Here is a 72,089-nt window from a genome sequence, read left to right on the forward strand (position 1 = left end):
TGATATTTTGTATTATTATTATTGTCATTTGAAGTTATTATTAGGTGTGTGTAACTCTGAACCCTTTGAAATTAAGATCTCCGCTCTGAGCTAAGCTACTCCTGTGCAGACAAGGCAAGATATAATAGATAATAAACTATTCATTAATTCCACATGAACCCATTAATTCATTTTAAATTCAATGTTGACTGAGGTCCCGTGTGCAGTTCATTATTTGAAGTGTTTCCCATTAGCTTAGCATAATTGGATGTTCCCCAGCAATGCTCATGCTGTGACTCATATGTTGGCTGAAACAAAGCGTCGCCAAGTGAGAGGACACACAATGGGCCTATTATTCCTTGAGACATTATTTGTTAAGCAAGGAGTGGAGTTTGGGCTTCTAAAAGTGATGTGTAGGCTCCGGTCTATTGTTAGTCATTTTCTCATTATAGTGCAACAAAAAAAAATCTTGCGCTTTATCGCCTCATTAGAGGCAGTGGGGAATTTTGACATTTTGGCTTGACAAAAAAAAAAAAATAAGAAGAAGAAATAATAATAAAAGAATATGATTCTACGCTACGCTGCCCATGAGTTCAGATGATGTTTCAGTGATGTTGAATGTGTCATGAATAGAATGTTTTGTCGGAGAAAAAGGAAATATTCAGTGGAGATATTCAGCTCAGTATTCCTATCATAGTGTCTGGACTCTAAACGGCATCATTGGTGAATTTGGCATATAGAGTCGTGCGTCAAATTTTGCCATTTCACGGCTTTTCAAAAATATACACTACCGCTCAAAAGTTTGGGATGACTTGGAATTTTTTTGGGTGGCCGCTTCACTGTTGATACTGACACTGGTGTTTGATGGCTACTATTTAGTGCAGCTGCCAGGTGACCACCTGTCTTAAACTACACACTCTCACATATTTGTCTGCAGCGTTTTTCTGTACTTGTTAGACCCTGTTTGTGTTATTCCAAAGGATTTTTTTGTCTTTCATGATTACAGTCACCCCTGGTTTAATTAATTGGTTACAGACCTGCCAGCGATAAATTAATTTCCACGATATAGAATTCCAAGTCAATAAATGGAATATTTTTGTAGTTGGAACACGGAAAATCTGTTTATGACTTTGTAAATACGAGGGATTTATGTTGCTGATTTTGATACCAATCATCCATGAGTGAAATTGACCGATTCCGACACCGATCATATGGAATAATTCTTGTTTGTTTCTTTGTTTCTTCTTGCACAGTTGTGCAGCGTTTTTCTGTCCTTGTTAGACCCAGTTTGCGCTGCTCTCTGAAGGGAGTAGTTAACAGCATGGTAAGAGATTTTAGTTTTAGTTTTTTACTTTTTTTACTTTTCTAATCATCTATTAGCCTTATAAAATGATGAACTTGGATTAGCAGCCATACCAGGAGATTGATGCAGAGGACTGACAGTTGTTGATAGTAGGCCTCTATGCAAAAATATACATCCTTCTTTCAAAATCATCTCATTCATTTTCATTGTTTGTGAAATGGATCAAATGTTTGTGAAATGCATGAAAATGTGTTTTTCTTTGGAAAACAAACATTTGAAAGTGATCCCAAACTTTCGAGCGGCGGTGTATTAATGAACTCATTCAATACTAGCAAGCAAAACATAATTTCCTATTTGCCTGAAAAATACATCCGTGCCTCAGATTTTATGTAAAAAAATAATCCCAGTTTTTGCATGTTTGTCCCACTTTGTTTGACAGTCCTTGAACGCACCACTGTCTTTTTCCTGTTTTTCTTTCACCTCATATTTGGTCTCAAATGCCGATACTATGTGGGAATGCACAAAGCTAAGGTTTGATGACGTTATTGAGTGCAAAGGTGCATATTTTTGTATTGCACAATCTCGGGTTAATTCATGCTAGCACTTTTCCTGTTAGCACCCAAGTCAAACATCTTCCCTCGGAAAAATTGTAGAGCCCAGAATGAAAGTACACAGAGTCAATTCATGAATCTGGAGGTATTTAATCAACGATTCCGGGAGAATTGGAACATTCTTCAATGGTTTCTATCAATGCTCAAGACTCGATGCCCGATTCTAAGTCTTGCCAACATGAATGGGTTATTTTGCGCTAACTTGAAATAGTCCAAACCGAGTCAAGTGATCATTGTATGAAAACCAATACAATACATCCTTAATCTGATGGAAATTTCATACACTTTACTTAATGGTGGTCTGGTTTTCTAATGAAAATTCCAAATTAGCTTAGCTTTCTGCAGCAGTCCTTCGAATCAGTGATGCAGTCGGCTTCAAAAGATGAGAACTGATTTTTATCATGAACTGACATTTATCATGTTGTAAACTTATGGGTTGTGTTTATGTTCCATACATCTAATGATAGACTTATACTGCATAAATGTTAGCATAATCTCTCATGAATAGCATTGCATGCCTCACCCTGCCGTACAGCAACTCTGATATGATGATACACAAATGGACAGGTGCTCATACCCAGCATGCAAATGAAAGAGAAAGCACAACGAGTACTCGAGCTCGGATGTACTGCACTACCCTACAGACAAATGGGTGCATTGGTGCTGAAGTGACAGCTATTGTGTTTAAATCTGTGTGTGTGAGTTGGGGGTATACCTTTAAAACACTACACAGTATTAACATTTAAATATCGTGTTGATTCAAGCACACGCACATTCGCTTCGATATTGCCGCCATTTATGTGCAAAATACCAACCCGATACCTTTCAAACCCAACAAAAATGTCTCAATGGGACTGAAACATAATTGGACTGCAGGCAAGACCAATCTAGTACCAGCACCTTTGACAATGAAATATTTTCCCCCTTAACAGCCTTGAATGGAAGGAATTGTGTTTGAAAAGGTTATTTAATATATTGTGACATACAATGGAGGTTAATGTTGGTATTATATGAGTAGTGTAAAAGTAACTAAAACCGTGCTCATCATTCGAGATGACTATCAAATTCCATTGGATGCTGACGTAATGGTACGTATTGTTGCACAAGGGCACCTTGATAGAAATCGAATTCTCTTTTGACAATTTCTTCTGTTGAATCCAAAAACTGATCCACACACAAAAAAAGACTTTTTTTCCAACATTGAAAAGTCTGAATGGAAGATTGACAAAGTGTGTACATTGGGACCGTTTATGGCTACCAACCATTCGGCATGTTTACTTTTTTTGGTTTATAGTTGGCTTTGGAAATAATCTTATCCGTTAAGGCAGGGGTCTCAAACACGCGGCCCGCGGGCCAAATGTGGACACTAGTTTGAGGCTGGATGCTGTATGGTATCATGTACCCAGAAAAAATTATTACGTTTGATTCATGTTCATGTTAAAGGTTAAATAACTGTTAATGGTTATCCTCCCTATCCGTGTGGAAGTGGTAATTTTTGGCTATTTAAGTTTAAAGGAAATAACTTGAAAGCTACCGTTTAGGTCGCTAGCTCTCTAGTTTGCGAGTTAGCATGTGTCTCAAGACCCTGCAGTTGCGCAATATGTTGTAAATAAAAAGAGTATAAATGTGACTATAGTCGTGTTTTGTCATGTCTACAGGGCTCTAATAATGCTTTGTTCATTTTAATCTGAAAAAAATCATTTGTCTACCCACCAACTATATGTGGTTTCTTAAGTTTTTATTATTATTATTATATTTATTTATTACTGATTGATTGATTTTCTTTATTGATTTATTTTTCATCTTATTTTGCGTAGAAAAATAAAAATTAAGATATTTGAGAACAGTGGAATGTTTTATCAGAACTTTTATTGTAGAAAATTGGAACCAAAACGAAGTTTTTAAATTTTTTTTGTTTTTAATAAATGTGTTTTTTTGTTTTTTTGGGGGGAAAACCTGATGCGGCCCAGTCTCACCCAGACCCCAGCTCCAGTGGCCCCCAAGTAAATTGAGTTTGAGACCCCTGCGTTAAGGTATAATCTGCAGACAATTCTATTACATTTTGATGCCCAGACTGGTGAAAATGATTTATATATTGCAGTGATCTCATTAATTCATTCAGTCATAGCCATTTGTCAAAAGACAACTTGTTCGGCCATGTTAGATGATTTTGACTGATCTTTCAAGGCAACAATATTGTATTCTATGGCTATTAAACTAGAATCTACCAGTTTTCATTCTTTAGCAATCATTAGTAGAATAAGTAAGTTTCAGGAAAATATCGGTTACCAACTAAAAAAAAAAAATCCGCCTTTTGTGAAGAAATACATTTCAAGCATCACTTTGACATTTTTTCTTTTATTTACTTTTGTGACAGCTCCAATATAGAACAGGTGTAAATCTGATGCACATTATACTTCAAGGCTCTCACAAGATTTTATGGAAATGTAATTGTCGGAAAATGCAGAATAAATGAGGCATCATCAGGGAGAGTGTTTGTAAAAGATGCTAAGTGTAATGCAACATCTTCTCAATTGTTTTTTTTCCCTTTTTTGGATTGCTGTGCAAAGATTTATGACCGCGGGTTTAATCAACAGTTTGGCTTTTACTGTTTCAGCTCATTGTTTTGCTATCTGACACGCCACTTTTTCATTTTTCACCTGCAGCATAGAGTTCAGACAAAAAAAAACAAAAAAAAAAAACGTGTGTAATGGCCCTCCCGATTCTACTGCATGACCTGCAGCATCAAACGACAAACGGGCTAAGTTAGCAGCAATCTGGTGAACGCAGTATAGAAATTAAGCAGAAACAATATAGCATTTTTTTTCCCTATTCAGGAGTTGTATAATACAAATAGAACTACAGTATAAACTATTATTAGTGAAGCATAACGACATAAACATGTAACATTTGTGGTTTTCTAAAAGTTGTACTAAAAGTATACTAGACAATGTATCTCTATGGACTTGTATTTTAAGGTTATTACAGACTTTTTTTGGCACCCCAATTGGTGGAATGGAAATATTTTTCCATTTACTGTAACTTTCTGCCTATTCTACAGGGTGACATGCCTCAAGGAGAAAAATGCTGGGTTGCTGGTTCGATCCTTGAACACTCATTGGATTTACGTATTTGTACATTTGAACATTCAGTCTTTTTTTCTGCACTCTAACATTTCCGATTCTGATGTTTTTAGTCTACTAAAAACGAATAGACAAATTAAATATTGAAGATTTACAATTACTAAGTCTACATTGGTTATGCGGCTGAAGTTGTAGATTAGTCGTCTTCCCAACCTGATGGTTGATGGTTCAGTCCTCATGGAATCACTCAACGTATGTACACAATGTATATAATTTTTACGTACATATTTTTAAAAAATGTACCCAATGCTGCTACTCCCACATTTGTCAACCACTTCAAACCGTTCCGAATTTTACATAATTACCATACTTTTCGGACTATAAGTCGCACTTTTTTTTCGTAGGTTGGCTGTTCCTGCGACTTATACTCCAGAGCGACTTGTAAATTAAAAAACACTGGGCATCTTTTCTGTTCATGTTTATTTTTTTCTGTAGCTGAATAAGCATTGTGTTAGCATATCTTATATATATTCAGTATGTTCTCTATTCTTCGATTAATGTTAGAACTCGCCTTCCAAGATGACGTAATGTCTGTTTTGGTCAAGTAGTTTGGAAAATAAATTACCCGCAAAAAAATGCGACTTATACTGTGTATATTTTTTTCTACCTAATTATGCATTTTTGGCTTTGTGCGACTTATACTCCGGAGCGACCTAAAATACGGTATATATTTTCTGTGAAATATTCCCATTTATTTATGAATATTTTTTACAGTCGTGGAGTGATGCTTTCCCAACCTGACAGTTGCTGGTTCGATCCTTTGTTGGTGAATGGATTTCAACAATGCATTTTAAGGATATTTCAACATTCTGTTCCGCTTCCACATTTCAGAATTTGTACTGGAATTGCTTCATCTATTTTTTTTCTTGGTGAAATTAAAATGTACAAATGAAATACAAAAAAACTGCCATCTCACAGGGGTGCACGAGCACACCGAGGGAAGCGATCATGTATAATCTAGATTCATTATATGCTATGTTTGAATTGACAGCATGGTTAAAATAGAACATAACGCAAATGAAGGCAAGGAACATAACTGCTTTGCAAAGCTGCCCATCAGCGCTGGTTGCCAAGAGAATCATTTGTATTTATGGCTCATTCTCCGCTGAAGTTTCGCTTGGAAATGTCAAGAGTGGCCTTGTCCAATTAAAGAGCAGTCTTCTACATCTTCTGTTAATTCTCATTCCAGGCATTGGCTGTCTGAATAGGCTGACAAATTACATTTTGTTCCCTTTGATTCATTCCTTTCCTCTTCTTTAAGGTGCGGTCTCGCTCAGTCCAAATGGCCACAAGTCCCCGTCTCCTTGTCTCTCGTTGTTTCAAATGAAATGATAAATGTGTGTTGAATATTTGATTGATCAAGAGCTGATTTGGAAACGTTTAATCACCTGATTATCTAGATTAACAGGGGAGGTTCTGCTCGGCGCGGCTTGAGACCATGCAAGCGATTCTTACTGTTTGAAGGTCAATGGGCGTAGAGCTTTCCAGTCTCTTCATTTGCATTAATCTCGTGTATGTTGTTGAGGCTATAAATGCAATATAATTTAATCTTAGACCAAAGACTTTATTGTATACGGATTTTTAGTTGACCTTTCCTGTCATATGTAACAGTTCTTAGGCTTCAAAATGGGATGAGAGGCCATTCTAAATATTTAAGATAATCTATGGACAATCATCATATTTTTTTAATAGACTAGTAGGTGGTTTATTCAGTTCCTTGGACTATGGTTACATACAGTTTCTCACCTGAAGTCTCTGTTTTTCTTTTGATCGCAGCTGCAAAATAACTCAACAGATTTATGTTGTGGCATAGTTATATGCAAAATATATACGATACCGCTCAAAAGTTTGGGATCACTTGCAAATGTCTAATTTCACGAACATTTTTTTCCATTTCACAATCAAGAAAAATGAATCAGATGGTTTTGAAAGAAGGATGTACATTTTTGCATAGAGGCCTACTATCAACAACTGTCAGTCCTCTGCATCAATCTCCTGGTATGGCTGCTAATCCAAGTTCATCGTTTTATAAGGCTAATAGATGATTAGAAAAGCCATATAAAAAATCTCAACTAAAACTAAAATCTCTTACCATGCTGTTAACTACTCCCTTCAGAGAGCAGCACAAACTGGGTCTAACAAGGACAGAAAAACGCTGCACAACTGTGCAAGAAAAAACAAAGAAACAAACTGAAATTATTCCATATGATCGGTGTCGGAATCGGTCAATTTCACTCATGGATGATTGGTATCAAAATCGGCAACATAAATCCCTCGTATTTACAAAGTCATAAACAGATTTTCTGTGCTCCAACTACAAAAATATTCCATTTATTGACTTGGAATCCTATATCGTGGAAATTAATTTATCACTGGCAGGTCTGTAACCAATTAATTAATTAAGACAAAAAAATCCTTAGCAATAGCACTAACTGGGTCTAACAACGACAGAAAAACGCTGCACAACTGTGCAAGAAGAAACAAAGAAACAAACAGGAATTATTCCATATGATCGGTGTCGGAATCGGTCAATTTCACTCATGGATAATTGGTATCAAAATCGGCAACATAAATCCCTCGTATTTACAAAGTCATAAACAGATTTTCCGTGCTTCAACTACAAAAATATTCCATTTATTGACTTGGAATCCTATATCGTGGAAATTAATTTATTGCCGGCAGGTCTGTAACCAATTAATTAAACCAGGGGTGACTCTAATCATGAAAGACAAAAAAATCCTTAGCAATAGCACAAACTGGGTCTAACAAGGACAGAAAAACGCTGCAGACAAATATGTGAGAGTGTGTAGTTTAAGACAGGTGGTCACCTGGCAGCTGCACTAAATAGTAGGCGTCAAACACCAGTGTCAGTATCAACAGTGAAGCGGCCACTTCAGGATGCTGGACTTCATAGCAGGACTGCCAAGAAAAAGCCAGATCTCAGACTGGACAAAAAATTTCGAACTGATCCCAAACTTTTTAGCAGTATATGGCTATATTTTGCTGAAACTTACCTATGTTCGGAAACAGGTAGAAACCCAAGAACACAATATTCTATGTGCCTTAAAAGGTCAGTCAAAATCCTCGAATGTTTTTATAAAAATGGCTGACAGTGAATGAGTTAACAGTGGTTAACATTCCAAATAACAAGTCATTCATTTGTTTTCTAAATATTATGAGCTTAAACTACCACAATCAAAGCAAACCAAATGTGATCCGCAAATCTTATTCTCTTAAAAAAATGAATGACGGTTCTATTATTTGTTTTCCAAATTCTCCCACAAAAGCCTGTTTGATGAAAACCAGAAAGATCGCAATTATTCTTTGATCACTGTTCTGACATCCCAAACTATGCATGTGAAAAAGAAGAGATGATTACAAGGATAGGAAAAAAAAAAAACTGACGCAAGCAGGAAAATAAATTCAGTGCAAACAGCTTTTGTTGACATTTTATTCAAATTACTAACAAATTCATCGCGTATGAGTTGGCGGGCTGCAGGTGACTCCTATTTAAGTTTGGAAAAGAAAATGTAAATGCGGGTGCAAATGATGCTGCTGCTCGGCTGCTTCACCCTTCTTCCACACTGAGTCACAATACCGTTCTTCCAACACAAAATGTCATTTCTTGTGGGAGTGGGATTTATAAATAATTATCTCAACATACCTGTATCCTTTCTGTTTTGGTTAAATCTAATTTGCATGAAAAACAATAACCTTTTGACACCAAGAATGGAAATTTTTTGTGAAGCCTAATACACTTTGCAGTTCATATTCAGAAGCTTCAGGGTTTGTCAAAAATATATTTTGTGGTTCTTATTCATCAGACATACACATAATTAAGCTAATGTTACATATTTTTGCATAAATTAAGCATTTTCAAGCATTAAATGGCTGAATTAACTAAAATACCAAATATAACGAAATTGACATAGTATTGACAGAGTACAGTGGTCACTAGACTTGATCACCACAAATCTCATTTATGTCTTAAATTGATTATTTACTCTTATTAACAGGTTTTCTATTTATTTATAAATAAACTTATAAATATAAATTTTATTTTATTTATTTTATTTATTTTATTTATTTTATTTATTTTATTTATTTTATTTATTTTATTTATTTTATTTATTTTATTTATAAATAATCCTCAAACTTTGAGATACCGACTAAAAGACTTAAACAGTGGACACTAACGAGAGTCACCAAGATGCTTATTTGCTCTCAGCATTTTGTTGCCTGAGGACTGTGATGAATTTACCGCCTAAACGGGTAGCGCTAATTTTGTGCTGGAAGATACAACCATCCCGTCGGTCAGCATCTTAATGTAATCCTCCTGTTTTTCATTTTAGCACTATAATGCTACAGGATAACGCTAAGTAGATCTGCCTAGCAACCAGCAGTGCAAAAGTAAAAAGTAGTCGTCGTCGTCTGCAATCAGGAAGTATGCTACGATTAATGCTAGCAAACAAAGTCGTTGGTATGGGCTGAAGAAATACTAAGTGACAAAAATACCGTCAAACATTCTAGTATGTTACGAATTTGCCTAGTACTACATGTTCACAGCACGTATATCAAACAATGAAACGGTATTATTAATATTATTGTGTCATGCTAGCAGTTTTTCAATATCTAGAACACACAGAAAATAAAAAGATGCATGTTAGGATTGTGATTGAGGGGCAAAATTTCTCCCCAAAAGTGCAATGCATCCACCAAATAGAAGTCGGTAACTCACATCTTGACCGTTTCCACTCGAGCCAGAAATCTGTATCGCTTATAAGAAGCAGGAAAATATTTTGTAATACAGTAAAGTCTCGTTATATCGATATCGGTTAAAACGAATTACTACTTATTACGATACTATTTTCATTTCCCGGCAAATTTCTAGTCTTTTATGATATAATTAGCTCCGTTAGTACGATACACGGTTATTATGATAATCCGGTTACTAGGATGCCCTTTTCAATTTGGTCTGCTTATATCGATACAAAAGCAGCTTAAATCAATCTTTGCTTAAGGATTTCAATACCAAAAAAGAACACGGCGAACGGCTGCTTCCAGTCAACTTTATTTTTCACACTTCCACCACCAGAGTGCAGCACACACAGCGGAAAACACCCGTCCCTCGCACCTACCCCTCCGGGTGGCAACACCTTCCCTATCGATAGTTCCGGGGTGAATTATGTCCCGGTAACCGGTAATCACTACAGCGTAAGTTTATTTTTATTTACTGTAGTACAAAATGTAATGTAGTACAAAAGCATGCTAGATACGCAATCCATGAACTCAAGGAGAAAATTACATGCCATATCAAAGATCCGCCCACTTTTAATGCAGTTCGGCGCAGGGTCGGATATATGGATAGTCCGGTTATATCAGTATTTTTTCCGACTCCCGAGAATATCGATATAACGAGACTTTACTGTATTCCAATATCCAATCTGAATTATCTTTTTTGACACAAATATTTACATATCACTGCTCTACCCAGCCATGATGGAGCATCCTACCTGGAGGTTGGACCCCCCGATGGTCCAGACCGACAAACCCCCGTTAACCATCATGACATAAAACTCTGCTGGCTTTGCGTTTAATGAGGCGCTACTGTATATTCATTCAATAATAACTACCATACGGCTGTCATTTCTGAACATGCCTCCCCACTTTGCTGGAGATTTCAGCACCATCTCCAAGGAGGATCAATTAGCATAGCGATGTGCAGTGCATTTGGGATAAGCTGGGGTGTGCTTTTCTTTATGTCTGATAATTGATTACTGATAAGATAATGATTTCTCCATACTAATGTAAATGTGTTTCAGAGGACCGGGTTTTTTTTCTGAATTTTTTGCCTTTAAATATCAATAAAGGAATTTACGATAGTGCTGTACAATACCGTAATAACATACAAACATGAATGGGAACATACAACATGGCAGAAACATATGCACAAGTGCACAGCAGATGACCAAAACCAACAATAAACAATTTGGAAATTTGTGTACCCAAAGCTAACTATGCATCTAAATAAGGTCGAGTCACAAAAGTGAAGAAATGCAGAATATAAATCTTCGGTGCCATTGTGCCTCCCTTCCTCTCCTCTATGTCTCCAGCTATAAAATATCTCCATTTTTTGCTTCGGCGACACTTAGCCGAGAAGCAGCAACCTCTCTTTGTATGCAGGCTTCGGCACATGATCATTTCCATTACAATCATTTGGGTGAAAATATTCAGCAGGCACAAACACGGCATTAATTTTAATGCGATGGTGCAGCTCTGTTCAATTACATTCCATAAAATATTTACACAGAATCCATACCTGCCAACATATTAGTTTCAAAATGCAGGAGGTTTTGTGCGTTTGTGTGTTAGAGTACTTGTAGGATTTTCCAAAAGCGATCGGTGTCTTAACCCTGAATTATTTTCTGTGGCTATTTAACTTAAACAAGAAGGACAAGAGTATTTCTTGATTTTTCTCCAGGGGAGAGGCGGGGTACACCCTGGACTGGTGGCCGGCCAATCACAGGGCCCATATAGACAAACAACCATTCACACTCACATTCAACTATGGATAATTTGAAGTCGCTAATTAACCTAGCATGTTTTTGGAATGTGGGAGGAAACCGGAGTACCCGGAGAAAACCCACGCATGCACGGGGAGAACATGCAAACGCCACACAGATTTGGCCAAATGTGGAATTGAACTCGGGTCTCCTAGCTGTAAGGCCTGCGCGCTAACCACTCAGTTCATTCATTCATTCATTTTCTACCTCTTATCCTCACGAGGGGTGCTGGAGCCTATCCCAGCTGTTTTCAGGCGAGAGGCGGGGTACAACCTGGACTGGTGGCCAGCCAATCACAGGGCACATATAGACAAACAACCATTCACACTCACATTCATACCTATGGACAATTTGGAGTGGCTAATTAACCTAGCATGTTTTTGGAATGTGGGAGGAAACCAGAGTAAACCCACGCATGCACGGGGAGAACAGGCATCAGTCTTTGCTGACCTCAAATCTCCATGGCGACCATTGAACTGTTCACCACTTTAGTCCACAAAAACAGATGTATGGTGGCACCCCTAAATAATCATAATGTTGTTTCTACATATATTGGAATTCCTTTAGTACCCATCCATATGAAAATTCAATAATTGTGTTTTTTGATGCACCCTACTGTCCGTTTTTACAAACAACCGCAAAAATGTGTGACTATTACTAAACAGTTCCTACTCTTTACCCTGTTGTCGAAACAGAGTACACGTCTTGACAAAGAGAATAAAGCATGTGCTTCTGGAAGAGAATAAAATAATAAAAATCACTGTGACACCAAAAACATGATCCACGGGGACACCACAATGAATGCTGATGCCGAGGAGCTGCAAATAAAAAATTCCTGTCCCGCTGACAAACTGTCACCCTTCAGGTTTTTGGCCATGAATCATATTCTTCATGTAATGCTATAAGGGTGAATGACTTGCGCTCCAGCAGGACTGTACAATAAGCTGAATAACAAAAATACAGCAGGGACAATCGTCCTCTATCATTGTTAGAAAGTGTCAACTTCCTGCTAAAAACAGACTTTCTGTTTGAGTTTGTGTCCTCTAAATTCCTGTTGTTGGACGGATACATTAGTGACGAGACGTAAAGGTTATTTTCTTCTTCTTGGCATGAATGAGCTGTTGGTTGTTGCAGATGCAAAGGTTTTGAGGAGTCACTCCATCGGAATTTGACAACCCTTTTGTGTAAATTGCAAACACACAGCAACTAGTACCGTATTTTCCGTACTATAAGTCGCACTTTTTTTCATAGGTTGGCTGTTCCTGCAACTTATACTCCAGAGCGAATTATAAATGAAAAAAACTACCATATTTTCCGGACTATAAGTCTCACTTTTTTTCATAGGTTGGCTGTTCCTGCAACTTATACTCCAGAGCGACTTATAAATGAAAAAACTGTTTATGTTACATAAACACTGGACAGCTTCATATATTTTTTCCATACTTACTTTTTTTGTTCATAAAATGCGGCATATTTTACAAAAAGTTGCAAATCCTGATTAATCGTGATTGATTAATTTTTTGATTAATTTTTAATCATTTGGCAGCCCCTAGTTTTGACACATGGTATTTCTGTATTCATATTTATTTACATGGGCTGCACGTTGGACGAGTGGTTAGCATGCAGGCCTCAAAGCTAGGAGACCCGAGTTCAATTCCACCATCTCTATGGAATTGTCCCCATTCTCCCCCATGTGTGCGTTTTCTCCGGGTACTCCGGTTTCCTCCCACATTCCAAAAACATGCTAGGTTAATTAGCCACTCCAAATTGTCCATAGGTATGAATGTGAGTGTGAATGGTTGTTTGACTATATGTGCCCTGTGATTGGCTGGCCACCAGTCCAGGGTGTACCCCGCCTCTCGCCAAAGTCTGACATTTTTGGGATGAATTTATAACAAAAAACTGAGGTACCACTGAATTGAAGGCAAGTCACCCTGGCTTCTGAACCTCTAAAGAGGCCGCCATGCTTGCCATGCGGACAAAGTACCTGCTGGTTTCTAGAAGGTCTCCTAGAACACTGTTCCAGTTGTCCCTGGTTTGTTGCCAGACCCGATCGTGATTGAATTTTCGCTAACTAGGATCGCTTACCACTTACAGGTGGCAGTGGCTTCACCCAGTCGTTGTTGTGTCCCTGGGCAAGGCACTTCACCCACCTTGCCTCCAGTGCTGTCCATACTGGAGTTTGAATGTGAATGAATGGTTGGTGGTGGTTGGAGAAACCATCGTGCAGATTGGCAGCCGTCAGTCTACCCCAGTAGTTACCACCATTGTGTGACTGAGGACTCAATGAATAATGGATTCACTTCATTGTGACGTGCTTTGGGTGCTATTATTATTAATTTAAAATGTAATAGTTTCATAGGCAAAAAACGTAAATAGTTTTTTTAAAACATTATTAGAACTCTCTCGATATGAAATAGTTACCTTATTACCAAACAAAGTAGACATAGTTAGCATCCGCGAACTCTTTCTTTCGGTCACGACCCAAAGCCCATGACCACCGGTGAAGGTGGGGGCATTGATCAACCGGTAAATTGAGAGCTTTGCCTCCAGCTCAGCTCTCTCTTCAACACGACGATCCGGAACAGTGACCACATTACTAAAGATGCTGCGCCGACCTCAAACTCCAACCTTCCCTCACTCGAGATACTTGAAATCCTCCACTGGGGTGCAATGTACTACCTACAATCTAAAGTTTGCTAAAGACAAATATTTCTTTATTGAACATGATGAGTTTTCATTGGTTGGTTGGTCTGACTTGGACATGTCTTCCACGTTTTTATCGTTCTTATGCAATTTTCATTTTGGGATCAGTTATTTTGAATAGCATGACATTGCGGTTGTGGTGTGTACAGTCAGTTGTTTATGCCTAGTTTGTACTGTCACCGAATAGCACAAATCCACACCGACTGGCATTACTGACTTGTTTCCATGTGGTCGTTACTGAAAAGCCATCCTTTGTTCTGTTTTTTTACTAAAAGCTAGAAGACTAGAGTATCTTTGACTCATGGGAGCTCGAAAAAGACTGGAGTATTTTTGACTCATGGGAGCTCGAAAAGACTGGAGTATCTTTGACACATCGGAGCTGGAAAAAGACTGGCGTGGCTTTGACTCATGGGGAGCTCGAAAAAGACTGGAGTGTCTTTGACTCATGGAACCTCAAAAAAGACTGGAGTGTCTTTGAGTCATGGGACCTTGAAAAAGACTGGCTATATCCTTGACTCATGGAAAGACTGGAGTGTCTTTGAGTCATGGGAGCTCGAAAAAGACTAGAGTATCTTTGACTCATGGGAGCTCGAAAAAGACCGGAGTGTCTTTGAATCATGGGAACTCGAAAAAGACTGGAGTATTTTTGACTCATGGGAGCTCGAAAAAGACTGGAGTATCTTTGACACATCGGAGCTGGAAAAAGACTGGCGTAGCTTTGACTCATGGGGAACTCAAAAAAGACTGGAGTGTCTTTGAGTCATGGGAGCTTGAAAAGACTGGAGTGTCTTTGACTCATGGGAGCTGGAAAAACTGGAGTGTCTTTGACTGATGGGACCTCGAAAAAGACTAGAGTATCTTTGACTCATGGGAGCTCGAAAAGACTGGAGTATCTTTGACTCATGGAACCTCAAAAAAGACTGGAGTGTCTTTGACTCATGGAACCTCGAAAAAGACTGGAGTGTCTTTGAGTCATGGGAGCTCGAAAAAGACTAAAGTATCTTTGACTCATGGGAGCTCGAAAAGACTGGAGTGTCTTTGACTCATGGAACCTCGAAAAAGACTGGAGTGTCTTTGACTCATGGAACCTCGAAAAAGACTGGAGTGTCTTTGAGTCATGGGACCTCGAAAAAGACTAGAGTATCTTTGACTCATGGGAGCTCGAAAAGACTGGAGTGTCTTTGACTCATGGAACCTCGAAAAAGACTGGAGTGTCTTTGACTCATGGAAAGACTGGAGTGTCTTTGAGTCATGGGACCTCGAAAAAGACTCATGGAAAGACTGGAGGGTCTTTGAGTCATGGGACCTCGAAAAAGACTAGAGTATCTTTGACTCATGGGACCTCGAAAAAGACTGGCTATATCCTTGACTCATGGGAGCTCGAAAAAGACCGGAGTGTCTTTGAATCATGGGAACTCGAAAAAAACTGGAGTATTTTTGACTCATGGGAGCTCGAAAAAGACTGGGGTATCTTTGACACATCGGAGCTGGAAAGAGACTGGCGTAGCTTTGATCCAGGAGAGCTTGAAAAGACTGGGGAGTGTCTTTGACTCGTGGGAGCTCGAAAAAGACTGGAGTATCTTTGACTCATGAGATCTCGAAAAAAAAAACGGCATATCTTTGCGAGTACTCAACGAAGACTGGAGTTTCACTGGCCGACAGGTACAAAACAGCACACAATTGAATGCACGCTGATATTTTTTCCACGTTTTTATCATTCTTATGCGATTTTCATTTTGGGATCAGTTATTTTGAAAAGCATGACATTGCAGTTGTAGTGTGTACAGTCAGTTGTTTATGCCTAGTTTGTACTGTCACCGAATAGCACAAATCCACACCGACTGGCATTACTGACTTGTTTCCATGTGGTCGTTACTTAAAAGCCATCCTTTGTTCTGTTTTTCACTAAAAGCTAGAAGCTTTTTACCGCATGTATGGTCCTCAGTAGGGGAGACCAACCTTACAATTATAATACATATGCCGTGTTTCAGTCACTGGAGCTATAATAAAAGGTGTGGAAATATCAGGAGAAAATAGTTTGCTTTGTACCTTCACCCTGTTTTTCTACATCATTGGTTTGTGGTTCTGTGGATAGCACACACACAGTCGGTCAAGGTTAAAACATTGCAGGGTAATTGTTATAAGAGCCATACCAGCGTATAGCCGGTATATGCAATCTGCGATACGCCATTCTACGATGAAATTCAAACCAGCTTTTGTGAAGCTGGAAAATTATCCCAATCCATGACTTATTTTGTCCTATTCGTGAAAAAGTCCTTGTTGCTCTCCTTGAATGTGTTTTCCTTTTCTCTCTTGCTTCTCTGTGAGTAAATGCCATGCCTTTCTAGACGTCCATGGAGAAGGTTTTATCAGTAGTAGCACCTGGAAGTTGATCCCCATCTTGCTGTTCGTACATGTTATCAGACTATCTTCACTTTTGCTTTTCCAGACGGGATTTTTCCTACTTTTTATACACCGTTGCATTTCTCCATCATTCCGAAAGGAAATACACCTTTACTTTCTCTAAATAGTGTGAATGTCATACTACAGATTATGAAATCCTTATCCTCACAAGGGTCGCTGGGGTTGCTGGAGCCTATCCCAGCGGTCATCAGGTACACCCTGGACTGGTGGCCAGCCAATCACAGGGCACATATAAACAAACAACCATTCACACTCACATTCATACCTATGGACAATTTGGAGTCGCTAATTAACCTAGCATGTTTTTGGAATGTGGGAGGAAACCGGAATACCCGGAGAAAACCCACGCATGCACGGGGAAAACATGCAAACTCCACACAGAGATGGACGAGGTCGGAATTGAACTCGGGTCTCCTAGGTGTGAGGTCTGCGTGATAACCTAGCATGTTTTTGGAATGTGGGAGGAAACCCACACATGGGGAGAACATGCAAACGCCACACAGAGATGGTGGAATTGAACTCGGGTCTCCTAGCTTTGAGGCCTGCATGCTAACCACTCGTCCGACGTGCAGCCCATGTAAATAAATATGAATACAAAAACACCATGTGTCAAAACTAGGGCTGCCAAATGATTAAAAATTAGTCAAATTAATGATTAAAAATTAATCAAATGAATTAATCACGATTAATCACGATTTGCAACTTTTTGTAAAATATGCCGCATTTTATAAAGTATGGAAAAAAATATATGTATCAATTAATAGCTCCCGATGAACTGAAAACTGTCACTTTAAATGAATGTAAACATTGAAAAGAGGCATTCAGTGATAATTAGGCAATTGCAAATCCTGCCCCAAAATCATATTGCAGTGGAGAGCAGCGTGAGACTGCCTGTTGTCTGCTTGTCTATTCTAAGGACCACATGTTCGTGCAACCTGCCGTTTTTGACCACATTAGATTTTAATTCACCAGTTGTTTTTCACAGCAAGCCAGCCGATCAAACAGACCCGGGAAGAGCTGGTGAGTCTTTCAAAATGTGAGATCAAGGACTTCTGACACTCTTGTTTTATACACCATCATAAAAGTTCAATGTCCAGACTTTGTCCAAGATTCGGGGTATATTTTGTCCAAATTGTACAAGCTTTCAATTGTTGGGGAACCGTTGAAGGTGATGCTCCAGAAAAGATAACATTCTGACCTCCCGATGCTGTTAGGTGCTACTCACATGTTTTCACCCTGTCGGTAGCCGCATTCCCTTTCCCAATCCATCTTGTTCCCAGCAAGGGGTGGCTTCGGAAGCACAGTTGGTATTCAGGCCAAAGGGCACCGGAAAGGTCCAAATGCCGTGTCATATCACGTGTTGTCATCTCAGACCTTGAGACTACCATCCAAGCATATGCAATATGTGTGTGGCTAACAGGAACGCGGTGATGAAAAAAATGCTAAACTGTTGGTTGTTTGGCGCAGAGGTGGGAGAAGTTGCAAGGCTCAGGAAAAGACATGCAAGTCCAAGCCAGGTCTCAGGTCTAAACAAAACTGGTTGAGTAAAGTCCAAAGTCATAGGCTTGAAATTACAGAGTCTTTACAAGTTATAGGCACTGTTTCGTGTGTCCCAAATAAATTATATCAACGTAAAAATCTAATTTTAAAATAACATAATAACTGTGACCCTAATGCAGATAAACAGCATGGACTTTAATCGATGCGTTCAATGCCAGATTATGCTGTAAAATATGTTGTCCTATTGGAAATTACATCACGACTACACATTTTACTCAACATATTTACTGAAAATGTGCAAGTCAAAGTCCAAGTCGAGTCCAAAGTCATCAAAATTGTGACTCAAGACACCTCTGCAACTGTGATTATTATTTACAATAATTGTAATCTTGGGTCGTTTATCTGTCTGTGACGTTCCCCTAAAATGCCCGATATTAGTAACACCTTTTTTTATTTTGCACTCCGAAAAAGCGATGAGTTATTAGTAATCAGATGTCAACATGACCTCCCAGAAACACGCTCATGCTGACAGCTTCAGGGTTGTGTGTTTAAATTTGGCGTATGACAATTTGTTTTCAATATTGTTTCAAAAGAATGACATGTTAACACGACCTGAAAGGTACAAGATGAATTTCACTGAGGTATTATCATGCTCATCTAATCCTCAGTCGGACATGGTCAAGGTCACTGAGACCTCATCTGATACATTTATAAAGAAGACAAATATCTAATGGAATAAAATGATGATGTGATGACATCTTCAGTCCAAAAAAATACTTTTTTTCCATAAATATGAAAATGTGTTATAATGTTAGTCAGCCACCACATCGTTTGGGATTAGCAAATAGCTGAGTGCATCAAGGAAGACCGCCCGGCAGTCATACCTTCAATCAAATTATGGATGGATTCTTATGATTTTGTACTATTTGTACCACTTTATTTACAAACAATGCCAATTTTGTTTCCTTATAGAGCTTTACAACATTTTATTATTATTATTATTATTATTATATATCACGTTTGTCTCTGACTACTCGATTTATTTTCATTGTGGTTCCTTTTTTCTATGATGACAATAGCCACGTTTACATGAGTTTTTCCTCTTTCCGAATGGAATATTTCTGAATGACTTTTCCGAAAACAATTTATATCCATGGAAAGGAATATTCCAATCTCTTGTCTACATGCAACCAGAATAGTCAATGGGGCATGCCCAGTAAAACGTAAACATCAACATCACGTGATACCGACTTCCGTGAGTTTTTCTTTCACTTGTTGGAATAACTCCGCATTGCCAGTTTTCCATTCGTCCGGTCTTGAAATTTAGTTTGGATCAAAAACAAACTTTGCTTAGCAGTCCGGTGCCGATTGCTGGCCTCCATTTTTAAAACCGAAGAACGTCTCGAGCTGCGTGTTACGTCATATCTCAGCATTTGCTGAAAGAACGCACCCAGGATAAATTTAAACAGGAAAAGATCAAATTCAATCTTGCTAATATTTTATAATTAAACTCGGGACATGTTTTTCTTTTTTGTGAATAAAGAATAGAAGGGTTTAAATTCTGTTCCACAGATGGCGCTAATGCACACGAAAGCTGTGTGCCAAACACAACGAAGAAGAACGCAGTCTGACAACTTTCCGATTGAGCGGGTACAAGATACCTCAGTCGGATTGGGGAAAGGAATATTCCACCGCCGGGAATCCGATTATATGTTAATTCTTTCGGAATGAGGTGTATACAAAGGTTACATTCTTTCCGTTTGAGCAAATAAACCGAATGCAATTGGAACATTTGGGTCCATGTATACGTGGATAATGACTATTAGAGGACAAGGAAAACCTTAGTTGTAAACGTCTTGATCATCAAACATAACATTTGCCGATGTAACTGCACACACTTAAATTGATTTTGATGTTCTGGTCTGTCACCTGTATCCCTGCAGTCAACTGTGGCGTTGCAAGACGGAGTGGAAAAATCCATATCTTCAGTGTACCTTGCATGTGAATGATAGCAGGGTGGCAGCGGCATACAACCGATAGGCTCCGACATTGAATCATGAAAAAAAACAAGTCACTCTCCCCCGTCAAAGTCACTTTTTATAAAGGTAGTGTCGGTGGAACAACCTCTTTCGCTCAGACTGATATTGTGGCAGGGACAGAGTGAACTAGACAACAAGACTTAAATAGTACAGGGCGGCTATTTTTTTTAATACAAGAAGAAGCAGCCACTCTTTATTTTCTTGGCGCCAGCGCCACTGAAAATGCCAAGCAAATTCCAAATGTCACATTTGATCCACTCAGACAGTGTTGAAGGACTATAATTGTCTGGATGTGGAGACTGCATCTTCTAATGTGTGATATGTTCCACTCGCAATAAGAAAATATTGAACTTTGACTAGAAAGGACATCTTTAAGGGGCTACTTTCAGAGTTACTGCACTTTATTTTGCTATTATATACAACAAATAATGGCTCCTTTTTTTGGTTTGAACATCAATTCTTGAACCAGTAAGAGTTCTGAAAATGTTTGACCATAACAACGTGGTGTCAAGAGAATAAGAACATGAAAAAAGAAGAAACTTTCATCCAGGATTACCGAGCGTCTCCATAGCTGTTAACTGGGCATAAGTGTTGGTTCTGTTAAGAAAACCAACTTTCCTCTTCCTACCTGAGCTGCATTATAGGTGCTCGACAACGACTCAAGTTTCACTGACTCACGGGTACTCGAAGAGGGCTGGCGTTTGACTGATCCACAGATATTGGACAAAGACCTGACTTTCACTGACTCCCGGGTATTCGGCTGGTGTTTCATTGACTTGCAGGCGCACAATGAAGACTGGAGGTTCACTGACTTGTGGGTCCTCAACAAAGACTGGAGTTTCACCAACTTGCAGGTGCTTGAAGAAGACTGGAGTTTCACTGACTCAATGCTACACGATAAAGACTGCCGTATCTTTGATTCATGGGGCCTCGAAAAAGACTGGCGTATTTTTTACTCATGGGACCTCGAAAAAGACTGGAGTATCTTTGACTCATGGGACCTTGAAAAAGACTGGAGTGTATTTGACTCATGGGAGCTCGAAAAAGACTGGACTGTCTTTGACTCATGGGACCTTGAAAAAGACTGGAGTGTATTTGACTCATGGGGCCTCGAAAAAAACCTGAGTATCTTTGACTCATGGGAGCTTGAAGAAGACTGGAGTATTTTTGACTCATGGGAGCTCGAAAAAGAGTGGAGTATATTTGACTCATGGGACCTCGAAAAAGACTGGAATATCTTTGACTCATGGGAGCTCGAAAAAGACTGGAGTATTTTTGAGTCATGGGAGCTCGAAAAGATTGGAGTGTCTTTGACTCATGGGAGCTTGAAAAGATTGGAGTGTCTTTGACTCATGGGACCTCGAAAAGAGTGGAGTATCTTTGACTCATGGGACCTCGAAAAAGACTGGAATATCTTTGACTCATGGGAGCTCGAAAAAGACTGGAGTATTTTTGAGTCATGGGAGCTCGAAAAGATTGGAGTGTCTTTGACTCATGGGAGCTTGAAAAGATTGGAGTGTCTTTGACTCATGGGACCTCGAAAAGAGTGGAGTATCTTTGACTCATGGGACCTCGAAAAAGACTGGAGTGTCTTTGACTCATGGGAGTTCAAAAAAGACTGGACGGTCTTTGACTCACGGGACCTTGAAAAGACTGGATATATCTTTGACTCATGGGAGCTCGAAAAGAAAGGAGTATATTTGACTCATGGGAGCTCGAAAAAGACTGGAGTATCTTTGACTCATGGGAGCTCGAAAAAGACTGGAGTATTTTTGAGTCATGGGAGCTCGAAAAGATTGGAGTGTCTTTGACTCATGGGACCTCGAAAAAGAGTGGAGTATATTTGACTCATGGGACCTCGAAAAAGACTGGAATATCTTTGACTCATGGGAGCTCGAAAAGATTGGAGTGTCTTTGACTCATGGGAGCTTAAAAAGAGTGGAGTGTCTTTGACTCATGGGACCTCGAAAAAGAGTGGAGTATCTTTGACTCATGGGACCTCGAAAAAGACTGGAGTGTCTTTGACTCATGGGAGTTCAAAAAAGACTGGACGGTCTTTGACTCACGGGACCTTGAAAAGACTGGATATATCTTTGACTCATGGGAGCTCGAAAAGAAAGGAGTATATTTGACTCATGGGAGCTTGAAGAAGACTGGAGTATTTTTGACTCATGGGAGCTCGAAAAAGAGTGGAGTATATTTGACTCATGGGACCTCGAAAAAGACTGGAATATCTTTGACTCATGGGAGCTCGAAAAAGACTGGAGTATTTTTGAGTCATGGGAGCTCGAAAAGATTGGAGTGTCTTTGACTCATGGGAGCTTGAAAAGATTGGAGTGTCTTTGACTCATGGGACCTCGAAAAGAGTGGAGTATCTTTGACTCATGGGACCTCGAAAAAGACTGGAATATCTTTGACTCATGGGAGCTCGAAAAAGACTGGAGTATTTTTGAGTCATGGGAGCTCGAAAAGATTGGAGTGTCTTTGACTCATGGGAGCTTGAAAAGATTGGAGTGTCTTTGACTCATGGGACCTCGAAAAGAGTGGAGTATCTTTGACTCATGGGACCTCGAAAAAGACTGGAGTGTCTTTGACTCATGGGAGTTCAAAAAAGACTGGACGGTCTTTGACTCACGGGACCTTGAAAAGACTGGATATATCTTTGACTCATGGGAGCTCGAAAAGAAAGGAGTATATTTGACTCATGGGAGCTCGAAAAAGACTGGAGTATCTTTGACTCATGGGAGCTCGAAAAAGACTGGAGTATTTTTGAGTCATGGGAGCTCGAAAAGATTGGAGTGTCTTTGACTCATGGGACCTCGAAAAAGAGTGGAGTATATTTGACTCATGGGACCTCGAAAAAGACTGGAATATCTTTGACTCATGGGAGCTCGAAAAGATTGGAGTGTCTTTGACTCATGGGAGCTTAAAAAGAGTGGAGTGTCTTTGACTCATGGGACCTCGAAAAAGAGTGGAGTATCTTTGACTCATGGGACCTCGAAAAAGACTGGAGTGTCTTTGACTCATGGGAGTTCAAAAAAGACTGGACGGTCTTTGACTCACGGGACCTTGAAAAGACTGGATATATCTTTGACTCATGGGAGCTCGAAAAGAAAGGAGTATATTTGACTCATGGGAGCTTGAAAAAGACTGGAGTATCTTTGACTCATGGGAGCTCGAAAAAGACTGGAGTATTTTTGAGTCATGGGAGCTCGAAAAGATTGGAGTGTCTTTGACTCATGGGACCTCAAAAAAGAGTGGAGTATATTTGACTCATGGGACCTCGAAAAAGACTGGAATATCTTTGACTCATTGGAGCTCGAAAAAGACTGGAGTATTTTGGAGTCATGGGAGCTCGAAAAGATTGGAGTGTCTTTGACTCATGGGAGCTTAAAAAGAGTGGAATGTCTTTGACTCATGGGACCTCGAAAAAGAGTGGAGTATCTTTGACTCATGGGACCTCGAAAAAGACGGGAGTGTCTTTGACTCATGGGAGTTCAAAAAAGACTGGATGGTCTTTGACTCACGGGACCTTGAAAAGACTGGATATATCTTTGACTCATGGGAGCTCGAAAAGAAAGGAGTATATTTGACTCATGGGAGCTCGAAAAAGACTGGAGTATCTTTGACTCGTGGGAGCTCAAAAAAGACTGGACGGTCTTTGACTCACGGGACCTTGAAAAGACTGGATATATCTTTGACTCATGGGAGCTCGAAAAGAAAGGAGTATATTTGACTCATGGGAGCTCGAAAAAGACTGGAGTATCTTTGACTCGTGGAAGCTCAAAAAAGACTGGAGTATCTTTGACTCATGGGAGCTTGAAGAAGACTGGAGTATCTTTGACTCATGGGAGCTCGAAAAAGACTGGAGTGTCTTTGACTCATGGGAGTTCAAAAAAGACTGGACGGACTTTGACTCACGGGACCTTGAAAAAGACTGGATATATCTTTGACTCATGGTACCTCAAAAAAGACTTGAGTGTATTTGACTCATGGGAGCTTGAAAAAGACTGGAGTATCTTTGACCCAATGGACTTCGAAAAAGACTGGAGTGTCTTTGAGTCATGCAACCTCGAAAAAGACTGGAGTATCTTTGACTCTTGGGAGCTCGAAAAAGACTGGAGTGTCTTTGACTCGTGGGAGCTCAAAAAAGACTGGAGTGTCTTTGACTCGTGGCAGCTCAAAAAAGACTGGAGTATTTTTAACCCAGGAGAGCTCGAAAAAGACTGGAGTTTCACAGACTTGCGAGTACTCAACGACGACTGGAGTTTCACAGACTCATGGGGGCTCGACGAAAACAGTTTCACTAACTTACGGGCATCCAATGGAGACCGGAGTTTTCAAATTCAAAGAAATGTGAGCTCAACCAGTGACACAGGACTGATTGTGTTTGACTATGAAGGTTTCACTATCAATGTTTTTTCTAGAAATCTCCTACTGACCAACCGTCCAAATAAGCGGATGAAAAATTTGACGTTTTCCGTTGATTGATTTGCCTCTGTTTTCCTCCTGGCAGATACATGTCACATCTGTGAATGTATTTGTTCATATTGGCTAATCCACTTGGTAAAATGTTGTCAATCACTTGATGTAACAGCTGAGTTACACAGCAGTTGTATTTTTAATATCAAATCTTCCATTTCTCACACCGCCTCCTTATCCACGCCGCTCACTCGTTTCTCTTCCTTCCTCTCTGTTCTCCATCTGTGACAACCTACACCTCCCTCCCACATTTCAAGTTTGCCCATTTGTGGCACTCGCTTGCAACCCAGATGCACACCGCCACTCACCCATGTCTACCAGTTATTTGTTGTTTCACACTCACCATCTCCAGGCTCTCTCCTCGGGTACCTCAACGATGGCGTTCTACTGTGAAACACTTGTTTGCACTTTGCACATCATGCGTGGGTGGAATCAAATGTTTTGTGTTCCGGCTCTGAATGCGTAATTTCTTAATGTTCCTGTACAAGTGAACTCGAGCAGTCTCAACCTGGACGTAGGACATTTTTGTTGTGGTTGAGTTTCATCACCATTTTCTGGAAGTGGAATAACAAAATATACTGTGTTGTTTCCTGGGGGTCAGTCAATTGTCACTGTCCTTCACAAGGACAACGCACAACAAAAAGACTCAAAAAAGAATTTTCAATTTTATTTTCAATGTTCTTCCCAGAACAGCACAAAACATTTCAGTGTAATCAATGAACAGAACAACTATTACTTCTGTGGCTGCCTGTACACAAAGTTTCACCATGTGAAAATCATTACAGGAACTGAAATCTATAATAATTGCAGCATACAATAATCCTTCCTTTATCAGTTCCAGAACGTCATAAATGCATTTCCACAATTTTTTTTACTTAGAGCAAAGAAACAGTGCTTACGACTTTCTAAATACAGTAAAGTCTCGTTATATCGATATTCTCGGGAGTCGGAAAAAATACCGATATAACCGGACTATCCATATATCCGATCCGGCGCCGAACTGCATTAAAAGTGGGCGGATCTTTGATATGGCATGTAATTTTCTCCTTGAGTTCATGGATTGCGTATCTAGCATGCTTTTGTACTACAATAAATTTTGTACTACAGTAAATAAAAATAAACGTACGCTGTAGTGATTACCGGTTACCGGGACATAATTCACCCTGGAACTATCGATAGGGAAGGTGTTGCCACCCGGAGGGGTAGGCGCGAGGGACGGGTGTTTTCCGCTGTGTGTGCTGCACTCTGGTGGTGGAAGTGTGAAAAATAAAGTTGACTGGAAGCCGTTCGCCGTGTTCTTTTTTGGTATTGAATCCTTAAGCAAAGATTGATTTAAGCTGCTTTTGTATCGATATAAGCAGACCAAATTGGCCGGCGGGAGATGAAAAGGGCATCCTAGTAACCGGATTATCATAATAACCGTGTATTGTACTAACGGAGCTAATTATATCATAAAAGACTAGAAATTTGCCGGGAAATGAAAATAGTATCGTAATAAGTAGTAATTCGTTTTAACCGATATCAATATAACGAGACTTTACTGTATGTTTTTTAAAGCCATCTCGATGAGAAGTAACAACACAATAGTGACTTTTACACTTATATTACCCAATATAGTTCACACAATAAGACAAAATATGACATATAAGACAGAAATAAGAGCAGTTTCTGTACTGTACTTCAAGTGGTGGATGTCTAAATCAATGCAATATAACAGACCAGTGTAGAATACTACATACCGCATGTCTTTCAATGCGTCTACTGAATGTCTTAAGTTCGTAAAACTGGCAGTATGCGATTTTTGAGTATGCAAGAAGTTCCCACCAGAATGTTGTATATGTATCATGAGCTTACTACTCACACTGAAATTACCCAGGATGCAATGCAACATAGCGTCACCGCGAAAAAAAAAAAAAAAAAAAAACGTTGGCTGAACACTGAGCAGCAGGATGGACCAAACGGCAGTTTCAAGCAGGATATATTGCGACTTGGTTTGCTTCTTGTTTTCAAAGTAAAAGCATTAATTTATCACTATGTTTTTTTTGTATGATAAAATTAAGGGGATGTTTTATTTAGTGAAAAGTTGCTCACAAGCTAGCTTAACAAAATTGTAAACGGTGGGTATTTGGACAAATAAATGGCACACTCGAGATCTAAACAGCCACTTTCTTGAATGATTTAAAAAAAAATCTCAATAAAGCGATGTATTCAAAGAGTTTAGCGCTAACGTGAAATCAGCTTCAGCCTGTTGATTTTGGTTCAGGTCGGAGCGCAATGCATTGTGGGTTATCATGCAGTACGCTGCAGTGTAAAGGCTTTGCATACTGTCTGATGGTTTGAGTATGCAGTATGGATAGTATGGACATCGTAGTTAGCATGCGGTTTTCGAACGCAGTTGACGACAAACATAGCTAGCTAGCTAGCGCACGTGTTACGTCTCAGAAAGCGACTCTTTAAAAGTGAAAGTTAAGTTTGTGTAGAACTGAGAGTTAAGCTTGTGTGAGTGACAAATAATGCATCGACTGTTTGTCTCCCAGTATTATTCCATTAGTCCTATGTAAGTGTTGCACAACTCCGATTATGCTATGTGAGTGTTTGTGTGTCAAGAATGCCTTCTATGAGAACCTATTAGACTGAAGGTGCACTGAGATATTAGACCGAATCTAATATGATAACAATAATTATATCAAACAGTGTGATTATAATACTCGCAGTACCTTCAAACGTGAATGTCACATGGTCAAGTAAATGCGCTATCTCAAAGAAGGCATGCTAATAATATTATTTCAATGACTAAAACAGAATTTTTAAATTTAGGATCCTTTAGTTTCAGATCACTTAATAATCTTTGTTCATTTTATCACACCAATGGGCACATTTGCATGCGTTTCAATAATAATCCCATAGTAATTACAAGTGAAGCTCATTATGACCGCATAATCATCACAAATAAATAAATATCTGAAAGCCAACATAGCATCAGCGAGTACATATCACAAACAATGACACGGAGCGTGGTAGAAGAGATGGAATATTTGCAGTGCGTTTCCAGGGAAGCATCTGAAACCACGCTGAGATTGATAAATTGATTGAAATAATGACAAAATGCAAATATCCAGGTGCCTCCAATAACAATGCTGTGATAAAAATAATACCACTGGAACCAGCTCAGAGAAGCAAGTAGGTTTGGTTGCTATGGGAAACTGCCTCACAAGGGAGTGGCTGATGTTGTCTATCTGAATGCATGTTGTGAAATCTACCTCTAGCATAGCCGTTCTACAGAATTGTGCCTTCCTAAAAGCTAGTATAGATTTAAAAAAAAACTTGAACGTGAGTTTCAATTATTCATTCATTCATGCGGGGGGTGCTGGAGCCTATCCCAGCTGTCTTCAGGCGAGAAAGGCGAGGTACACCCTGGACTGGTCACCAGCCAATCACAGGGCACATATAGACAAACAACCATTCACACTCACATTCATACCTATGGACAATTTGGAGTCGCTAATTAACCTAGCATGTTTTTGGAATGTGGGAGGAAACTCGAGTACCCGGAGAAAACCCACGCACACACGAGGAGAACATGCAAACTCCACACAGAGATGGCCGAGGGTGGGATCTCCTAGCTTTGAGGTCTGCACGCTAACCACTAGACCGCCGTGCAGCCGAGTTTCAATTATTCATTCATTCATTTTCTACTGCTTTTTTCCCTCATGAGGGTTGTGGGGGGTGCTGGAGCCTATCCCAGCTGTCTTCAGGCGAGAGAGGCGGGGTACACCCTGGATTGGTCGCCAGCCAATCACAGGGCACATATAGACAAACAACCATTCACACTCACATTCATACCTATGGACAATTTGGAGTCGCTAATTAACCTAGCATGTTTTTGGAATGTGGGAGGAAACCAGAGTACCCGGAGAAAACCCACGCATACACGAGGAGAACATGCAAACTCCACACAGAAATGGCCGAGGGTGGGATCTCCTAGCTTTGAGGTCTGCGCGCTAACCACTAGACCGCTGTGCAGCCGAGTTTCAATTATTCATTCATTCATTTTCTACTGCTTTTTTTCCTCACGATGGTCGTGGGGGGTGCTGGAGCCTATCCCAGCTGTCTCCAGGCGAGAGAGGCGGGTTATACCCTGGATTGGTCGCCAGCCAATCACAGGGCACATACAGACAAACAACCATTCACACTCACATTCATACCTATGGACAATTTGGAGTGGCTAATCGAAGACCACACAGAAATGGCCGAGGGTGGGATTGAACCCGGGTTTCCTAGCTAATTTTTCCGCCCTCTGATTAGTTGATCAGTGTCACGATGTGGGAGTTAGCCTCTGTGACGGTTTGTTTTGTTTCCTTTCATGCCCTTATTTTGAATTCACTTCCTGTGTTCCTCTGTTCTGTTTTCCATTGCTTTGCATTTATCCCTCGCACCTGTTTCCCATTTGAGTGACGTCTATTTATTTCAGGTGCGTGCTCCTTACTTTGTTGGATCATTGTCGGTTTTTGTGTTCATGCATGCTAGTTGTTTTGCAAAATCGTATATTATTATTATTGTGTGAAAAACCACAAATAATCAATATACCCGCCAAAATGTCCAGATTTTACACATAGTATTATGTTCAACTTGCCTGCACATATACAGGTATCCAGAACCAGGTTGAAGTCTTGCTTGTACACAAAGTGGCTGCAAATGCCAACAACACGACTGTACTATATGGTCGGATCGCGTTCTCAGATTTCATTACAAGAAAACTAGAATTGTCGCATGTAAGGCGGCCATGAAAGTAACACGTGCCTTTGTCTCATGTTATTCTACTCCACCACCTTTTTACCGATCGATTGTGTGTCATTGGTAGCAGTCGGAGTGACCCCTCACTCCTTGTTGAGTTGCTGTCTCCCCTCCCATTGTGTTGGGACAATGCTCACACGGACCTGCGAGGTTGTTTAGTTTGCTTTTACCGCCAGAAGCTAGTATTTGGCCTTGATGGCTTCTCGCTGTGCAGATCCAATAAACGATGGATGAATACACTTGCGCTTTGAATACGCTTGGGCAGAATCAAAAGTATTACCAGAAAAGTATTGTTGAAAGGAAGAGTGACAGTTATGCGAGAGGAAGTACAATTGAGGTATTGTGACAGGATAGAGTGCTTTATGTTGTATTGTTCAGGCATCCCAATATTTGTCCATATCCTGTGGCTTGTATTTTCTAACTTGCCGATATACACTACCGCTCAAATGTTTGGGATCACTTGGAAATTTTATTGGCCAGTTTGGGATCTGGCTTTTTTTTGGAAGTCCTGCTATGAAGTCCAGCATCCTGAAGTGGCCGCTTCACTGTTGATACTGACACTGGTGTTTGACGCCTACTATTTAGTGCAGCTGCCAGGTGACCACCTGTCTTAAACTACACACTCAGCGTTTTTCTGTCCTTGTTAGACCCAGTTTGTGCTGCTCTCTGAAGGGAGTAGTTAACAGCATGGTAAGAGATTTTAGCTTTAGTGTAGATTTTTAGATGGCTTTTCTAATCATCTATTAGCCTTATAAAATGATGAACTTGGATTAGCAGCCATACCAGGAGATTGATGCAGAGGACTGACAGTTGTTGATAGTAGGCCTCTATGCAAAAATATACATCCTTCTTTCAAAATCATCTCATTCATTTTCATTGTTTGTAAAATGGAAAAAAATTGTCAAATGCAGGAAAATGTTTGAAAGACATTTGCAAGTGATCCCAAACCTTTGAGCGGTATTGTACGTGCATATTTTAAATCATCTTGGATTTGCATGTTACTGAAAAGTGAACAGATACAGGTAGTCCTCGGTTACGAACTAGTTCTGTTCCTAAGGTGCGTTGTACACTCACGGTGCACTCAGAACACGTGAATGAAATGAAAATACTTAACTTAAGTCAGGGGTCGGGAACCTTTCCTATCAAAAGAGCCATTTTATCCCCACGCTCACTAAAGGAAAATAAACATAGACACAAAAACAATATCTTATAAACTTTTGAATGTTTGAATCTTTCTTCAATTTACCACTTTTAACAGCAGAATCCAACAAATAGAAGCGCAGTATACATGTGTAATGGATGCCAACCCTCAGGTAATGACAGTATCATCTTGGTTAAACCTCAATTCCAGAGCAAATTGCGAATCTCCTACGATTTTGATTGACTTCCAGATTTTGAGGGAATTTTGGGGTATCAAAGTAGCTCAGAGAAGAAAAAGAGGAGTTGATTGAGTACTCTTGCTAGTATCGAATCTTGCTACTATATAAGATATATGAGATAAATGTACATAAATCTGTGTAAATTAAAAGTAATCTTACCCGGTAACAAGTTCGGGTGTTAAATACTTAAATACTTGAGTATTGGGAAGGGAGCCACAACAAAGCCACATGCGGCTTTGGAGCCATGGGTTGCTGACCCCTGACTTAAGTATTACAAAACAGAACAAAAAAAAACCAAAAACACACTACTTAGTTGTTACTGTAGTGACCTAGCAAATTCTCGAGGGAGTTTTGTGGTCACGGACCAAAATTTAAAAAGTTATTAAATCACAGCCATTTTTCCTAAGACAAATGTTTCAGTTCCGGCCAAGATTTTGATGATTTTGATTTATCTTTCAAGGCACACAGAATATTGTGTTTGATGGCTATAAAAAAACTACCAGAAGAAAATTTGACTTCTGTCTTTCATCAGGGAAAAAAAAACGTTGTTTCTACCTTCCTCCGTCCTTTAGTCACCAGGAGTCGAACATAGATAAGTTTCAGGAAAATATCAGTTCCCGACAAGAGCATAACTTTAACTTTGGCACAAATATGTTTGGCTTTTGTGACAGTTCTAAAGTCTAAACAGCTATACCAACATAAACAACCTAAAAATAAGTTTTACATAAAAAAAATAAAATTTATTTACAAATGTAACACCATGGACTATTTACAATATTCACATTTGGGACTGAACTACGTGTGTGCATGTGGTAGAACTTGCAACCTTGTGGCCGTTTTTATAGATTAAAGGCGCTCTGCAGTGTTAATGCATTTGTGGAGAGTTGCATCATCACCTCTTTTTTTGCCTCTTGCACAAAACAATGTAAAATACGTATAAATACATTGTTGGGATGATTGGGTGTTCGAGATTAATTTCTTTATGGGAGTGATTTCATAACACATAACACTGTAAATCGAGGAAAGAGGTGGAGTGATGTGATAACTATGTGCGGACACTGAACACGCCGACCTACAGGTGAAAGGTGAGCAATCGATTAAGAGGACCATAAAGGACAAAGATGAGTGTGTTGGTTTGAAAAATGAGAGGATGGAAATAGACAAACAGAACGGTCGGCTAAGAGAAGGATGAGGCAGACAAGGAGAGCAGATGGACGGACAGATTGAGTTGGTGTTCAGTTTTAGCGTGATTAAGTTCCTATGGCTTTTCTCTGCAGTTTCTTTATGTAGTCGTGCTTCTCTGTCTCCTATACATTCGCTTTCAGGCGGCATTTTCATGTCTTTCACCGAAAAGAATAGCAAGAACCCGTATGTCGCATCGATATGGAAATAATACTGCAATGGTGCACTGCATTTCTCGTACTTCTATATCATTAATAACCTTACTAAAGGACTCTTACTTTGTGGAAAAATTCACTTATCACTGTCAGGTCTGGAACTGATGAACTGCGATAAATGAGGGATGAATAAGACTTGATTCAAACCTATGTCAGTGCATTTTCACGAGTTTCAAGAGTTTCTCATGTAAGGCCTTATTGACACACACTCACATAGCACAATCGAGTCCCAAAGGCTGCTTTAGACCAGGGTCCGCAACCACCAGAGACAAGGAATCAGTAGACACCAAGATTTATTTTTTATTTTTTTGTAAAATAACTACATCAAATGAAAACTAAATATAATCAATGTGGGAAGTAATGTATTTTACGAAATAAAGCTCCAAAAAGACTTAATCCATGTGTAATGTTAATTTTCTTTCAGTTGGCCGTGAGAAATAATGCATTTACTATTGTTGATATGATTTTAAATAAATTAATATTATTGTCTACTGGAAGTATTATAAGTCAGTTTGGTACGTCAAACATTTAATCTCTCATTTTGGTCTTTTATAGTCTGTAGCTGCATATTTTTCTCAATTTGATGAGGTAATCCTTGCCAAAATTACCCTCAGGCCACAGGAAAATGTCCCAGTGGGCTGGAGCTGATACAAAAAAAGCTTTTGGTCTTCAAGCAGGTGTTCTCCTCTTGATCTCGTTGTATTTTTGTTTACAAATGCATCTCAATAGAGCCTTATTTCACCAAGCGTAATGGCTAATCTCAGTATCATTTTGCAGTGTCTTATTGGTGAAAATATGCGAATATGCTTGTGAGGATCAAATGTCCCAAATACTGTGAATGACACCTGCCACAAATATCACAGTCACATTTTCTGTTACACTTCAACATTTTATTTGCAGCTTGATTTTTTTTTCTTTATTCAGGAAACATCTTGAATTTTTTTTTGTAAGAACTATACCAAAAATAGACCTACAGTATACTACGCTTGCCACAACAATTAAAAATATTGTACATAAATGGATAATTAAATACAGCAATCAACATCAAATAATAGAATCACACAATATTCACACAATACTGCTATATTTAAGCTGCAGTCACACAATAAAATAACGATATGCAAAAAAAAGGTAAGTAATAGTCATCACAAATCATTGGCATTTCATATCTAGAAGGCTCTAATAGTGCTAAAACCCATATGCAGAAGGTCCTATACATGTTGTCTAAGCTGTAACTACAAAAATATTCTATTTATAAATAAGGACTCTTACTTTGTAGAAATTCACTTATCACTGTCAGGTCTGCAACTGATGACCTGCGATAAATGAGGGATGTATAAGACTTGATGCAAACCTATATCAGTGCATTTTCACGAGTCTCAAGAGTTTCTCATGGAAGGCCTTATTGACACACACTCACATAGCACAATCGGAAAACGATTACAAGTGACTAATGGAAAACTACTAAAAGAGGCAAACAAAAACTTAACTTACAAGTGTAAAGGTGACTATAGATAAATAAATATCAAATACCACCTGTATTTGATATTTAGAGGGCTCTGATAGTGCTAAAAACCATATGTAGAAGGTCCTAAACATGTTTTCTAAGCTGTAACTACAAAAATATTCAATTTATAACTCTTACTTTGTGGAAATTCACTTATCACTGTCAGATCTGGAACTGATGACCTGCAAGTGTAAAGGTGACTATAGGGTTGGTATTTCATATTTAGTCAGGAATATATATATAGGATATTCAGAATATCCTAAACATGTTTTGTAAGCTGTAACTAAAAAAATATTCCATTTATAAATAAGGACTCTTACTTTGTGGAAATTCACTTATCACTGTCAGGTCTGGAACTGATGAACTGTGATAAATGGGGGATGTATAGGACTTGACGCAAACCTATGTCAGAGCATTTTCATGAGTTTCAAGAGTTTCTCACGGAAGGCCTTTTTGACACACACTCACATAGCACAATCGGAAAACGATTACAAATGACTAATGGAAAACTACTAAAAGAGGCAAACAAAAACTTAACTTACAAGTGTAAAGGCGACTATAGATAAATAAATATCAAATACCACCTGTATTTGATATTTAGAGGGCTCTAATAGTGCTAAAAACCATATGCAGAAGGTCCTAAACATGTTTTCTAAGCTGTAACTACAAAAATATTCAATTTATAACTCTTACTTTGTGGAAATTCACTTATCACTGTCAGATCTGGAACTGATGACCTGTGATAAATGAGGGATGTATAAGACTTGATGCAAACCTATATCAGTGCATTTTCACGAGTCTCAAGAGTTTCTCATGGAAGGCCTTATTGACACACACTCACATAGCACAATCGGAAAACGATTACAAATGACTAATGGAAAAATACTAAAAGAGGCAGACACACAAACTTAACTTACAAGTGTAAAGGTGACTATAGGGTTGGTATTTCATATTTAGAGGGCTCTAATAGTGCTAAAAACCATATTCAGAATATCCTAAACATGTTTTGTAAGCTGTAACTAAAAAAATATTCCATTTATAAATAAGGACTCTTACTTTGTGGAAATTCACTTATCACTGTCAGGTCTTGAACTGATGAACTGCGATAAATGAGGGACGTATAAAACTATGTACAAAAAGGTGTGCACAGGGACATGTACAGTATGTGCTATCATTTGTAGCTATGTAAATTCAGCATTGCTTTACATATATTGTACAATCTGCCTACATCGCATCGATATGGAAATAATACTGCAATGGTGCACTGCATTCCTCGTACTTCTATATCATTAATAACCTTACTAAAGGACTCTTACTTTGTGGAAAAATTCACTTATCACTGTCAGGTCTGGAACTGATGAACTGCAATAAATGAGGGATGAATAAGACTTGATGCAAACCTATGTCAGTGCATTTTCACGAGTTTCAAGAGTTTCTCAAGTAAGGCCTTATTGACACACACTCACATAGCACAATCGAAGAACAATTACAAATGACTAATGGAAAAATACTGAAAAAGGCAGACACACAAACTTAACTTTCACTTTTTAAAGGGGCATGGCAACTAATCCTGGGTCCCAAAGGCTGCTTTAGACCAGGGTCCGCAACCACCAGAGACAAGGAATCAGTAGACACCAAGATTTAATTTTTTTTTTTTTTTGTAAAATAACTACATCAAATGAAATCTAAATTGTAATGTAAATTCATTGCTTTACATATATTGTACAATCTGCCTACATTACCTGCTATATGTCATCATAAAAAACATTTTGACAGTCATCTACTATATGTTAGCAGTTATACACAACCAGATCCCATATTTCGAGCTCTCGTTGTTGTGGAACTTTTGCTAAAATAACAAAACAAACAATCTCACATCTGGAATCCCATTTTCCAATGTTTCCCTTCACTTGGAAGAGTAACAAATAACTAGAAAAGACTAACAAAAAAGGGTTGAGTGGAACATCTGGGGTGTGCTGGAGACTGAGGATGTTCCCAGCTGCTCTGTGGACCAATGTGCCAACGAGAGGGCCATGGGAATGGCCTTGCGGCTGCCAGGGTCGGGAGCTGGATCTACTTGTTTTACCTCAAATTGCCTTTGTCTCTTTGTGTCTTTGAAAGCAGGGAATTCTGAGTTAATTCTTATACCTTTGAGGTCTCCTCAAGGGGACTTTTTCCCAACTGTCCATCAGAGGCTTGGCTTGATATCGATATTTCCCGAACACAAAACTAAGGTTACAGTAATCTTAGCAGGTGACGGCAGCCATGAGACAAACCAATCAAGGCGACCAGTTGGCCATTAGTTTAAGAAAACGAGTTTCCTGATCACAAGAATGTGAACGTCAAGGACAGTCTGACAATCTACGCAGCAGGGATTATCCTCCAATTTTAGCCGAACATACACTGCACCATTTTGGAATGTTGTTTTTAGACTCGTCTAATGTCTAAACAGTCTGCCGCTCAAGGTCAAAGCTACCGATTTGAGAGTATTGACTGCGCTCGCTCTTTGGATTGGTGCAGTTTCTCTGAAGTCCTGCCAAAATATGTATTTAGAAGCAAAACTAGTCAGAAAAAAAAAACTTTTGAGAATGCAAATTGCAATGCAAAAATACTAATCACTCCTGGGATCCACTTGTACCCACACTGTAAACCGTGTCCAATTTAAGTCTTGATTGAAAAGTCATTTACTCAGAAATTGGGCTTAAACGTGGCATCATCTGCATAGTGTATTCTGAACTTAAATGACTCACTTACAATTTATTTGATTTTTTTGGGGAAAAATGTATCTCGAGGAACTCTGTCTTCTTTGCAGCAATTGGAATCCGTTAAGTCATTGATTTTTCCTAGTAACAAATAACCTTAATTCATTAAATAGTTGAATACAGCCTATAATTCATTAAAAAATATGTATATTTAAGCAAATGTTAAGAATTTCCAACCATAAAAATGAAGTAAAATCCACTGGTCACAAGGTTACTGAAATGTTCAGTGAGACGCACAAGCACCAGACTTGTCAAGCCAACAAGCTTTTTGATTGCAGGTTTTTGAATTATTGAACAACAGGCACAATAATTTCTAATAAAAACACAGTCTACTGTTGCGGACGTTCCGCGGTCCTTGAAGGCACCGTAGTTGCTGTGTACTACAGCCATCAGTTCTTGTCATATTATCATTCATTCGTGGTGAATACCTATACATTTTATACGTTCAATGCAATCAATGCAGTGCATTTTTCTCATTTTCCCACCATTTCAAGCAGCCTTGACTTAGTACGCACCATTCTGTCATATCTAAAATTATGCTTGTCTGCAGAAAATGTGTTCATTTCCTTGAAAAATGAGTTATTTCTTGCAGAATTCTCAATGTAAACAAACATCGGTATTCTTTTGTTCCAACGGTCGCCACCGAGGGATGCTTCTTATGTCAGTTGTTGTTTAAAACCCCAACATCTGGCTCCGTTGGCAAACACCGGTGTTTTATCTCTGCCTGCTCAGTAAAAAAAAAAAAAAGTTGAGCTGTCACTAGGCTGCAGATTTAAAATGTGTATTTATAAACCCCATGCAGATTTCAGTTGTAAAGAGGGTAACAGATTGGAGGCAGTAATAATGGGAACGGGGAAGCACCAATTAGCTCCCAAGGAGGAGGCACATTTACACACGGGTGGATCTTTATTTAAACATCTGTGTGAGTCCAAGTGCAAAAGTGCAGTAAAAATCAATGAGTGGTAGTCAATGTCTTTGTTTGGGTGCTTCTTTCCAACTGATTTATGGAGTTGTGAACCTCCGAGTATGCATGTACAGTAGGGTGCATCAAAAAACACAATTATTGAATTTTCATATGGCTGGGTACTAAAAAAGTTCCAATATATGTAGAAACAACACATAGAAAATATTTTTCCAATACATGATTATTTAGGGGTGTTTTTGTGTACTAAAGTGGTGAACAGTTCAATGGTCGCCATGGAGATTTGAGGTCAGCAAAGACTGCAGCTCAAGAACTCTCATGTGATCTTTATTTTTTTGTTGGTATTTATACTCCTATTACATATTACTAGTAAATTTGTGGTTTTGTCTTTGTAATTTGATGATTTGTAGTCATATTTATAGGTATTTATTGCTCATTGTCTCTAATCTAATCTAATAGGTAAGACTCTACCTGGGGGCCACCGGAGCTAGGTTCTGGGTGAAGCCGGGCCGCATCAGGTTTTCAAAAAAAAAAAAAACAAAATGCATTTATTAAAAACTGGAAAAAAAAATCAATAAAAAAAACTATCTTCAATGCTTTTGCTTCTGCTATACCCTAAACTTTTTCAGTACTTTTGTTCCGCTTTTCCACACCAAAATATCTCATAAAACATTCCACTGTTCTCAAATATCTTAATTTTTATTTTTCTATACACAAAATAAAATTAAAAAAATAAACAAAATAAGAATAAAGACAATAAATCAATCAATCAGTAATAAATAAGTAAAATAATAATAAAAGAAAAAAGTAAAAAACCACATGCAGTTGGTAGAGAAATTATTTTTTTCATATTCAAATATACAGTATTAACAGTTATTTAACCTTTAACATGAACATTAATGAAACTTAATAATTTGACCTAATTAGCAAGTTAGCATCGTACTCAGTTCCATCTGGGAGCAGCAGCGTCGTAACTTTAACAACATGTTTGATGAGATGCTTTATCTTGACGTGTATTTTCCCTTTTTATTCCAAAATCATTTCCTGCATTTATTTGTACCCTAGCGTCATAAGCCTTTAGCTTCATTGCTAATCCAAAGCAAAACAAGGTAGGGTAACAGTATGGGCGGGGCCAAATCATGTTAATTGTGTTTCCGGTGTGCACACAGCTTTAAGCTGTCATTTCAACATTAAACTTTGGTATCAAGGTGGGGGCCTCAAAGTAGCATCTCGCAAGGGGGCCGCAAGTTTGAGACCCCTGGTCTATATACTATAGCAATTGCTGCGCTCCTCTAGAAAGTGAAACTTGCGTTTGTGTAAAAGTGAAAGCAATGCTTGTGTGTCTACCAATAATGTGTCTTCTCAACCCAACCTTTTTCATATGTTACTTTTTTGTTTACCGAGTAGAATATTCATATCCATCACAACCCTGAACTAATGCAAATATGCAATATTTCCATCACTGCCTCTGTTACTACCTCAAACATATTTATTTATTTAACAACCCAATACAATACACTCATATGTGACTTTTATATATGTATACACCAGCCGTTATTTGCACTAAGACCCATTTATCATTGCACTAAAATTAATATATCTGCAATATGTCTGCTCCTGCATATGCTACTGTGCAATATTATGTGTATATTTCGGATATCTTGTTAAATTGTGTTTTTTTACTTAATTTTTTTATACTTTTTTTAACTTGACTACTGCACTTGAAAGTAAAAGCTCTCCAATCTCGTTGTACATCTTGTATTATGACAATAAAGGCCATTCCATTCCATATTTCAGAGGCAATAATATTATTTATGAGCAAAAAAAAAAAAAGTATCGATTAAATGAGTGAGAGTCAGTTTGGAGTTATCGGGTTTGTCGGTTTGTAGGTTTTTTCACCCGGACTGTACATGACTTTTGTCAATAAACTTTGAACAGTTTCATTTTTTTCAGTGGCAAAACATCTCATTTTGTTGACATAGGAGCAGCAGCAAGGGTTGTGAGGGGGGGGGGGGTAAGGCTACTACCAGGAAATAAATCCTTTCATAGATTATATGTCTGCCCAGTATACCGTACGTGCTCACCTGTAATAGTGTTAAATGAGCACCATCATGTCTTCCCCTGATGGAAAAGCTGCATTGGAGGAGGCAGGTATATATAGAACAAGGGTTGCGGGGGTGATAAGTTGTGTACAAGACCCCTGATGGGAGAAGCTGGCACAGTTGGAGCCAGAGAGTCAGCGAGCAAAAGTAGATGTCAGCTGTGCTGCTCAAGAGCGCCCATGGGGGTCCTCGGGGCCTTTGGCAGACACTAGCGCTCTCTCCACTTAAGTCAGCAATTAGTTTAATGGAGCAAAATATCAAAACATTTCACACCATCACAACTATTAAAAGACGACATGGGAGAGCGCTGTTACGCCGGGTCTCAGTCTGGAATAAATTTTTGTTATTCAAGGTATAGTTTGGATTTTTTTTTTTTTACAGTTTTTTTTTAATCCGTTATAGATACATACAAGTATAAAACGAGTACATTTTTTCTTTCCGAATGGAATATTTCTGAATGACTTTCCGAAAACAATGGTATCCATGGAAAGGAATATTCCAATCTCTTGTCTACATGCGCCGCTATAATAAAACAGAATAGTCAAATGGGGCATGCCCAGTAAAACGTAAACACCAACATCACGTGATACCGACTTTCTCGAGTTTTTCTTTCACTTGTCGGAATAACTCCGTATTGACAGTTTTTCATTGGTACAGTCTTGAAATTTAGTTTGGATCAAAAACAAACTTTCCGCAGCAGTCCAGTGGCGATTGCGCGCCTCCATTTTTAAAACCGAAGAACCGAACCGATGAACACACATCCACCGTGCAGCCACTTCTGATCGATTCAAGTCAATTTCAGACTTAAAAATAATGTACTTATTTAAGCCCGGCACATTTTCCCAATTAAGTCACACCCACTTTGATTTATACCCCGCCCACTTTGAGTATGGCTAAGGATACAGATCATTTAGATGCGTGAACAGACTCGCTCATCCCCATCAGCAGCGTAGTGCAAGTTGTTGGTGGAGTCACTTAAATAAAGCATTCTGCTTCTTAAAACAATATGAGTTCAAAAGAGTAAAGCATTTGCATTACAAAACCGTTGCCCGCAAAGAACGCCAGACCTCTCAAACACCTGCCGTCATTTTGTCTCCAGTAAAACGAATGGAGCCTACCATTACTAGCGTGTAACGCTGTCTTTGCTCATCATATCACGGGGAGTCTCGTACCAATCAAAATGACAGCTCTAGTATTAGTCTAGTCTACCTGTGTGCTTCTATAGATGTAGAGAAGCTGTGTATGTCTCATCTGTCATGCTACAAGATAGCTCGAATGCCCATTAAAACGTAGCAGTGAGCCATGCCGCCAATTACAGCCTTCGCACTTGGCAGCAGACGAGACTCAAAAAAAGTGTTGGTGTCGAGGCGAACGCGTGGCAGCGTTTGCTCCTCCGACAGTGAAGAATAGGATCTGAGTCAGATTTATTTGCGTTCTGTACAACAAGCAGCCAGATCATGCATGTATACATTAAAAGAGATACATGGGAAGATTTGTTAAATATGCTGGATTCATTGGTTTTACCACTCGGTACTTGGTTAGTCTGGTCTAAGTGTGTTTCGATTGCCATGTTTGTTCCTATTTTTTTTTTTTTTTTGGTGTTGCATAATAGGAAGTCACAAACAATTTGGACTTCTGTGCATTTTCTGCTGTCATATTAATACCGGTCCATGTCTTTGTTTGTGTAGTGATATCACTTAAAATTGAAGTGAACCAAAATTGGAGTATGCTATGCACCAGAGTTCAGACGATAATGTTCACTTTTGAGCAAACAAACCGCACATGAGTGCAATTTCACTTCAAGTGCAAGCGCAGCCTTACTTTGAGAGCATTGTTCCCTTGCACTGTACCTTTTTTTTTTTTTTTACTTTAATCTGACGCAATCTTAACAATCAATGGCTAAAAGCCTAATGGCATTTAATTTCAATAAGAGAGTTTGAGCTGCGTTCACATTTTGTTATCTCTGCCTTTCTGCAGCTGTGCTGCAACTCATGTCTCACAATTTGCTTTCTGTTAATTGACAATAGTGAAGTGGCGCAACAAGAGTTTTTCCATCATCGTTGTTACTAGAAGCAGCTGCCAGGTGCACAGCAAAGCTAGAATAGAATCAGACGCCGGCTTCCAATGTCATGGATTGCAAAGAGTAGCAATACAAAATACAAAATAGCGCAAAGCTTTCGTGTAATTGTTGCGGTGGGGTGCTGGAGCCTATCCCAGCTGTCTTTGGGCGAGAGGCGGGGTACACCTTGGACTGGTCCCCAGCCAATCAAAGGGCACATATAGACAAACAACCATTCACACTCACATTCATACCTATGGACAATTAACCTAGCATGTTTTTGGAATGTGGGAGGAAACTGGAGTACCCGGAGAAAACCCACGCATGCACGGGGAGAACATGCAAACTCCACACAGAGATGGCCGAGGATGGAATTGAACTCGGGTCTCTTAGCTGTGAACCCTGTGTGCTAACCACCCATCCGCTGTGCAGCCCTGGTTCAGTATATTTTCCATCAAAATAGTAGTCATGCCAAAATGTTGTGTTGCTGCTGGATGTTCACAGTATCCTAGTGATACTGTTGTGGGGGTGCTGGAGCCTATCCCAGCTGTCTTTGGGCGAGAGGCAGGGTACACCCTGGACTGGTGGCCAGCCAGCCAATCACAGGGCACATATAGACAAACAACCATTCACACTCACATTCATACCTATGGACAATTTGGAGTCGCTAATTAACCTAGCATGTTTTTGGAATGTCGGAGGAAACCGGAGTACCCGGAGAAAACCCACGCATGCACGGGGAGAACATGCAAACTCCACACAGAGATGGCCGAGGATGGAATTGAACTCGGGTCTCTTAGCCGTGAAGCCTGTGTGCTAACCACCCAGCCGCTGTGCAGCCCTGGTTCAGTATATTTTTCATCAAAATATCAAAAAAGAATAATCAGAATCATTATCTCCTCAAACCGAGCAGCTTCTCACGATCTTCCAGAATCTGCACCTATTCCAGCTGTATTTACTTCGCTTTCCAAAATGATCTGTTTTGATGATTTTTTTCTACCCATAACCCGCCTCCAGGCATGCCCACTCCACTGTGATTGGTCACATTCTGTGCTAACTGCAATAGAGCAGCTTCTATTCGGGGAACATCCATATAAGGAAGACTGGCTCACTGTGATGTCACAGGGAGTCAGCTTGAGGGAAAATATTTGAAACCAAGCGTTCAGAGCCATCCCAAACTTCTTTCAGGGCTCACTTCCAAATGTGCAAACCTCGTTATCTGAAACATTGGCATAGTTTAACATGAAAATTTAACATATTTTTAAATGAAAAAAAAAAGTTATAGTGAGAGTTTTGCTGGAGAAAATACAAATACTCAAAAGTAGAGACACTTATGCAAACATTAAGAGACTGAATATACTTCAGTAAACATCGCAGACCCAACAGAGCATACAGCGGTGTAGTATTTGTTCCAAATACATTTTAGCATACAACCTACCTACATTGGTTGAAATGGTTGAACTGAAATGAAGTATAATTTTTTTGTGTATTCCTTTCTTCAGGCAATGGAATGGCATTTCAGCATTGTTAAACACCAACCTGCTCTAAAGACTTTATATCACTTGGCTAAATTATTCATACTAGAAGATGCCAATACAGACAATGGTGATTTTTTTTTTTCTGCACCTCGGGGCACTCCACACAAACACTCAAACCATGTGTGCAACTCAATTTTCAAGAAACAAAAAACAACTGAAAAGTCGATAGAAGAGTTAATTGCAGAGGTGAGGTGTTCAGTTTCCCTATGCAATAGATAGCAATGATCTACCAATGTGAAGCCACACACGCCCGTACTGTGAAGTAATAGTACTTCATAGCCCAACTTGTTATTTGGGTAATGGAATTAAAACAATGAAGATGTTGAATCCATCTGCACAATACTCCAACAATACTTCAATTTGGACTTTTTGACATTTAGGCCGTGTTGATACCGATTTCCCATACCTGTCTGCCATTCCAGATGGAAAACCGTTCCCACACAAGTAATATCCAGCCAGGCCGTACTGACATCGGTACTATATTGTTAGCTACCAGCTATCCACATGCGCTCCATGATGCTATTAAAGTCACCTTGCATTTCCGTGCAAGTAGGTCATTCCGATACTTGAGTGAAGAGTGTTGGGAGGTAGGAATTCATAGTGACTCGGACACTTGACTTTAGTGTGTGGGAGCCAGATGTCTGATTCCTATTTGCAGTCAAGTGTATCACGGTCACTCCAGAATAAGTATCCAGAGATGCTGGCATAATTGTTTTTGAGGTGTTTTTTTTTTTAACTCCAAAAAAACAGAACTGACCTAAATAAGACCATAGATTTTGGAAGACAACACTAACTGGGTACAATGCAATTAAAGTAAAGTAAAGTAAAATAACTGCAATAGTAAGAGACGAACAAGCAGAGGTTCGAACCCATCCACAGTGCGGCCATTTTGGATCATTCATTCATTCGTTCATTTTCTAGACAAACAACCATTCACACTCACATTCATACCTATGGACAATTTGGATTGGCCAATTAACCTAGCACAGGGGTGGGCAAACTACGGCCCGGGGGCCACATCCGGCCCGCCAAGTGTTTGAATACGGCCCGCCCAATCTTTCCAAAGTATTTCATTTAAAGTCAACATACAACCTGGCATCATGGCCTGAGCCAACCTTTTTAGCCAACCGTTTTATCAATTTCGTTTACAAAGTGCTCCTGAAAAAAGGGACACAAGCACATAATAATAATAATAATAATAATAATTATTATTATTATTATATTATTAGATTATTATAATTATTATTAATTATAATTATTATATTAATTATATATAATATTATTGTTATATTTGCATATTTTACATAATAATAATAAAATAATTATTATTTTAATTTTATTGTAATTATTATAATATTTTATTATTTTTAAAATATTTAAATATAAATATAAAATAATAAATAATAATAGCAGATTGCATGACAATTTTACAGATACAATAATATATGAATAATATATATATAATATATATAAAGAATATGCAAACTCCACACAGTGGAGTGGAGTGGCCGAGGGTGGAATTGAACCCTGGTCTCCTAGCTGTGAGGTCTGTGCGCTAACCACTCCACCGCTGTGCAGCCGTATTTTGGATCATAGCAACCAAAAATATTCCATTATTGAGTTATATGCGCAAATGTCGAAAATGTTCCTATCTGCAATGTTAAGGAATCATCCATATCCCATTTCCGACAATTTTAGAGAATCAGATAGCAAATCAAAGTCACAACAATCCATCATTTAAAGGAAGAGTTCAATTTTTTTTGACTTGAAGTTGTATGACAACCCCATTAGCAACGTACTACAGCAAAGGTGACTTACCTGTGATTCCAGTTCTGGTGGAAGATCCGTGACGAGGAATGTAGTTCATTTAAGGTTGGCTTCTTAAAACAATATGTCTACAAAAGAGTAATGTTATAATAGAGTAAGAGCGATTTTTTTGGTTTGAGTTTTCACAGCTAGAGCCATTTTATGCAGTTTAATTTGGATTGCATGCAGATCTTTTAATATCTGATTGGTTTTTGACAAGCTGTCGTGTTTTTGATTGCTGTTTTCCACGTTTGCACTTAAGTTTGAGATAGTATGAGATGAAGCTGAACTGTTCTAATTAAGGCTTAATCCTGAGAGTTGGGGTAGCCATGGCAACAACAGAACACTGCTTGACAAAATAGCTGCACAAGACACCTGTTTTTGCTGCACCTGTTGAGAGAATCTCAGCTCCAGAAGAGATTTTGTGGACAAAAGTAATAATAATAATAATAATAAACAAAAGTGGTAAGAAAATGCTAATAAACACAAGCTTGACTGATACCTTGTATATGGTATCAATATAGCTACATATCCGGTTCTGCTGAAACCAAGATCCATAAATCTTTTAAAATCCAAATCCCTTTGCCGGAAAGTCATTTTTTTCCTCTTAACACCAGATGCTCCATGTATTCATGGACTATACTGCCCGTATTTACCAGACTCTCATCTCTCCTACATTTCTTTCCTGATGCTCTCCTTCTGCTCTGTTGCCACTAACCTTCCTTTCATGTCTTTTTCAGGCATCCATTGCTTTCATCTCTGGGAGTCTTCTTCCAGCAGGACGTTTTTTTTTTTTTTTTTTAGTTGCCTCCCTGGCAGAATGTTCAGCTTCGTCCTTTTGTCTGCACAAAACACTAAAAAAAAAAATTTTGACCAGGGGTGGGCAAACTGTGGCCCGGGGGCCACATGCGGCCCGCTAAGTGTTTAAACCCGGCCCGCTAGTCTTTTTAGTCAGTTTTAGTCAGTTTTTAGTTATTTTAAATCTTTAACATACAAGCCGGCAACATGACTTTCAAGTAGTCAGAGTCATGTTGTAGTCAGTGATGTGTTTTATTGTGATTCTATTTTGTTATTTGATGGGGTCTGATGCTCCGGGTACTCCGGTTTCCTCCCACATTCCAAAAACATGCTAGGTTAATTAGCGACTCCAAATTTTCCATGGGTATGAATGTGAGTGTGAATGGTTGTTTGTCTATATGTGCTCTGTGATTGGCTGGCCACCAGTCCAGGGTGTACCTCTCGGCCAAAGACAGCTGGGATAGGCTCCAGCACCCCCGCGACCCTCGTGAGGTAAAAGCGGTAGAAAATGAATGAATGGATGAATGAATGAGTATAGGAGTTGATAATGAATAAAGTCTTTGGAGCGCTAAATGAAAAGTGTTTAGGAGCTACTGGTTGGAGACCACTCAATTAGCGTGTACAAACTCTGGAGTGGTAACTTAGGGCACCTGTGGTGCGGTATAACTCAGGAAAACCGGCACTTGAGGGCGCTGCGTTTACATCGCCCGCCCAACGAGGAGTAATAATTGTCGGATACACTTTGTCAAGAGTCACAGATGGTGCCGTGGAGCTCCTCGTGAGGAAAAGCGGTAGAAAATGAATGAATGGGGTGAATGGGGTCTGAAAAAATTTTTTACGGATAAATTATTCCTGGTGGACTGTTAGAATTACAAACATAAAACAGTTGGCATGTATCAAATATATAGTCTGGCTTGCAAGTCAGAAAGTTTGCCCAACCCTGTTTTAGACTATAACACATACAGTATATACGTATAGTACAGATCACATTACATGTGGAGAAAATAACCATCCATGAGTTGTTTTTTTTTCCCATGTTCGGTTCAATCACTTGACTGACTCCTACCTCGAGTTTCATTCAATATCCAAAAACCATACCCAACATCAAAGGAATCCATCAAAAGTGCTCTTTATTATTACTATTGCTATTGATTTAGTGTGCAGGGGTCTGGTAAGACCGAGGGATCAAATGTATTTATGTGTCTTTTGTCGAAATATCCAAAGACCGATCAGTTGCAAAGAAGCAGGATCAGAACATCCTTACAACCTGCAATTGGTCTATTACCGCAATCCCCCAAAGACCTCAAAACTAATACATCATCATAAATCTTTTGATTACTGTAACCCCCACCGGTAATTCCCTGTGAGGAAGACTTTATAATGAATCGAGCTTTTCACAACTGCTTTAAGCTTTTATCATTTCCTGTGAGTTAACTTAGGGGAGGATCAGTCGTGATTTAAGCACCTGCTTCCCATCACTTCCATAAAAGCAAAAATGATGGCTTTCTGCTGCTTTTTTTTTGTTTTTAAGACTTGACTGACAATATCCCTTTCTAATTTGTATTCCTCCCCCCTTGCCAGGAAATTGGTGAAATCGATCAAAGACCTGTGAACATAATCCCTAAGTAATTATGAAATGATCATTTTGTACGTGATAGTCCGCTGACAGAATGATGAATTACACACCATCACTCTAAGTGTTTACTTGACAGGGCGAAAGTAAACACAATTTACATCCCTTTTTTTTTTTTTTTCAGCGAGCAAGATTTTCTAGGGGTAGTTTATAATTGAGTCTAGTGGCGCATGAACTTTCTACAGCAGCAGACTGTCTGAGCGTGGCCGTTTCTCCTTCTTCTGCAGAGCCCGGCTTGCTTTTGTCAACTCAAACAGTCCTCGTACGTGAGCGATGTTGATGAAAGCTGAATGTAATTATTAGTGAGGCACTTCTCGGGTGGTGGCAGGATCTTTACATGGTTCAGCAAACAACACACCCTCTGCTTGATGGAGGGACATTCATGTCCTTTCAAGGGCAATTAATTCAGCCCTCAGTCACATAACCCTCCTCCCCCGGTGTTCAGAAATTTCATACACTGCATATTTATAGGCGGCTATTACTCCTCCCGGCCACCCCCTTTTGCATCAACACGGAATGACTGTGATTTGTCATCATAAATACCAAGATGGGACATGATAAGTCATTTTTCTTCTCGGTGTCTCCCACCTGTCGAGGCTTTTGGAAGATTTTCCCCTCGAAACTCAGCACGCTATCTTTGACAGTCACAATTTGAAAATATCTTATTTGTATGCAACATGAAGTAAAAGTAGCAACAACTCAATTCGATACTTTTATATACCGTATTTTCTGGACTATAAGTTGCTACAAAGTATAAGTCGCACAAGGCCAAAATTGCATAATTAGGTATAAAAAAACATACATAAGTCGCACTGGAGTATAAGTCACATTTTTTGCGGGTAATTTATTTTCCAAACTACTTGACCACAACAGACATTATGTCCTCTTGGAAGGCAAGTTCTAACATTAATAAAAGAATAAAAAAAAACAGGCTGAATAGGTGTAAGATATGCTAACACAATGGTTATTCAGCTACACAAAAAATAAATATGAACACAAAAGGTGTTCAGTGTTTATGGAACATAAAAAGTTTTTTCATTTATAAGTCGCTCTGGAGTATAAGTTGCAGGAACAGCCAACCTATGAAAAAAAGTGCAACTTATAGTCCGGAAAATATGGTAGTTTTTTTTTTTCATTTATAAGTTGCTCTGGAGTATAAGTCGCAGAAACAGCCAACCTATGAAAAAAAGTGCAACTTATAGTCCGAAAAATATGGTAGTTTTTTTCATTTATAAGTCGCTCTGGAGTATAAGTTGCAGGAACAGCCAACCTATGAAAAAAAACTGAGACTTATAGTCCGGAAAATATGGTAGTTTTTTTTTATTTATAAGTCGCTCTGGAGTATAAGTTACAGGAACAGCCAACCTATGAAAAAAAGTGAGACTTATAGTCCAGAAAATATGGTAGTTTTTTTTTTTTTCATTTATAAATTGCTCTGGAGTATAAGTTGCAGGAACAGCCAACCTATGAAAAAAAACTGACTTATAGTCCGGAAAAGACGGTATTTACATTTTAACATTAATACATGGGAAATATGATTGCAGAGATTTTATCAAATGCAAATTACAGATAGTGGTAATTTATCAATAGTTCTTTCCATAGATTCAATAGTACAATAATCCCTCGTTTATCACGGTTAATTGTTTCAACACCTGACTGTGATAAGTGAATTTTAATGAACTAGGATTCCTTATTTATGAATACAATATTTTTATAGTTAGAGCATAGAGAACACATGACGTCTCCATCTGGGTTACAGTACCGTTTCATTCATAGTACTATCGAACGGTTCCTTACAGCTACATCAATTGTGTGACATTTTATTTACCCACTACCTTCACCTAACAAATCTACTTATAGAAGTACAAACATTTGATCTCACTCTGTGTGTAAGATTTAATCCAATTTGGCCTGGAGAATTATTAGAGCTCCTTTCAACAGTCAAGACATCAGTAGTGTGTGTGGTGCAGAATAATCCGTATTGATTGATCTTGATCGGCCTGAAAAGGTTTCGACTGACGTATTAACATGCACACTTCTTTGCAGTCGCATTAAGATTCTCCGACGGTTCAACATCTCCAACAAAACCACCCACACTGAGGGAAATAAAGGTCGATGGGAATTATTTTTTTTTTTTCCTCACTCGCACTTGATGAAGTGTTTCAGTGTGAGACAGTGAACAAAGAACATGAAAAAGCCGGGGACGTCACACGGTGTGATTAATAAAATGTTATAAATACTAAAGAAGTATTTATACGTTTTTGTAATCCCGATTTGAGCTGTCACAAAAGCAAAAAATTTGAAAATATTTTCTCCCTTTTATAGTCGGGAACTGATATTTCCCTGAAACTTCTACTGCTGATTGCTCAAGAATGAAGAAAGGTAGAAAGGTAGTTTCTTTTGGTAGGTTCTGTGTTTATAGAACTACAGAACACAGTATTTTGTGTGCCGTGAAATATCAGTTAAAATCGTCTAAAAATGCCGCTACTGAAGGGGTTGTCTTCTGAAAAATTTCTCAGATTGAGTAAGTTAATTTTCTATTTAAAAAAAAAACGCTTCCTCAACGTGATGCTCCTTTTCACAGTAGGAATTAAAAATTTATTTATTTTTTTTTAATTAATTTTTTTCCAGGGTTTATGTTTTCAAATCCAATAGATTCCCATTTTTGTGGTGTTTTGTTCAGGAAACACAAGTGGATGAAGTTGTTTCGAGTTGTTTATTTTAACGCATCTTGCCGACTTGATGTTGATGTTCTCCGAACATTTGCAATAAAAGTGATGATGAGCTCCAGCTTACATTTATTTTGAAAATAATATCTAGATAATGCAAAGTCAGCAGACATTGTGTGTGAATTGTGAAAAACTGAACACTTTGAAAAGGTGCGGAAATCGAAAACCAACCAAGCCAGGCCATTACTGTCGAATCCATAAAGTGATTCGGTAATGGAAAATTTTAAGTGACTATTCACCAGCAGAGGACGACATTTCAATTGGCCATTAATTTTTAATGGGAATATTTTCACAGAAAATACATGGTCAGGCAAAATGATCTGACACATTTGTAGATTAAATAAAAGTAAAATAAAGTAAAGAAACAAAAAAAGTGTTTTTATTTTCGAAAAGTCCATATAATGCCATTCTGTTTCATTATGTTTTAAAAATTAAATCTGAGGTTGGCCGGTTGATTTTTATTTTTTTATTTTTTATCCAGTAGCTCTGAAGTTGGTAACCCATAACAAGATGGTGTTTGGAACTGGTACGGGGTTTGAAGCGTTACAGATTTGTTTTGATAAACAAAGCGCGATACTCACCAGTCCAATTCATGGCAGCAACTGAAAAAAAAAAACAAAAAATGGCATTATATGTACTTTTCGAAAATAAAAACACTTAGTTTCTTTACTTTATTTGCCTTTTATTTAACCCACAAACATGTCAGATCATTTTGCCCCCATAGGCTTCGGCATACTTAACAAACTTTCAACTGACGGACAATTTAAAGGCTTTCAGTATTAGATCGTTTAAGCTATTTTAATTATTTTTGCTGAGTCGTTTTATTGAAAGATTGTATTTACAGATAGGGTTGAATAAATTTGAGCGCAACTGTTTATGCTTGTAAATGAATGTACATATGTTTTACTAATGGGATGTAAATATTAAATTGTAAATTCCATTAATGTTCCTTAGATAATTACTGCTCAGTTAATCCACATCAGGTCAGCTGCCGAGAGTAAGCTCCGACAATGCTAAAAGGTCTGAAGCAAATTGGCTATTTCGGTGCACGGCTTAATGGAAGCCTTTCTTTGATTTAGCTTTGAGTATAGCTTCTTTAAGGGTGAGATTAGTGGAAGCTGAATGAAGATTTAGTACCTGTGTCTTAATTGTTCTGGAAAACTCCTTTCCTTCCCCAAAGGTTACAGCAGGATTGACATGATGGTGATTTTTTTTTTTTTTTTTTTTTTTTTTTTTTTTTAGAGGGCGAGTGGGAGACAGGCCAGTGAAGGGTGGACTTTGTGAATAACAAGAAGAGAAGGCAAACTTTTGCAAGAGCTTCTTGTGCATGCATTGCTTGAATGTTAAACGTTTATGGTTTTTCATTGGAGCCAATAAAGCATGAAAGAAACTGCCCAATATTACTAAATAATATCGCATAGTGGTACGTCATTGATTGCTTATTTGCAGCCTAGACAATGTTAATGTATTAGTGACCAAACAATAATAAACTATTTTGGAGAGGTATGTGCTTGTGATATGCAGGAACAGCCAACCTATGAAAAAAAGTGAGACTTATAGTCCAGAAAATATGTTAGTTTTTTTCATTTATAAGTTGCTCTGGAGTATAAGTTGCAGGAAGTGCCAACCTATGAAAAAAAGTGCAACTTATAGTCCGGAAAATATGTTTGTTTTTTTTTTTCATTTATAAGTCGCTCTGGAGTATAAGTTGCAGGAACAGCCAACCTATGAAAAAAAACTGAGACTTATAGTCCGGAAAATATGGTAGTTTTTTTTTTTTTCCATTTATAAGTCGCTCTGGATTATAAGTAGCAGGAATAGCCAACCTATGAAAAAAAGTGCGACTTACATTCTGGAAAATATGGTCGTTTTTTTCATTTATAAGTCGCTCTGGAGTATAAGTTGCAGGAACAGCCAACCCATGAAAAAAAGTGTGCCTTATAGTCCAAAAAATACGATATATATAATTTTTTTTTAACACAAAAAAAGACATATTCATGCATTTTTAAACATGTATTTGAAACTATTTTGGAGAGGTATGTGCTTGTGATATCTCGATCTGGTCTTCGGTATCGGGATTGGTTGCCGATCCGCTTGCTATGAGTTTGGGTCGATTCAGTTGCTGTGTAACGTTTGGAATTCTGGGACTCACTCCGACATGATAGGTGCGGTAATGTGCCTCAAAGCCCCGCTTTTACTCATGTTTTAACTGTGTATAAACAAATGAATGTTGTATTTTGAGTATTTTGAAAAACGCTATACAAATAAAATGTATTATTATTTATTATAAAGCTGGTTACCATGCAAGAAGAAAACACACGGTGTACCGTGCTGGGTAGTTTGACGTTGGATGTTGGATATCCAACTGCTGGTTGTTTAGACAGGGGGTCGTCAATAAATTACTATTACTTGTGTTGAAGAGAGTCTGATAAAAAAAAAATGTCATATATTCAAAATAATTATGTCAAATAATTAGTCCAACCCTCAAAGTCTCAAGTATGCCCACTTTTCAAATTTTATTTTTTTTAAATCTTTTATTGGTTTAGAGATGTGACCTACAAAAGCCCCCCAAAAAATGTGTAGTAAAAAATATAATTTATCATTATTTTTAAGATGCAATATTTTCATAATCATATTTAATTCCACAAATTAATATTTGTAACAAAATTATGAAAAATCTGATTGAATCGGAAGCCAAAAACTGTGGATTGAGACATGATTAATAGTCAAAAAAAATATTGAAAGACACTTTGTAGTTTCCTGGTGACATTGATGAGACATCCATTATATTACCTTAACACTGCTTGTTTTAATACATTACCTTAACACTTCATGTGAATTTATTCTTCTTCCCTACTCTTTCAAACAATTTTCTTAAGTTTTGAACAAATTAATTGGAGGCTAACTAGTTAGCTCAGTAGCATGCTATAAGCTATGAGAAGTACCTGCAGTCATTGTAAAGTGACTATAGGGGTGTTATGTCATATCTACAGAGCTCTAATCATGTTAAAACCATATTTAGAAAGTCATTAATATTGAACTGGAACCAATTAAGCGCAATAAATAATTAATAGAAAATATTTAGATGCAAGCGGCATGGTGGATGAGTGGTTAGCGCGCAGACCAGGGTTCAATTCCACCCTCGGCCATCTCTGTGTGGAGTTTGCATGTTCACTCCGGGTACTCCGGTTTCCTCCCACATTCCAAAAACATGCTAGGTTAATTAGCGACTCCAAATTGTCCATAGGTATGAATGTGAGTGTGAATGGTTGTTTGTCTATATGTGCCCTGGGATTGGCTGGCCACCAGTTCAGAGTGTACCACGCCTCTCGCCCAAAGACAGCTGGGATAGGCAAGGAACTTTTAAAAAAAAATTATTATTTAAGTTAAAACTTGGCTGCACGGCAGTTGAGTGGTTAGCGCGCAGACCTTACAGCTAGGAGACCAGGGTTCAATTCCACCCTCGGCCATGTCTGTGTGGAGTTTGCATGTTCTCCTTGTGCATGCGTGGGTTTTTTCTGGGTACTCCGGTTTCCTCCCACATTCCAAAAACATGCTAGGTTAATTAGCGACTCCAAATTGTCCATAGGTATGAATGTGAGTGTGAATGGTTGTTTGTCTATATGTGCCCTGTGATTGGTTGGCCACCAGTCCAGGGTGCACCGCGCCTCTTGCCTGAAGACAGCTGGGATAGGCTCCAGCACCCCCTGCGAGAAAATGAATGATGAATGAATATTTAGATGCCATCCATGACCCTGACTGTCTCAGTGACCTTTAATTCTGAGCCGTAAAACCATCATCGGGTAAAAATAAAATATGAAAACGCTTCCTGACTACTGTAATAATTGCTGTATTCAGCACAGTAATTGTCCCATAGAAAGCTTTACCTAATCAGTGAAATTCAGGTGGCCCGTTTTGGACAGGCAGCGGAATGTCCCATTTCCAGTGCGCTTAATAAACCCCCGTGAAAAAGCGAAAAACCAACGCAAATCTCCCTCATCTGATTCGTTGCTGAAAATAACTCGGCTCCAAAGGCATGGATAGCAGGCACAACTTGCTTGTTTTGTTCAATGACATTTCCCAAACAAAAGCTAAAAAAGAACCATGTCTCCCTTAAGGGAGGGGGGGGGGGGGGGGGCAAAAATGGGGATTTCTTCCAAGAGCTGCCAGAGGGATTTGTCTCCCTTTTCTTTCCATCTCCCTGCCGTGACCAGGAGGGGGTTTTTCTGAGGAAAACAACGCTACTGTTTGCAGCAAATGCTGCGAGAGCTCGAGGCCGAATGGAGGAGGAAGCAGCACTTAATGTAAGGGAATGGATTAGAGAGGCTGATTATGCCTCAGAGGTGAGAGGAGAACCAAAGTGAAAGAAAGGAAAAAGCGGAGTGAGTGAAAGTGAACTAATCTCAATCAACGCATGCAGTCATTTTTTTTTAATTTTTTTTTTTTTTATTTTTTATTTTTTTTAATTTATTTATTTATTTTATTTTTTTTTTATAAACCCAAGTGTCTACCAAAGGTTGCAAATTTTTATGAATGTGTATTTTTTTTTTTTTTTTGCATGTACAACACTCGCCACAAATGGAACAGTCTGTCGTGGGGTTTAGTATATGTTTCCCGAAGTACTATGTACTTACACAAGCTTTAATCACAACTATACCCGTGTGTACACAAATGTGATCATATGTTTGAAAGTGTGTGTGACAATAATGTAATGGGGGGGGGGGGTGTCTGAGACGGAGATGTGGTAACAGGCTTACATTCGCCGCCTTCAGCAGAAGCTTTTCTGCGTCTTTGTTTAAAGCTGACAAGGCAGACATGCTCCTCCAGAGGAGCAATGAATGCGAGAGGCTTGCCCCAGATCTTTGCAGCAAACACACCCACTACGTTGCCGGAGAGCACCGTTTTAATCACATCATGCATTTTACATCACTATCTCCGTTTGGAAAAAAAGTCAACTATGACCCCAAGCTGAGCAAGCGAGCGTTTGCAAGGTGTTATGCTAGGAGTCCGCTGGGGCCGGCGCCAGTTGGTGCCAGTTCACGCCAAAGGTTACGTGATTGGCACGTAGTGGCTTGCTGTGTTGCCGGATTCATGTTCTCTCGCCATGTTGCCGTTATGAGACTCCTAGCATCATTGCCGTGATTTGGCTCGAGCCATTACATTCCAGTGGATTCCAATAGACGGATTATTTGTGACATTTGGTTCCACTTGGTGGACACTTTGTGCCAATTGCTTGATGCTTGAAGTGGCGTGATGAAGGTTTTTTTTTTGCCACAAGCCAGTTGGGAGGCAATTTGAGCCACTTGGCACCTTATTGGTGACACTAGGCGCCACAGTAAATTGCATTGGTGCGAAATTTTCTTGCTGCCAAACTCAATTTTTGCCACCGTTTCGGGCCACCACGAGCCAGTTGGGAGGCAGTTTGAGCCACTGCATTCCACTAGGCACCTTAATGGCGACACTAGGCGCCACAGCAAATTTGCATTGGCGCGAACTGGCACTAACTGGCGCCGGCCCAGTGGACTCCTAGCATCATTGCCACAACTTGGCTCGTGCCATTACATTCCAGTGGATTCCAATAGTCAGATTGTTTGTGACATTTGGTTCCACTTGGTGTACACTTTGTGCCAGTTGCTTGATGCTTGAAGTGGCATGATGAAGAATTTTTTGCAGCCGTTACGAGCCACCACAAGCCAGTTGAGAGGCAATTTGAGCCACTGCATGCCACTCGGCACCTTATTGGTGACACTAGGTGCCACAGCAAATTGCATTGGCGCAAAATTTTCGTGCTGCCAAACTCAATTTTTGCCACCGTTACGGGCCACCACGAGCCAGATGGGAGGCAGTTTGAGCCACTGCATTCCACTAGGCACCTTAATGGCGACACTAGGCGCCACAGCAAATTTGCATTGGCGCGAACTGGCACTAACTGGCGCCGGCCCAGTGGACTCCTAGCATCATTGCCACAACTTGGCTCGTGCCATTACATTCCAGTGGATTCCAATAGTCGGATTGTTTGTGACATTTGGTTCCACTTGGTGTACACTTTGTGCCAGTTGCTTGATGCTTGAAGTGGCGTGATGAAGAATTTTTTGCAGCCGTTACGAGCCACCACAAGCCAGTTGAGAGGCAATTTCAGCCACTGCATGCCACTCGGCACCTTATTGGTGACACTAGGCGCCACAACAAATTTGAATTGGCGCTAACTGGCACCAACTGACGCCGGCCCAGTGGACTCCTAGCATCATTGGCGCAACTTGGCTCGCGCCATTACATTCCAGTAGCTTCCCATTGGGGGATTGTTTGTGACATTTGGTTCCACTTGGTGGACACTTTGCGCCAATTGCTTGATGCTTGAAGTGGCGCGATGAAGATTTTAAACATTTTGACATTTTTCTGCTGCCAAACTCAATTTTTGCTACTGTTATGGGCCACCACGAGCCAGTTGGGAGGCAGTTTGAGCCACTGCACGCCACTAGGCACCTTAACGGTGACACTCGGTGCCACAGCCGGCCGAGTGGACTCTTAGCAAAAAACTCATTGTGCAAAATTACCACTAACTAAGAGAGAATGGTCATGGTTTTATTTCAAATGAGACACATGTCTTAGGGAAAGAGCAGATAGAAAATGTTTGAAAGTAGTTGATAGTCAGGAAAAGATGTCTGACAAAAATCCTTTCCATTATGAAAAGCCTTCAGTTTTAGTCTTTGTTCTTTTCATGATAGTTTTGGTGCTAATCTCTTAAGTAGCTGCCATTTGTCAGTCATTTTGGTGACGTGATATTTGGGTCCTTTTACTACTTTTTAATAATTTTAGACTGGTGAATCTAGCTGTTTTGCATTTATTAGGGATGATCCGAATGAACTTGGATGCTATTTTGAGAGCAATGTAAAGTTTGCATCCTGCAAAATATCTGCGCCAGGTTAGTCCATGAAAAATGTAGAAAATCTAGAAAACCTTGGTTAGCATGATTAGTTTGTTCCAGAAAGTCCAACTCTAACCAAAACGGACACTAACTGAATCAAATTTTCTCATAAGAAATAATGCAAATTTTTATGGTTTTACTCTTCTAGTTTTACATGCAGTAAACAATTCCAAATACTTAGAAAATCTAGAAAATCTTAGAAAAACGTATGCCGTCAAGATGGCAGCTAACAGTCAGCACCTTGGTTAGCATCATTAATGTGTTCCAAAAAGTCCAACTCTAACCAAAACAGACACTAACTGAATCAAATTTTGTCATAAGAAATAATGCAAATCGAATTAATACGTTTTTATGGTTTTACTGTTCTAGTTTTACGTGTAGTAAACAATTCCAAATACTTGGAAAATCTGAGAAAAAAGTATATCATCAACATGGAAGCTAACAGTCCGCACCTTGGTTAGCATTATTAATGTGTTCCAGAAAATCCAACTCTAACCAAAACAGACATTAACTGAATCAAATTTTCTCATAAGAAATAATACAAATCCAATTAATCAGTTTTTATGGTTTTAGTGTTCTAGTTTTACGTGCAGTAAACAATTCCAAATACTTGGAAAATCTAGAAAATCTTAGAAAAAAGTATGCCATCAACATGGCAGCTAACAGTCCGCACCTTGGTTAGCATTATTAATGTGTTCCAGAAAGTCCAACTCTAACCAAAACAGACACTAACTGAATCAAATTTTCTCATAAGAAATAATGCAAATCGAATTAATACGTTTTTATGGTTTTACTGTTCTAGTTTTACATGCAGTAAACAATTCCAAATACTTAAAAAATCTAGAAAATCTTGGAAAAAAAGTATGCCATCAACATGGCAGCTAACAGTCAGCACCTTGGTTAGCATCATTAATGTGTTCCAGAAAGTCCAACTCTAACCAAAACAGACACTAACTGAATCAAATTTTCTCATAAGAAATAATGCAAATCGAATTAATCCGTTTTTATGGTTTTAGTGTTCTAGTTTTACATGCAGTAAACAATTCCAAATACTTGGAAAATCTAGAAAATCTTAGAAAAAAGTATACCATCAACATGGCAGCTAACAGTCCGCACCTTGGTTAGCATCATTAATTTGTTCCAGAAAGTCCAACTCTAACCAAAACAGACACTAACTGAATCAAATTTTCTCATAAGAAATAATACAAATCCAATTAATCCGTTTTTATGGTTTTACTGTTCTAGTTTTACGTGTAGTAAACAATTCCAAATACTTGGAAAATCTTAGAAAAAAGTATATCATCAACATGGAAGCTAACAGTCCGCACCTTGGTTAGCATCATTAATGTGTTCCAGAAAGTCCAACTCTAACCAAAACAGACATTAACTGAATCAAATTTTCGCATAAGAAATAATGCAAATGGAAATAATCATTTTTTATGGTTTTACTGTTCTAGTTTTACGTGTAGTAAACAATTCCAAATACTTGGAAAATCTTAGAAAAAAGTATATCATCAACATGGAAGCTAACAGTCCGCACCTTGGTTAGCATTATTAATGTGTTCCAGAAAGTCCAACTCTAACCAAAACAGACACTAACTGAATCAAATTTTCGCATAAGAAATAATGCAAATGGAAATAATCATTTTTTATGGTTTTACTGTTCTAGTTTTACGTGTAGTAAACAATTCCAAATACTTGGAAAATCTTAGAAAAAAGTATATCATCAACATGGAAGCTAACAGTCCGCACCTTGGTTAGCATTATTAATGTGTTCCAGAAAGTCCAACTCTAACCAAAACAGACACTAACTGAATCAAATTTTCGCATAAGAAATAATGCAAATGGAAATAATCATTTTTTATGGTTTTACTGTTCTAGTTTTACGTGTAGTAAACAATTCCAAATACTTGGAAAATCTTGGAAAAAAGTATGCCATCAACATGGCAGCTAACAGTCCGCACCTTGGTTAGCATTATTAATGTGTTCCAGAAAGTCCAACTCTAACCAAAACAGACACTAACTGAATCAAATTTTCGCATAAGAAATAATGCAAATGGAAATAATCAGTTTTTATGGTTTTACTGTTCTAGTTTTACGTGTAGTAAACAATTCCAAATACTTGGAAAATCTTAGAAAAAAGTATGCCATCAACATGGCAGCTAACAGTCCGCACCTTGGTTAGCATTATTAATGTGTTCCAGAAAGTCCAACTCTAACCAAAACAGACATTAACTGAATCAAATTTTCTCATAAGAAATAATGCAAATGGAAATAATCATTTTTTATGGTTTTACTGTTCTAGTTTTACGTGTAGTAAACAATTCCAAATACTTGGAAAATCTTAGAAAAAAGTATATCATCAACATGGAAGCTAACAGTCCGCACCTTGGTTAGCATTATTAATGTGTTCCAGAAAGTCCAACTCTAACCAAAACAGACACTAACTGAATCAAATTTTCTCATAAGAAATAATGCAAATGGAAATAATCAGTTTTTATGGTTTTACTGTTCTAGTTTTACGTGTAGTAAACAATTCCAAATACTTGGAAAATCTTGGAAAAAAGTATGCCATCAACATGGCAGCTAACAGTCCGCACCTTGGTTAGCATTATTAATGTGTTCCAGAAAGTCCAACTCTAACCAAAACAGACACTAACTGAATCAAATTTTCTCATAAGAAATAATACAAATCGAATTAATCAGTTTTTAATGATGAATAAAAGGGATGAATGAACATTTAAGGATACTTTTACCTTCACTGAAGATGTGTTTCTTGACGTGAGTGTTTCCCAAAGACACAATGTAGCAGCAAGACACCACAGGGACACCACCTTCCTGTTTTGACGTGAGATATTTCTTGAATTCAATAGTGTTTTTCACCTCAATACCCACAATGCAACCAAAGAAAGCGGCAGCATTTTGACACAGAAGGTGAAAAACACTCTTGCATTGAATGGATTAGAAGAAGGAAAATGGTGACTGTTTTGTGTCTTTTTTGCCACATCGTGTCGTTAGGAATCACGTCTCCCTGAAATGTTCATTCATCACCGTCATTCATTATCTGTCCATGGATCTAGCTATTATCTGTCTGTATGTCCATCAACCAATGCATGAGTCTGTCTGTACGTCTGGATTTAATATTGCTTCCACGTGAATAAAAAAAAAAAAATCTCACAGCACACAGATTGAACGTCTGATAGGATGTCAAAAATGGAAGTGAAGAAAGTATTAGAGAGGAAGGGCTTGTAATAATACGTTTTGCCATGGCAGCTGCTTTGCCATCTGTCAAATTAAGATAAAGTTTAATAACATTTTTATAACACCCATACCACCCGAGTTCACATGTGGGTCAGGAACATTAGAACCAAAGGCTTTATTTATGACAGACGTTGTGCTGTTAGTGATACATAATAGTACATGATACCTATTGGTCTGTGGGAGAGTTATGTATTAACTCGAGATTTTACGCCAATCAGCAAGATGAGAGACACTAACTCGGGAAGCTCGTTAAAGTTCTCAAAGTCAAGTATCAGCTTAGAAATGTCTTGGTTTGCATTTATTGGTGTGGTTTGATGCTGCCGTAATTGGGATGAAAGGGAAGCTGGGAGTTTGTATTTATGTCTTAAATAGCTTATTTAATCTTATTATGTCCACTATATTTGGTTATGCGACTGTAAAGGTAACTATAGGGGTGCTAGTTCATGTCTAGAGGGCTCTAATCATGTTAAAAACAGGGTGTAAAAAGGTTAATATGATTTTTTTTACGTATAATAGGCCATATTCAACCATAAATCGGCATGATTTATTATTCAGTATATTTTTTTAGAAACTATGATAGGGCGAAGCTGCAAAATTAAACTCTTCCAGGTCCCAGAGGGAAGAAATTTATATTCACACACTTGAGCATGAGTCTTATTTATGTCTTAAATAGCTTATTTAATCTTATTATGTCTACTATATTTGGTTATGCGAATGTAAAGGTAACTATAGGGGTGCTAGTTCATGTCTAGAGGGCTTTAATCATGTTAAAAACAGGGTGTAAAAAGGTTTCCTGTGCTCTAACTGTGAAAATATAAAATATTTAAGACAATAAATGATAGATTACTGTACTTACTGTATTGCCTTTATGACATTCTGCAATATCAAATTCCTTTTCTATGTAATACATCTAGCAAAGAGTGTATACTTTTGTAAAAAGTGCTTAAATATAATTATTTTTTTACATATAATAAACCATGTCCAACCATGAAACAGCATGATTTATTATTCAGTATATTGTTTGTAAACTATGATAGGGCGGAGCTGCAAAATTAATTTCTTCCAGGTCCCCGAGGGAAGAAATTTATATTCACACACTTGAGTCTTATTTATGTCTTAAATAGCTTATTTTATCTTATTATGTCTACTGTATTTGGTTATGCGAGTGTAAATGTAACTATAGGGGTGCTAGTTTTTTTCTGGAGGGCTCTAATCATGTTAAAAACAGGGCTTAAAATGGTTTCCTGTAGTCTAACTATGAAAATATTACATTTTTAAGGCCATGAACGATAGATTACTGTACTTACTGTACTTACTGTATTGCCTTTATGATGTTCTGCAATATCAAATTCCTTTTCTATGTAAAACAACTACCAAAGGGTGTCTTAAATAGCTTATTTAATGTTATTATGTCTACTATATTTGGTTATGCGAGTGTAAAGGTAACTATAGGGGTGCTAGTTCATGTCTAGAGGGCTCTAATCATGTTAAAAACAGTGCTCTAACTATGAAAATATTACATGAACGATAGATTACTGTACTTACTGTACTGTATGACGTTCTGCAATAGATGAATCAAATTCATTTTCTATGTAAAACAACATTTAATAATCAAATCCATACATGCCAACACAGTAAATAATCATTCCGGGACAGTGTCATAATGATAAATGTGCAGCGCAGTCATAAAACAGAATAAAATGTAATCTCCGTTTCTGTTACATTTACAATGACAAGGTGATGTCTCTGTTTTTTTGTTTTTTTTTTGCATTTTCATCAAAAAATGCTGCTCTCCGAAATGCAAATGGCTTAGTTACCAAGTAAGGAGAGTTGAACTTGTTTCTTGTACAAAGAGCTGATTGGAAAATGTAAGCTGTCATCCCTCAACATGTGCAGCCGAATAAACATCAGCTTCAATTATGCCTGCGTTTTATCGCATAAAAGTAACAAACCGTGGGAAGTCTAGAATTAGCGTTACATGGTGGAAATCTGTGCCGTATTACAACTCAACACATTAATGTCTTTCCTGTTTAAAATGATCATATACGTTATGATATGTTAACCCCCTGCAGTCCACTTCCATCCACGGTGCCCATGTTTGCATACCGCCCAATGTCACACTCGGTAACCAAACACCGCTGTCTCATTTATATTTAATACCACACTCATTCTCTGACGATGGGAAGGAGCATGCTTGAGCACGTGTTTGCGTTTGCATTCGCGGGTGGGTTGGGTGCGCTGCTCAGGGGGCGCCTGAGGCAAGACACAAAGTAAGCACAGCACGAGTAATGAAATAATGACTTAAATATAAAAGGGGGAGGCAGGCCGACAGGTGTTTGCCAGAGTAGCCAATCCGCTGCAAAGAGGACGGCTACCGAGAAGGCGACTGTAATTACAATCTATTTGCATCAAGACGATTATACTTCTGCGCTCGCATTCTGCTTGATAGAACCGAGCAAGGACCAGTATGTTGCCTCCAGCACTTTCCCTACATGGACCTCGATTATTTTTTAAGCTCGTTTTATTCAACACGGATACGGAGTATGGATTTCTTCTGTTCTGTTCAGTGGCCGTTTTCAACAGTGGGTCTTCCAGGGTTAAGGATATGAGGTGAAAAGGCCAGAATTTGGAATTACCACCACAAAATGATAATAATAATAATAATAATAATAATAATAATACATTTTATCCTCTACAAGAGAGGAGAAATATAATCTCAGGGAAGAAGTACATTTGAAACACTAGGACTAGGACTATGTTATGTTAGCCATAGCATTTCAGTATGTGGAATCAAACTATGGAATGGATTGAGTAATTAAATTAAATTAAATTAAATTAAATTAAATTAAATTAAATTAAATTAAATTAAATTAAATTAAATTAAATTAAATTAAATTAAATTACATTAAATTACATTAAATTAAATTAAATAAAAAGCAGGAAGTGAACAAATGTAACAGTTACTAATTGTAAAAGTACCATGTATAGGCTGAAAAAAAAACAGATAGGGGTCACAAACTTCATACTTTGTACTCGTACTTTGGTATGTGACAAAAAAAAATTATTAAAAAAAAAAAAACTATATTAGGAAAGCAGGAAGTGAACAAATGTAACTGTTACTGATTGTAAAAGTACCATGTATAGGCTGAATGTACGTGACCCAAAAGTTGAAATTGCAGTAGCATGAGATACAAAAGTCACTCTGACATAAAAAAAAATCAGATACAGGACACAAACTTCATACTTTGTACTCTTTGTACGTGACAAAAATAAAATAAAATTAAAATAAAGAATTATTCAATTATTCAATTATTTATTATTATTCAATAAAAATTATTTAAAAAAATAAAAAAAACTATATTGGGAAAGCAGGAAGTGAACAAATGTAACAGTTACTGATTGTAAAAGTACCAGATGGAGGGGTAGGATTTAATAAGCTTTGCTTCTTCCTACTCCTTTTGGACATGTGGAACTGGGAACTGATTATGGGATGCACTGCAATAAATCATGCTGTTTTTAAAAAATCATATATAAGCACCTTTTTCAAAAGTATACACCCATGAAGTAAATACACAATAACGGCAGATTAGAAGTACAGTAAACCTTAAAAATGTAATATTTCATAGTTAAAGCACAGGGAACCTGTTTGAAACATGATTAGAGCCCTCTAGATATGAACTAGCACCCCTATAGTTACCTTTACAATCGCATAACCAAATATAGTTGACATAATGAGATTAAATAAGCTATTTAAGACATAAATAAGAATTGTGGTCAAGTGTGTAAATATATTCCTTCCCGAGGGGACCTGGAAGAGTTAAATTTTGCAGCTTCACCCTATCATGGTTTATAAAAATATATACAGAATAATAAATCATGCATTATATGTAAAAAAAAAAATTCAAAAGTATACACCCTTTGCTAGTAATGTAAATGTAAAGGGTAAAAAAATAATAAAAATAATCATTTAAAACATATGCCTGACTTACACTACACATTACCAGGGCTTTAAATGCAAATCCCATATTTACAATCCAAAGGCCAAACCTCAGAGATACAATGCTAGCCAGCTACATAGCAGTCGACTGCTATTATTGGCCATCACAAGTTAGAATTGTTGACTTTTCTCATGCGTCTGTGTTTGTAAGTCATAAATTACTGGTTTTATTCTCTTGAAAGACGATTATCGGAAACTAAGTCCACTGCTCCCTTGTCTGTGGCCGAACTGAGCCAGGTGGCTCCATTGCAGCAAGTCTCCCTGATTTGCACTCTCGTGTCCTTCCCCTGCCCTCCTCATTTCACCAGTAGCTGACCTGCATTCTAATTATTGTCCTCTTATGTTTTCTTTGACCCTGTCTTTCATTTCTTACCACCAGGTTTACAACTGACTGTATCATAAAATATATTTATTAATGGGCATTTTTCAGATTTTGGTTTTGTTATATTTGTCGGCCAGTAAAATGATAGCTGATGTGTTCAGGTGTCGGTAAGGACCAAGCTTTGGGACTGGTTCGAACCTTGCCGAGGATGAAAATTTTTAATTTTTACCGCATTTTCCTCACAAGGAAACCCCTGAAAACCCACAAAAGCACGGAGAGAACATGCAAACTCCATACAGACATGGCCGAGGATGGAATTGAACTCGGGTCTCCTAGCTGTGAAGCCTGTGTCCTAACCACCCGGTTTCTGTGCAGCCCTGGTTCAGTATATTTTTCATCAAAATAGTAGTCATGCCAAAATGTTGTGTTGCTGCTGGATGTTCACAATATCTGAGTGATACTGTTGCGGGGGTGCTGGATCCTATCCCAGCTGTCTTGGGCCGAGAGAGGCGGGGTACACCCTGGACTGGAGGCCAGCCAATCACAGGGCACATATAGTCAAACAACCATTCACACTCACATTCATACCTATGGACAATTTGGAGTGGCTAATTAACCTAGCATGTTTTTGGAATGTGGGAGGAAACCGGAGTACCCGGAGAAAACCCATGGCCGAGGTTGGAATTGAACCCTGGTGCATGCGTGGGTTTTCTCCGGGTATAAAACATGCTAGGTTAATCCAAATTGTCCATAGGTATGAATGTGAGTGTGAATGGTTGTTTGTCTATATGTGCCCTGTGATTGGCTGGCCACCAGTCCAGGGTGTACCCGAAGACCGAAGACAGCTGGGATAGGCTCCAGCACATCTCGTGAGGATAAGCAGTAGAAAAATAGCATCATGGTGTCATGGATGAGTCAGCGTTGAAATTAAAAATAACCCATATGATTGTCACTGTGGCTTCCCAATGGAATTACAAACTCCAGTTTGAAGTTTAGAGGGTGTTTGTGTGTGTGTGTGTGTGTGTGTGTGTGTGTGTGTGGCTATTTTCCTTGCCCAAGGACATCTCAGGTGGCAAGAAACTAAATCAGCTAATTAGCATTTCATGCATAAATCAACGATTTATGATGATCCTAACTTCCTTTGCATCTCACCCTCTGCTATCCTCTTTGTAGACGTCCGTCAAATGAGCAACATCATTAGCAAAGATCTCTCTCCATCATACTTTACCCCTTTTTTGATGCAAATGTTTGCTATCCGCTTTGAAACTTCAAAGTGCTCTTTTGTGCAAACATTAGCAACGACCATAGCAACAAATATGCGCTCTGCTACGTAGTACGGCTACAGCACAGAAGTTTTAACTTAAATAATACATTTTTTTTTTTTTAAAGTTCCTTGCCTATCCCGGCTGTCTTTGGGCGAGAGGCGGGGTACACCCTGGACTGGTCGCCAGTCCACACTCATTCACACTCACATTCATACCTATGGACAATTTGGAGTCGCTAATTAACCTAGCATGTTTTTGGAATGTGGGAGGAAACCGGAATACCTGGAGAAAACCCACGCATGCACAGGGAGAACATGCAAACTGCACACAGAGATGGCCGAGGGTGGAATTGAACTCGGGTCTCCTAGCTGTAAAGTCTGCATGCTAACCACTTGACCGCCGTGCAGCCAAGTTTTAACTTAAAAAATTAATTTTTAAAAAAGTTCCTTTCCTATCCCAGCTGTCTTTGGGCGAGAGGCGGGGTTCACCTTAGACTGGTGGCCAGCCAATCACAGGGCACATATAGACAAACAACCATTCACACTCACATTCATACCTATGGACAATTTGGAGTCGCTAATTAACCTGGCATGTTTTGTACCCGGAGAAAACCCACGCATGCACGGGGAGAGCGTGCAAACTCCACACAGCGATGGCCGAGGACGGGATTGAACTCGGGGGTCTTAGCTGTGAGGTCTGCGTGCCAACCACTCGACCGCCGTGCAGCCAAGTTTTAACGGAAATAATAATTTTAAAAAAAAAGTTCCTTGCCTATCCCAGCTGTCTTGGGGCGAGAGGCGGGGTACACCCTGGACTGGTGGCCAGCCAATCACAGGGCACATATAGACAAACAACCATTCACACTCACATTCATACCTATGGACAATTTGGAGTCGCTAATTAACCTAGCATGTTTTTGGAGTACCCGGAGAAAACCCACGCATGCACGTGGAGAACATGCAAATTCCACACAGAAATGTCGGAGAGTGGACTTGAACTCTGGTCTCTTTGCTAACCACTCGACCATCGTGCAGCCCCCATTTAAACATATATTATTCAAAACGTTTTATTCTCAACTGAGTTGACACGTGACTTTGCATTTGACATCATGATATCAATTTTGAATACAGCGCGCCCTTTTGCTGCTCACCTTGTTTAATTTTAATAACCGGCATTGACCACCCGTCTACTTCTGACTCTTCCTGGACGGATTCAGTCCTTTTTTAACGCCTTTCTAGTGGTGATGGAGGATGATTTTCGTCATTGACCAACAGCAAAGGCATCAATTTTTGTCAAGTCAAGAGTAAAATTAACATCCAAGTCCTTTCAAAAAGCAATTCATCTAACAACTTATTAATAATAAAGTTGATTTTATTTTAATGTATTAGTATTCCGGCTGCACGGTGACCTTGTGGTTAGTACATCAGCCTCACAGTCTGGAGAACCAAGTTGGATTCTTTGCGTGGAGTTGGCATGTCGTCACTGTGTGCGTGGGTTTTCTCATGGTACTCAGACTTCCTCCCACATCCCCAAAACCATGCATGTTTTTGGTAATTGGAGGCTCTATTTCTGAATGTTTGGAGGAAATCATTACAAAAAAAAAAATTGTGTCCACATAAAAAAAAAGGCAACCGGCTTCCATGCTCGCCCCCGTTCATCCATATAGTGATATATTACATTTACCATGACAAGTACATTATGTTTATAAAAAAAGCCCAGGAAACATCATGAATGTTTAATCACCTGTGTGTGTTATAAGGCGGAATGGAATAAGGAAATGAAAGCAACACCCGTTAGTCAATAACTTCATGCTCTGTTGGTAAATGAGCTTTAAAACATGAGCTAATGTTGCACATTTCATATCACACAGATTCATTTTTACCCGTTCGCATACAAATCTGCACTCCGGTTTTGTTTTATTTGAATGAGTTTTGGTAGGCCAACATATCCAGTCAATGAAATGCACTTATTACAACCTTGATATTTCTAACATGAACACATGAACATATATACACTACCACTCAAAAGTTTGGGATCACTTGCAAATTTCTTTGTTTTCCAAAGAAAAACAAATGTTCATGCATTTCACAAACAATTAAAATGAATCAGATGATTTTCAAACAAACGATCTGCATATTTGCATAAAGGCCTGCTATCAACAACTGTCAGTCCTCTGCATCAATCTCCTGGTATGGCTGCTAATCCAAGTTTATTATTTTATAAGGCTAATAGATGATTAGAAAAGCCATCTAAAAATCTCCACAAAAAACTAAAATCTCTTACCATGCTGTTAACTACTCCCTTCAGAGAGCAGCACAAACTGGGTCTAACAAGGACACAAAAACGCTGCACAACTGTGCAAGAAGAAACAAAGAAACAAACGAGAATTATTCCATATGATCGGTGTCGGAATCGGTCAATTTCACTCTTGGATGATTGGTATCAAAATCGGCAACATAAATCCCTCGTATTTACAAAGTCATAAACAGATTTTCCGTGCTCCAACTACAAAAATATTCCATTTATTGACCTGGAATCCTATATTGTGGAAATTAATTTATCGCTGGCAAGTCTGTAACCAACTAATTAATTAAGACAAAAATCCTTAGCAATAGCACAAACTGGGTCTAACAAGGACAGAAAAACGCTGCACAACTGTGCAAGAAGAAACAAAGAAGAATTATTCCATATGATCGGTGTCAGAATCGGTCAATTTCACTCATGGATGATTGGTATCAAAATGGGCAACATAAATCCCTCGTATTTACAAAGTCATAAACAGATTTTCCGTGCTCCAACTACAAAAATATTCCATTTATTGACTTGGAATCCTATATAGTGGAAATTAATTTATCGCTGGCAGGTCTTTAACCAATTAATTAAACCATGTTAATTAATCATGAAAGACACAATAGCACAAACTGGGTCTAACAAGGACACAAAAACGCTGCACAACTGTGCAAAAAGACAAATATCTGAGAGTTTAAGACAAAGACGCCGTAGCGTATATGCCGATGTTTGAGATCCCGCTGCCAATTATGGTGTCAGATTGTAATTCGGCGACAGGCTCGGCTCCCACTCTGAATTGGCACAAACATGGCAGTCGTGTAGTAAGGCTGGTCTGGCAGGTGACGAGGTCACATCGGCCATCTGATGTGATGTCAGGAGTGCAGCTTGAGTGTTTAGTCAAACAATTCATTCGGCCAACCGAAAACCATACCAAGCCATAATATGACTCAACGTCCATTTTCATAATTCCGATGCCGCGCTTAAAAAAAAAACTATTTTCACATGTGCTTCCATTTTGCTATGGGCGCTAGCATCATTTTTATGGCAAAACAAATAACAGGTGGACAACAACAGCCCAGCATGTACATTCATAAACAACGCAGCTTAGGTTGCATGCATCGCAGACTCGCATTAACATTGCATGAAATCTCACTCACTCGTAAAATGTGGATATAGCTGGCGCACACGGAAAAAAAAAAAACATTTGCGATGTAAATCAGGGCGTAGACTCGATTTATAGCTGTATTGTTTCCAATATGTTTCTTATGAGGGGGGGGGGTAAAATAAAGGTAAAGGCAATAAAATCTGAGCATTTAAAGTCTATTATCCACAAGAATGACATCAAGTGAGATTTAAATGGAAATGTAATGTTTGTAAAGAAATAAAACAATAATGGAATGTTAGTGTGGGGAAAAAAGCAAATTATGTAAAATCTAAAAAAAAAAAAGCTATTAACAAAACAGAACAAACGTAACATAGAATCCGAAAATATACATATTTGGAATGTCAATATGGTGGTTGGGGCACACAATGGTTCAGCCCCAAGGAGGAAGAAATACATAAGCAGGGGTGTCCAAAATCCAAAAAATTAAAAAATCCCAAAAAAACAAACAAGAACCGGAATATAACTTCCCCACTTTTGTTTTAGGCAACCATATTATATTATTATAAATTATTATATAATTCATTATATAATAATGATTATTATATAATTCATTGCATAACAATCATTATTATATTATTAATTAGCCGATTATTATTACTATCATCATTATTCTTCTTCTGATTATTACTACTACCACTAGTAGTAGTAGTAGTAGTAGTAGGCTAGTTTTAGCCTGCTTATTTACTTGCTTATTAGCCTGTTTTTGCCGTATTATATGAAGTTTGTCAGAATTTTTTTTTCTGTAAAAAAAAAAAAATCAATAAAAAATATAAAATTATTTATGCGGGCTTAAGAACAAATACAAAATCAATACAAAAAATCAATACAAAATATCAAATTATTTAGGGGCTTAAGAACATTTTAGGGGGTCTAAGTTCCCCCCTAATATATATATATATATATATATATTTAAGGATAAGAAAAATAACATTAATAATGGCCTGTTCCTTTCAGACACAACCAAACTTGACCGATATTTGTCCGTATACGTAATACCGAGTTTGACAGAGATTTTTTTTGTGTAAAAAATAAAATAAATCAATAAGAAATATCAAATTATTTAGAGGGGCTTAAGAACATTTTAGGGGGGATTGAAGCCCCCCCAAAATGCCACTCTTTAAGGATAAGAAAAATGACATTAATAATGTGCTGTTCCTTTAAAAAAAAAATTAAATTTAACAAAATTGAAAATTTTTTTAAAAAGATTTTAAAAAATCAATACAAAAAAAATCAATAAAAAATATCAAATTATTTAAAAATAAAATAGGCCTAATGACGCCGCTGTATACCTTTAAGGATAAGAAAAATGACATTAATAATGGGCTGTTCCTTTCAGACACAACCAAACCTGACCAATATTTGTCCTTATACGTAACACCAAGTTTGACAGAGATTAAAAAAAAAAATATTAAAAAAAAAAAATGTAAAAAAAAATCAATACAAAAAAATCAATAAAAAATATCAAATTATTTAAAAATAAAATAGGCCTCCAAGAAAATGCTGCAACAACAAAATTACTACAGACGCAATCTTCAACCAAATTTTAAACCACTCCTTATTTGAATATGCAGTAAACATCCCTCAATTTCAGAAAGCCTTTTTATGACAGTATATGCATTAATTATGCATTTTCCTAAATCAATCTAACTGAACTGCAATGTTAGGCTGCACGGTGGTTGAGTGGTTAGCGCGCAGACCTCACAGCTAAGAGACACCGTGCATGTGTGGGTTTTCTCCGGGTACTCCGGTTTCCTCCCACATTCCAAAAACATGCTAGGTTAATTAGCCACTCCAAATTGTCCATAGGTAGGAATGTGAGTGTGAATGGTTGTTTGTCTATATGTGCCCTGTGATTGGCTGGCTGGCCACCAGTCCAGGGTGTACCCCACCTCTCACCCCAAGACAGCTGGGATAGGCTCCAGCACCCCTGCAACCCTCATGAGAATAAACAGTAGAAAATGAATGAATGAATACCGCATTATTAGATAGTTCATGTGCAGATTGTATCCCAACAAGGGGGGGTTGCGTGGGGGGGGGCAGCATTATTTCATGCTCTGTGTACCACAGTTGAGTCTTTTAAGCTACGGTCCATCTCCTCCATGTGTGTAACACGGACACTATTGTTATTCTTTATGCATATGAAATTGAGACAGCCACACAAAATGATGCAAATGACCTCAAGACATCACACAAAAGCAAATTGTCGCGGTTGCCAGGCAACAGTGGCCGCTTAAGCAAAGGCATACATGAAGATGAAAACAGACTTGAGTTTTGAGAGCGGCTTTGTTGTGACAAAAGTCCTTATTAGAACCTACGTTCGATGCCACAGACACGCTGCTGACCATGTCAACACAACAGCGACGTCACCCGTCTTGTTTTTCCAGCGTGTTCCCACTCCACACTGTGTAGTATCTGCTGTGGCTTGGAAGGACATGCAGTACACTGAGTACACGCTGACATTTCAGCAACTGTGTATTTATTCTCTCATGGGAATTGCAATTATTTCGATATTTGTGCTCACTTGTGTTTACGGCCATTTTGGCAATAATTGCTGGGCATTGGATGGTTTTTAGTACATCTATACTGCGATACACACTGCATGTATGTACAAGTTTCATTTTGATGGCATTGTCCTTTGAGAACATTCATTCATTTTCTACCGCTTATTCTCACAAGGGGCGCGGCAGGG

Source organism: Doryrhamphus excisus, linkage group LG4 (genome assembly GCF_037039965.1).
Source record: "Doryrhamphus excisus strain RoL-2023G ecotype Guam linkage group LG4, RoL_Dexc_Guam_v1.1, whole genome shotgun sequence".
NCBI classification, from domain to species: domain Eukaryota; kingdom Metazoa; phylum Chordata; class Actinopteri; order Syngnathiformes; family Syngnathidae; genus Doryrhamphus; species Doryrhamphus excisus.